Source organism: Leptopilina boulardi, unplaced genomic scaffold (assembly GCF_019393585.1).
Source record: "Leptopilina boulardi isolate dan_hultmark-lab unplaced genomic scaffold, ZJU_Lbou_2.1 LbouV2_332, whole genome shotgun sequence".
In the NCBI taxonomy this organism is placed as follows: domain Eukaryota; kingdom Metazoa; phylum Arthropoda; class Insecta; order Hymenoptera; family Figitidae; genus Leptopilina; species Leptopilina boulardi.
In genome coordinates this window covers 2,179,922-2,252,010 of record NW_026137899.1, presented here as the reverse complement: position 1 = coordinate 2,252,010, position 72,089 = coordinate 2,179,922, and positions in this window count along the sequence as shown.

Here is a 72,089-nt window from a genome sequence, read left to right as displayed (position 1 = left end):
TGGGAAATGACATGGGGTTTGACATGGGAAAATTTTTCAAAAAAGTGATAAAGGATCTCAATTAGTATTTAACATGGTATTTAACATGATATTTGACATAGGAAATGACATGGATGAACCTCGTTTTGATATTTTCCTATGCCAATTCCTGTCCCAATTTCCCATGAGTTTTTATATGGGATCCCATGTGGTTTCCCATATGGGGAATGGGGTTTTACATAGTTTTTGACATAGGATCCCATGTGGTATCCCATGTGGTTTCCCATGTGGGGATTTTCAATAGGGATACTAACTCTGATATTTTAAAAACAGATAATTCATTATATTTATCGGAGATAGTTTTTTATCTGTGTTTAACCTAGTTTTACAATTTTCTACTTCGCTTATAAGAAAAGTCGGTTGTACTCTTTTACAAAGAAACGTGTCTTTTAGTGTTTTGCAATTTTGCATTGTTTGTGTGTCAGAAGGATTATAGAGAGTTTTTTCTGGATTAATAAGTAGGATTTCGTGTGATGGGATCGGTGCAATGAATCCCGTTCCATAACGGATAGGTATTGGAATTAAGTGTAAGGTTTGGAGAACTGGTTCTTCTAATTCTGGTACTCTAAGAATGTATATTGATTGTTTATATGTAATACACGGTACCCTGGAACCAATCTCAACCCTCAACATCCTCCCTTTCAAAGATTCCTATTGCAACTTCTTCGGGGTACCTCACTGAATATTTTCTATCAAGAAAAATCAAAATCCGTCGGGCGCTTTTTTTTAATTTCAATTTTTGTGATTTTAGCGCCAAATTTAAAAAAGACTGATTTTTATGATTACTTAAAGTAAAATCCAATTTCACCTGGTCGAATATTGTTCGAGAAATTATACAAAATCATTATTCTTGTAGAATATTTTCTGCAGAAATGGAATCTGACATTGGCTTTCGAATTTAAGGCAGAGAATTCTCAGAAAATCCGAGAAACTGCAAAGATTCTAAAAACTATTTCACCATCGTTTTTTCCAAATTGTCTGTCAAATTTTATAAAAATAAGGGCAATTTTAAAATTTATCGAAATTTCCCAATAAGTAACAGTTACTTTTTTAAATTTGCAAAACAAAATATTATAAAATTAACATTTTTTTGTCAGTGATTAAAATTTTAAATTTAAAAGTTAACAAAATCTAGGGTCTGTTTACAACATTTCTACTGATTTTAAATTTTCTTTCAGTTATTAAATATATAAATAGTAAAAACTTTGTTATTCGATTTTTATTACAACTTTTAATAATAAACATTTTCTTAAACATTAAAACATTAAAACAATTTAAGAAATTAGTATTTAAATTATAGTTTTAATAATAACAACATTTAAAAATATCAAGAATAAACTATTAGATGTGATTACTGTTGTAGTCACATACAGATCTTAGGAGTTTCTCTGAATAGTTTTCTTTTCTCTCCTCCGTCTTGTAATTAGCCCAGGTTTTCGCGAAATCAAAGTGAACAGCTTCCATAGCTTGTTCACTGTAAAATCCTAAGCCTTGTTGTTTTCTTTTACAAAATTCCGGAACATGAGTAAATACTGCGTGTACCTTGGGAGTGACACTAATATTTAAATCTTTGTAAGAGCTTTCAAATAATTTTGCTTTTTCAATATAATCGAGCTCAAGTTCCTTTCCAAAACAAGAATTTACAACGTTTCGAAATTTTTGAAAAGAGTCAACATATTTCACGCACAAAATTTCGTTATTGCAAAGAAGTCTCAACTTATCGACGTTGTTTAATAGTGTTTTACATGAATTGCCCTTGAAAGCAGACTCACTTTGTTTGACTTCATGTTGAACGAAACATAATTCTGCAAATTTCTCACTGATTGTTGGAAATGTTTTGACCATTTCTGTATATATTTTGTTGACAACTCCAATTAGCAAATGAAGTTCTGGTGGTGGTATAATACCGAGTATTTCCGTATCATCTTTGCAATTTTTCAATAAGGGATCTTTGTAATAAAATTTTATATCTTTAAAATTATCGAAAGAACGTTAAACAAAATTTTATATTAAAAGAGTTCATTAACGAGTAATTTAAATATTCTAATTCATAAATAAAATCAGGTACACGACACAAATTCAATACAACAAAATAATGATCAACAATATATTCAATAAATCAGAGTCAATAAATTCAGTTTTACAAATTTAATTTCTTAATCTAAAAATTTATACACGCGAGACATTCACTCTATCATACTTTGACTTAAAATACATTCACAATTCTAGAGTTCAATTACAAAGACATTTGAGGTGATAAAATGAGAAAATATCTGAGATCTAAAAACATATAGTATAGAATATAAAAGATGAGAACATTAGAAAAATGATATTGAGAGCATAAAATCATTAAATATCTCAATATAAATGGAAATAATAAAATTCAAATCAAAGACTTATCCAGTCGGTGATAGTTGACGTCGTGGGGGATAACGGTGTGGCACCGGATAATAGCCTCGTCGATGCTGTGTTGGCACCGCTGGACTGGTTCGTCAGTGTGCACAATAAATTCAGAATCCAGTGATATTCCAATTTTTATAAATATCCGCGTCGTCATCGGGCCCAAACCTCCGCAGAATATTTAGATTAACTAACACCTTATAGACCTCACGTCCTGAGACATCCGCACACGCACCGTCCTCAGATCCCTTTTTCCACGTTGAGAACGCGCCACTCTTTTTATTAATAACCAAAAATAAAACCATGAAATATATATAAAAATAATAAAGAACAAAATGTTGACACTGAGTTTTATAATTAGAAAATATTTAATTGAATCTAAATTTGCATAATTATCCTCAATACCTTTGGGCAGTCGGCGACTCGCAAAGACGTGGCGCAACTTCTATCAACCAGACCGGAAAAGTGAGGACCAATCGTGTGCGGAAATCTATTTTATTAATTCCCAGAATGCGACCCCCCCATAATGCGACTTTCTTCTTGGCCAGCGGTGCCCACGCCTCATCGTTCCCTTTGGCGCCTTTTCCCCGAAATTATCCGACTTTTATCGAAACTCGTGAATGACAAATCACGTGAATACTCAGATACCAACACTTTATTTCCCATCACACTCTAACTTATAACAAGAAAACAAAATTTAGCCAAAGTACAATTGAACGATGAATTAATTCCTACATCTTCAATGCAACTTTTGAATAACTTGGCATTTTCCTTTTTACACCCATCCATCTTTCATTTCATGTAATTCTGTCGAATATTTGCAATTGTTTGTAGAGATCCTGGTTTAAAAAGATTGTGCAAAGGTGCCTCACACCATGTACATGGGTAGGAACTAGAATGTGTACCTAGACCGATAAGCATGTTTGCAACTTTTAAATCAATTGCGAGAAATGCTTGCAAATTATTTAGTTTTAGTAAAGCCCACAATTCTTTCAATTCATCATAATTTTCCTCACACTTTGAATTGGACCAATGACAAGTAAACGTTTTACACTAGAGTCTTTGAATTTCTTTTCAAATTTCCCATCGTATGTTCTTTTTCTAGGCGATTCTTGTTCGGATTTCGTACCATCCTCGGACTGAATACTTAAGCAAATTTTTGAGAAATTTTCCCTCGCTGTAGATACCTAACTTTAAAGTAGCTTCAGATAAGTCGCGATGATCCATTACTTTTTCAATTAAATCTTCAACATCCTTACAATAAATTGCAACTTCTTGAGATTCCATCACTTTATTCTTTATTTTCACAATGGAATTTATTGTTTTAGAAATAAAATAACCATCCAAAATATAATTATTTGCTACAAGTGTTTCGCTTACTCCAGGCTCGAAGAGTATTCGATTTTTAGTGACTGCTCGAAATGCCCTCACAATGCCAGCTATAGTATTGCTGGAAAGATTGAATGCAGTTTTGATCTTATTCACACTGTCTGCTGGAATTTGAGTTACCTTAGTATCATTTTTTACGCAGGGTTTAACAACAATACTTAAATTCTGTCCACCTTCCGGCTGCTTGAGACTTATTTTGATGTTCTTTTCGCTGGGATTTAACTTTTGCTCAGCAATATTATTCTTAATTAGTTTCGCCATTATCATTTCTTTTTCTACAGCATTGAAATTTGATAAAATATATTCGGTTGAGTCACTCACGCGTTCTCCACGAGAAAGGCATTTAACTGATTTAGTCTTTTCTTCCTTCGTGATTTTCTTCTTGAAAGTATTTTTACGCATAACGTTGCCAGAGAGTAGATTTTTGTTCCCTGGTACAGTAGCAATTTCACAAATCTTACAACAAACTTCTCTAATTTCAAAATTATTATTTGACCGCAGGTTTTTCGATTCGAGTATAGTTAAAACATAATCAGGCAACTCCATTTTATCAATAGTTTTCGGTCCATCTTTCTCAGTATTAGAATAATACAATTTTCTTTTGCAAGCCTCACATAAAGCGCGGGGTAAATGATTATCCTCAAACGGTAAATCATTACGATCAAGTTTTACTAACAATTTCTCTTTTAAACACTCAGAGATTATATTCATTTTTTTACCTTTTTCCAAGCACATTAAACATACTTTCGCAATATTCTTCTTATGTGAACATTTTTTCTTACTGACCTTCATTTTCAGAAAATTACTGCAATACAATAAAAAAAATTAAAATACAATTTAATCTACACGGAAAAATTATGCATAATTTTTAAATAGTCATTAAATAAGCAAAAAATAAAAATTATACACAATTGTTTGAATATGGAATTCAAATATTAATCATGTAAAAATTACCAATATCAAAATATTCTCCTGGCATCCAATTAAATTAGTTTTCTATTCAATGTTGAAATAGTTCTTCAAACTAGTAAAACGTTTTGACGTGAGACAATAAGCATGAAGTTAACAGAAAAACAAATTTTAATTCGTTTCTAGTCTGTTTTTTCCCCAAGAAAGTTGCGCCTGCGCCAAATAATCTTGGCTTTTTTACAGAGAACAATTTGTATATTTTGCAAACCAACGCAGCAGTTTTGTAGAATTTACAACTGCGGTTTGTAGATGGCGTAGGGAATTCTGTGGTTAATACAGAAAAATAAATTTCGACACAGAAAACTTGAAAAAAACGACGGTGAGATTGTTTTTAGAATATTTACAGTTTGCAGGATTTTCTGGGATTCTTCTGTTTTAAATTCGAATGCCAATGTCAGATTTTGATTCTACGGAAAATTTTCTACCGGAATTAAGATTTTGTATCATTTCTTGAAAAAATTTGACTAGATGAAGTTGAATTTAGTTTAAATAATTATAAAAACTAGTTTTTTTTAAAATGTGGCGCTAAAAACACAAAAATTGAAATTAAAAAAAAGCGCCCGACGGATTTTGATTTTTCTTGTTAGAAAATATTCCGTGAGGTACCCCGAACAAATTGCAACAGGAATCTTTGAAAGGGAGAATGTTGAGGGTTGAGATTGGTTCCAGGGTACCGTGTAATGCTTACGGTTATGTCGGAGATGTCAATAATATGTTGATAATTTTGTGGGATCAATTTAATTAAATATTTAGTGTTAGTTTCTTCTTCGATGAGTTGTAATTCTCGAATTAACATATTTGGTGTAAGAATTTGAGGGTGCACATTACCGTTCTTTACATCGTTTATAGAGTTTATTATCAAGTTAATGTCTTCCTTGTATTCACTGACTGCTATTGTACAGACGGTAAGCATAATGGCAATTATAGTGTTTTTTGTGTTAGTATTTGATGAATTTACTAATTTATTAAGTTGATTAATCAAGGATCCCAACTCTTGGTTAAGAAGCTGTAAATCATGAGAAGCTGTATTTAATAGTGTTTTAATTATCCTAGCTTGATTCCCTACTGTATCTGTAATTGATTTCTGATCCGAATACACTTTATCGAATTCTTGGTTAATAATCTCCATACCATTCTCATCGAGAGTATCAAAAAGTGTTTTTGATATCAACCCTATAATATTTAAGGCTTGCTTCTATTTTTTGTCCATTCAATTTAATTTTTAATTTATGTTTCATAATTTATTACAATTATTTTATTAAATATTTAATAATATTGTTAACAAAATGCAAAAAGGCATGTAATTATAGAGAAAGTTTCAAACAGAAAAATAATAATCTATTATATTTGTAGTCTGAAAATGATAATAATTCTTGAATAATTTTGTTTAAAACTAAAAACACTTTTTTATTCAAGGTAATATTATTTTCATAATAATTTCATTTATTTCAATTATTTTATTATAATTTAATAAATTTCATTATTTTAAAAATGCGTGCGCTATTTTGTCTTGGGCCAATCAGATGATTTCAACTAAATGTAGGTTATGTTCGTTTCTGATTCATGACAGCTGCAAACATTTACAACAAATAAATGCTTTGCAAGTTTATATTTATTGCATTTAAGTAAGTTATGCAAAATATATATGTGGAACAATAATTTAAGGTGATTTTCATAAAATGAATATTGATTTAGATGTTCTGGAAAGCTTTTTCTTACATTCGATTTTTTCGACCATCGAGATATTTCGATACATTTTCATGTGCTTTGCATGCACTGTCTTTTTCAAGAAAAATTCCCCTCTTTGTACGAGAAAATCCTAATATTTGATAAAGTGTGACTTGAAGATCTGCCATTCTTAATATGCGATTGTTAAGGACATTAATTTCCAATTCTTCAGAATATTCGTGGCATAATGCGACTGTTTTTGTATGAGCATCTTGAATCTGAACTAATCTATTCTCGATACTGCTAGTATCCACTCCTATAATTAATTTCCACGTTCGATGGTAAAGACTTGTAGTACCCAAGTTTTCTGCGAATACTAGAGTATTCGTAATAGGTTAAAAATCACGTTGGAATACGCAGTGGCGAAGAAAAGAGTAGTTGTAAATAGTAGTTTCTGCATGTTTATTACCTATAACGGAGTGAAATTTTATATTAGTTACCTTAATATAAAATTCAGTAATACAAGTAAGTGATGTTTTAATAGTTGTACAATTTGAGTCTGTCAGCGTGGATTAAGTTTCTGTCATTGATAAAAAGTATTTCGTAATTATTATTAGGTAATGATTTCACAATAGTTGCAGGGCCTTTCCAATTGGGACTAAGCTTGTTTTCTTTATTGTTTGTTACCATCACAAGATCTCCAATGTCGAACAATCTTTGCGGTAGAATAATTTTTGCGTCTTGTATTCTTTTATACTTTTCCATTGACTTTAGATTATTAGATTATTAAATAATAATTGTTTAAACAATAATAATGTTAAATTGTAATAAATATTTTACAATTCAGATTATCCGAGTTTTCGCCTTATCCGAGGTAGGTCCAGTCCACATTAGCTCGGATAACCGGAGTCCTAGTGTATTGTAAGCCATCGATACGAATTTGAGTATTTTGTCCCATTCTGCATGTAGATCTGTCATAGCTATTCTAATTAAATCTTTAACTGTACTATGCGCTCGTTCTAAGCTGCTGTTACTCTGTAAGTGGAAAGCTGTAGTTTTATTGTGTTTGATTCTGAACAAATTTTCGAAATTTTGCTTTAATTTCGACACTAAATTTTGTCCTTGATCTGTCAAAATATGTTTAGGTGATCCAAAAATGTAAATATAATGATCGAAAAGTTTTTCTATTATTGTTTCAGAAAGAACATTCTTTAAAGGGATAAGTATGAGATATTTTGTCAACATGTCTTGCATTGAAAGTATATGGGTGATTCCACGTTAGATTTTAGTTCAAATTTTAAATTCGTCCAAAATTATTTTTTTTCATTCTTCATAGTAAAAAAACGTATACGTATTTTTTTTTGGTGCCCAAATTTTTGAGTTATGAATTTTCAAAATTTTGGTTTTTGAAAAGTAGACCTATTTTCAACGACCTACAACTTAAAAACTATTGAATTTAGAAAAATTTCATTAAGAGAAAAAAGTTTCGATTTTTTGTCGACTTTGTAATAATGTCAAAAAAAATTATTTTTGAATTTTTATTAAAAAAATAATAATTTTTTATAAACAAATTCATTTTTTTTCAATTTGGACTTTTTTTTAATTTTTTTTTTTTTCATTAGATACCTGAAAATAATAAAAAACGTTTGCACAAAGTTTTGGAGTGGGCCTGATGAGTTTAATGGGTGAAAATGAATTTTTAAACTTTGCGTGCAAGTTGAGCGCGCGACGTACAATCCGATTTTTGCTAGTTTAAGTAGGAGTGTTTTTTTAAAGTTAGTTTTTAATTTGTTTTTTTTATTTTATAACATATCTATTAAAATTAATACTTTAAAATAATAATACTGATAATATAATTATTATTTTCTTATATATACCGTGGATGTACCAGTTACCGTCCATGTCCCAATTTCCGTCCATTTTACAAATATCTCGTATAGTACGAATGTGCTAAAAAAGACTCGTCTTTAAAAACATTTCAGTCATGTACAGAACTTCTGAAGATTACGAAAGGGCAAATAAGTTTCTTGAAGTTCGCTTTGAACTTGAACTAAAATCTGACGTGGAATCACCCATATGTTTATTGGATTACGAAGTAACGGGTAAAGGTCCAAAAATGTCCATTGCCATTTTATCATTTGGTTCGACAGGGGTATCGGGTATTATTGCTTCGGATTTTCTTTTAATTCTTGTTAGCTTTTGAGTTTCGCATGTATGACATTTATAAATGTAACCTACTATTTCATTTTTCATATTCTTCCAAGTCCCTAATTCGCGTGCTCTCTGAATTGATTTATTTTCTCCAAAGTGTTGAGTCATTATAGATCCATGACTTTCTTCGATAATTTGTTGTTTTTCGTCTTTCGATAATTCGGTAGTTAAATAAAAACAAGTGTGTATTATAATTTGAGAGTATTTAAAGGTAATAAAAGATATTAAAATTTTTAACTTTACTCTTTCAGTTGACGTAATAGTGAGATCATTAAAATGTATTCTTAACATAGTGAGTTTTTTTGAAATTGTCCATCTTGCGGTATTATCAATTATTCTAAGCCAGTCTTATTCATTATAAGGGGGTAAAACTTTAATGTTAGGGTCATCAGTGAAGCGTTTTCTAAATTGTCTCCATAATATCCTATTGGCATTTGGTTTTTTCTAATTCCCTAGTTTCTGTCCGATTTGCAAACCATCTATAATATTCTTTGTACAAATGTTGGTCATCTAAACTCATTGGTATAGGATTTGAAGATAATAGTTGTTCTTGCTGAGGAAGTTCTAAATCTAAATTTGTCAATAAGTTCGTGAAATCGAAAGCTTTAACTCCATTTGATCGGTTGGATGTGTGTCATGAGAGGATGCCTCTACATTATCAGATGGTATTGGTGTATTAAGATCTCGTTCCGATGGTGTATCCAGAATTTCGATATCTAGTAATTTTGCTTCTAAGTCAAAATTGCTTTCATTTGTTTGTATTGAATTGTCATTAGTATTAATGTGGTGAACACGCGAAAGAGCATCAGCTGCCGTATTTTCAGAACCTTTTTTATATTGAATTTCATAATCGTATTCTTCTAATTTTAGTCTCCATCTAATCAATCTCGAAGAAGCATCTTTCACGTTAAATAACCATTTTAAAGCTTGATGGTCAGTAAGAATTTTAAATTTCCGACCTAACAAATATTGTCTAAACCTTTTGACAACAAAGATGCCCATCTTGAAATAAGATAGCTCTTAAACCGATATTAGAAGCATCCGTAATTAAAACAAACTCTTTTTCGAAATTTGGATAATTCAGAACTGGTGCATTGCCCAGTGACGTCTTTAGTGTGTCAAACGCTTTTTGTGAGTCTGGAGTCCAGAGAAACTCTTTAAGGCCATTGGTAAGTTCTGTGAGTGGCTTAGCAATTGTACAATAATTTTTAATGTACTTTCTGTAGTATCCATTTCTTTTTTCTACATTTACAAAATTCAACCATGGGTCCACTGATTCCTTCAAACGTCCCTGCTTCAAAAAGAGAGAGTGTGGGATAAGTCGTTTCTTTATCTCTCTTACTTTTTTCCTTCCCGTTTTTCCACAGTGGTGAGCGGTCCATTTCTATATGTCTATGAGATATACCGTAATACCGCCTTTAGTAACTAAGTGTCCTAAGTACTCTAATTCGGGTTTAAGATATTCGCACTTGTCTAATTGCAGTTTTAATCCAGTTTGTCGCAATCTTTCAAAAAGAATCACTAAATTTTTGTTATATTCTTCTATTGTTGAACCGTATACGACAATGTCATCCAAGTACACCAAGCGTGTACCACCATATTAATGAGCCCATTTAAGGCGTTATTAATCATTCTCTGGAATGTCACAGGATAATTTTTTAATCCGAAGGGCATCCTTTCAAACTCAAAATGGCCGTCAGGTGTGGAGAAAGCAGTAAATTTTTTGGAACTTTCCTCCATGGGTACTTGGTGAAAACCTGAACTGAGATCGAAAGCTGAGAAGAATTTGGCATGCATTTTTTAGGAACTATCCAAACTGGTGAGTTGTATGGTGAATTAGAGTGACGCAAAATACCTACGCCGAACATGTTGATAAGAGCCTGTATTGATTATCTTGTCTTCTTTGTGTGTGATTTTGTGGAGAGCGAGGTGTGTACCAGGTAAAGGGTCGCCTGGTAGATGGAATATCTCGTGATAAAAATGGATGATTTTGAAGAGATTTTCTTTAAAATTCATCTGTACATGATCGACTCGCGTATTACCGTTAAGTAACTTAATTCTTTCTGCTAATTTATTAGTGGGAATGTACATAGTTCCTGATTATGGAACGTTAGAAGTGATTTATCGGTATTTTATATCGTTTAGATTAAGGTGTTTTGATGATAATGAATTATTACTAATGGGAACGGTAATACTTTGACCTTGAATGGTATAAAGCGAATCTGGTATAAAAGTATTATCAAAAATTCCTACTATGCCTTTAGGTTTTGTAACAGGGATATGAATCAATTGGATTCGATATGGGGGTATTAAAATCCCATTCTCAATCAACTCATGTTCTTGATCGTTTAGTCGTAAGTTTGTGTTGGATAATCTATAAAGGTATTGTTGTAAAAATGGTAATCCTAAAATTCCATCTTCAGGTAAAGGAAAACTATCAGTGTGATTTTTATTGATGTAATAATTCTTTAGTGAAACTCTTCGGAAAGTATGACTCTTTAATCAAGTCTATAGAAGATCCTGTATCCACGAGTAACTTCACGTCTCGTTCGAATCCGACGGGTTGTACGGCGATTGATTGCAATCTTCCGAAAAAGCAACTGATTCGATCGACGCGCTCTCTATCGTTTCTGTTCGTTCTACGTCTTTGTTGTTTATCTCTTCTTCCGACAAGGTTTCCGTTGTGCAATGTACTCTTTGCAGGGGTCGGTTTTGATTCTGGGTCGTGTAAAAATTTGAATTTTGCTTTTGGTGTTAGCAGTGATTATAGTATGACCTGGTTTTTTACAAATGTTACAGGTTATTCCAAGTCGTTGTGCTAAAGGTAAATTATGGTTCAGTGGATCACAATGATTTCCTTTACTATTAACATTTTGTTGCGGAGGTGGTCTTCGGTGCGTGTTTTCATTTCTTGGAGAATTTAATTGAAAGTGCGATTTTGTTGTAGCAAGAACCTTAATTTTTAATTTCTCGCGATAATATGTCTCGGCCTCTAAAGCTTCTTGTTGGGCGCTGATAATTGTAACAGGTTTTAATTCCTATTTCATCTCGAAGGTTCATTATATATCTTTTTACGGCTGTTTGTTCTTCGATTTGGAGTGCAATTTTCCTAGCTATTGACCCCGAATGTTTTGCTTGGATAGCATATTTTAATTCGTTAAAGACTTGTCTGTATTTTTGATTATACGTTTGTACTGAATCATTGTTTTGCGTGCAATTTTCCAATTTATTCCTACATAATTCCACAGATGTTTCTGAAGTCAAATTAATTTTTAAAGCGTCAAAAAGTTCCTTAAAATTGTTTACGGGACAATGACGGATAGCGCGTTTGGCGTTGCCTAAGATATTTTCTGTCTTTATAATTATAAATTTTATAATATAATTTTTATAATTATCATTGTTATAATTATTATTCATTCTTTTATCGGGCCCACATGTAAAAATAATTTATTTATTTATAAAAACAATTTTTTTATTTAAAAACCTATATATAATTTTATAATAGGGTCAGTTGGGGTAAATGTGGACAGGGGGTAAATGGAGACCAGACGTTTTGGAGCTTTAATTACAAAATTTGAATGTACGAAACTCGTACAAAAACTTTCGTGCATGGTTTCTGAAAAAATTATATATATATATATAAAATATATTTGAAATGCGTTAATTATTATTACGGGAGACGACAAAAATTATTACTATAATATAATTATGGCGACGAAACATGACGAAATTTCCGGTACATGTAAAGAATGAAACACAACCAAAATACAAATCATAATACAAAATATTACATCGTAAAACATTTCGAAAATTGTAAAATTAAAATACAAAAATCATACAGGGAGTATTTCTCGTCAACATACTGTTTGACATCGATTTAACTTTCTCAATTATTTTACGGTGCCGTAGTTTCGTGAAAAAAAAATGGCTTGAGCATGAGGTACCACCTCTTTTACTTATGCGGTGCTACCGCTTGCGATTTTATCGCTTTCGTGGTATCACCACTTTGAGTTCCTCCTCACGGTACTACCGTTCTGAGAGGTCTTTACTGCGGTGCAACCGCTTTCGAAGTGAGTGAATTAGACCATTCCGTCTAGGGTCTAACATCGGTCACGCGTGGGGGAATACGGCGCGGTGGGGGTCGGTGTGTTCCGGAAACACTCGAGCGCTCCCATCGGCTTTCGCGAGAGACTAGCAAAATCACACAAATTTCAATTTAATTTTTACTTACGTTACAAATTCAAATTGTTTAAATTATTATGGAATATTTACAATATTATTTTCCCGTTTGTATTAAATAATAATTGTTTAAACAATAATAATGTTAAATTGTAATAAATAATTAACAATTCGGATTATCCGAGTTTTCGCCTTATCCGAGGTAGGACCGGTCCACATTAGCTTGGATAACCGGAGTCCTAGTGTACATGATATTTTTTAATAAAAAATAGCAAATATATCAACCCTAAATTAAAGTTTGAACTGTATCTTTTACGTGGGCTTACCCAAATAAAAAAATGAGTTAATTTTAAATAAAATGAAATATTCTTAAAAATTAAATTCTAAACATTGTTGTCAGTACCTATTAAAATTACCCACAATTTAATACATTACTAGCGATATATTCCTCGCTCGCTAACGCTCGCTCGGTTGAAGTTTTACTTTTTTTTCTTTACGTATTGTAGTTTATTCATATGTATATTTATTTTTTGTTTTAAATTATTATTTCATTATAAATTATAATAATTCAATTTTTTTAATTTTCAAATTACTTTTTAAAAAAAATTTAATTTAATGTAATAAAACAAATTTTATATGTCTGTTGACTTAAATTCTGATTTTATTCTACAATATTGATTGTAAATTGTTTCTCTTTTTTTCAATTGCTACTAAATGCTATGTAAGGAAAACTGGTAAGGGCCTTACCACTTTTCCTAACGAATACCCTACTTTTTAATATTATATAGTATTCAAATTTGTAAATCTAAAAATATATTTTTAATTCAATATAATTAATTAGTACTATTAATTGATTATTTAATTAAATATATAATCGAACTGAACTTCTTATTTATCAAAGCCAAAACGCATGTTAAATCGTTTTAGCTATCTCCGTAATCAAAGATTTAAAAATCTAAAAGGGTTATATCTTCGGAAGTGTGCATTGATTGAGTGCATTTGTGTAAAATTGGGAGTGACATGAGATGCTTTATTCTTTGTTTTTTAGAAAAATTGTCAAGAATTTATAATTTAAAATTCAAATTTTATAAATATTTTTAAAAAAACTTTATGGTGTTGCTGTTAATGAAAAATTATAATACAATGTAATGAATATAAACATGAAACATCTATTCAAAAAACAAGATTTATTGAATCATTATATCGAAAAAAATAAACATATATCAAATTTTAAATTATTATTGTTAAATAATAATTAAATTCTTAAATCATAAGAAGTCTTATTTGTGTCAAAGTCATCTGCGACGCCATAATTACAGTCATGCATGAAATTATTAACATTTTTTCATTTTCCATTTCCATTTTTTAATATTATATAATAAAGGAACCTAAGCAGCACGGTGTATCCCCTCAACATCCCTTGAATATCACCGTGGAATATTCCAATGATTTTCTAAGAAAACCAAAAAATATATATATATCCAAGCAATATTGAGGGAATATTCCAGTGATATGGGTGAAATATTCCACGGTTATATTAAATTAAATTTTTTTTAATCTTCCTGATTATTTAAATAACAATTTATAACACAATTCCATGATTTCAACACATTAATAAAGTGGTTCATTTAATGAAAATATTTAGCTTCTTCATCTTGATTAACAGAACTTATACTATTAGTTTTAAAAAATTAAAAATTTTCATTTTTTGTGAAAAATAATGCCAGCAATTATATTCTGACAAAAATCAATTAAAATGTTTATATAGGAAAAAGTTATTTAAAAAATTCAATTAAAAAATGAGGAGAAATGTAAAAGATATCGAAAAATGAAAAAAAAATTAAGAATGAAGAAATAAAATTACAAAATATTGAAAAATGTAAAGAATATCGAGAAAATTGTAGAAAAAGAAAATTAGAAGCCAATAATAATATTAATTTAAAATGTTTGAAGTTAGCAAATAATATAGTAATTTGGATGTTATTTGTTAATTTTGTCCAGCTAAGCATTTTCCTTCAGAAATGCCAGAGGATAAAAAGTTTAGTACATGTTGTCATAAAGGCAAAGTTTTGTTAACTGAATATCCATTACCCCCGGTAGAATTAAAGGAAATAGTTTGTGGTCAAACTGCAATTAGTAATCATTATAAAAAATGTATAAGAAGCTACAACAATACAATACCGTTTGCAAGATTTGGTGCAACATATGCTTCTCTACAAAATAAAGGTCCTCAAGTCTTTAAAATGTGTGGTCAAATTTACCATAACACATATTCATTACATCCCAAAGAAAATGAATTCAGAAAGTATGGTCAACTGTATATAATTGACAATGAATTAGCTACACAAAGTCGTAAAGATATTAATAATAACTGCAGAAATGATATTTTATCTAATTTAGATAAGTTGATCAGAAAAATTAATCCTTATGCTAAAGCGTACAAAATGATGTACGAAGTAGAAAAAGAAGAAAAAGAATTTGTTACTAATAATAATAATCTACCTCGAGAAATTAAAATGATTATGAAAAGAGATATTAATTTAGATAAAAACCGATATAACTCTCCTGTTACAAATGAAGTTGCTGTTGTATTTGTTGATGAAAATGATGAACCTCCAATAAAACGCGATTTTTGTGTATATTCTAAATTTAATAAACCAATTAGCATCCCTGCAATAAGTAGATATGTAGATCCAATGACATATCCTTTAATATATCCTGCAGGAGGTAGTGGTTGGATGCCGAAATTATTATCAAAAGATCAAAGAAACAATATAACAGCTTTACAGTTTTACTCATTTAAAATTAGTGTTAGAGATGAGTTTAGTCCATTTCTTAATTTAGGTAAATTAAGCCAACATTTTATTGTCGATGCTTTTGTAAAAATTGAAGGTGCAAGATTATATTTTATAAAGAAACAACAACATATCTTGAGAACTGAATTATACTCTGGATTAATGGATTATTTACATAAGAGAAAAGAAGAGAAGAAAATTGTTCAAATTCGTAAAATGTTTATATTGCCATCTAGTTTTGTTGGAAGCTCTAGAGCATTACAACAAACTTTTAGTGATGCAATTTGTTTAGTTCAAAAATATGGTAAACCTGATTTGTTTATAACTATGACATGTAATCCTAAATGGAAAGAAATTACTGATAATATTAAAAAAATGAAGATGTAATAAATAGGCCAGATATAGTTGAAAGAGTATTTAAACAGAAAGTAAAAGAATAGCTTCATAAAATTACTGTGAAAGAAATATTTGGTACTTGTATTGCTTACACATATGTAATAGAATTTCAGAAGAGAGAATTACCGCATATTTACTTATTACTATATTTACATATAGATGACAAAATAAGAACAACATACGATGTCGACAACTTTATTTCAGCAGAAATACCTGATGAAATAACTAATCCACGTTTATTTAATTTAGTAAAGCAATTTATGATTCATGGACCATGTGGAAAACAGAACTTAACTTCTCCTTGTTTAAACATAAATACAAACAAGTGCACTAAAAATTATTCCAAACAATTTAATGATAATACAGAATTTAATAATAAAAGGCTGCGCTAGAAATTATCGGCTGCGCCTTTCAAAAGTTAAAAAAATACAAAGCTACGCTGAACAAGAGCGGCTGCACCTTTTAAAAATTTTAATAAAAAATAAATGGTTGCGCTCAGAAACATCGGCTGCGCTTTACAAACAAATATACATAAAAAATGGCTGCGCTGGAAAATCGCAGCTGCGCCTAAAATCAATGTCGTAAAAAACACTTAAATATTAATTTTTCTAGGCAGGTTACTTTTAGTTAATTAATTACTTTTCATAATACCATTATGTAAATTTTTTATACTAATAAAAAAACAGTTTCTAAATGAAATTAATAATTAGTACTTTTACTTCATTAATTACTGTTCATACATTTATTGTTTTTTTTTAATAATAAAACCACAATATTTAAATGAATTTCATAAATAGTATTTATTTTCTACCTTTTTAATCCGAAGACAAAAAAGACAGAAAATGATGTAATATTAAATACAAGTTTCATAATAGAAATTTTTGCAAAATTCATGCAAATAACTTAAAAAAAAAAAAAAAAAAAATTTGGCATTTTTTTTGAATAGACATGTATGTAAGGCATGTGATTTCAAATTTTGAAGGAAAACTGTAAATAATTTCAAAAAGAAAACGAAAAAGTTGTTTTTGGTGTCGGTCGGTGTCGGTCGTTTTAGAACTTAATATAATAAGAAAGATATGAGGGAAATTGAATATCGCCATAACTTTGTGAAAAAAATTTTTTTTTAGCTGAGATTTAAAATAGTGACGTATTTTCTGTGTTATTATCGTAAAAAAATAAAAAATTGCAAAAAATTGCAAAAAATTTTTTTGGCAAAAAGTCGCGCAAAAAAAAATTTGGCATTTTTTTTTGAATAGACATGTATGTAAGGCATGTGATTTCAAATTTTGAAGGAAAACTGTAAATAATTTCAAAAAGAAAACGAAAAAGTTGTTTTTGGTGTCGGTCGGTGTCGGTCGTTTTAGAACTTAATATAATAAGAAAGATATGAGGGAAATTGAATATCGCCATAACTTTGTAAAAAAATTTTTTTTTAGCTGAGATTTAAAATAGTGACGTATTTTCTGTGTTATTATCGTAAAAAAATAAAAAATTGCAAAAAATTGCAAAAAATTTTTTTGGAAAAAAGTCGCGCAAAAAAAAATTGGCATTTTTTTTTGAATAGACATGTATGTAAGGCATGTGATTTCAAATTTTGAAGGAAAACTGTAAATAATTTCAAAAAGAAAACGAAAAAGTTGTTTTTGGTGTCGGTCGGTGTCGGTCGTTTTAGAACTTAATATAATAAGAAAGATATGAGGGAAATTGAATATCGCCATAACTTTGTGAAAAAAATTTTTTTTTAGCTGAGATTTAAAATAGTGACGTATTTTCTGTGTTATTATCGTAAAAAAATAAAAAATTGCAAAAAATTTTTTTGGCAAAAAATCGCGCAAAAAAAAATTTGGCATTTTTTTTTGAATAGACATGTATGTAAGGCATGTGATTTCAAATTTTGAAGGAAAACTGTAAATAATTTCAAAAAGAAAACGAAAAAGTTGTTTTTGGTGTCGGTCGGTGTCGGTCGTTTTAGAACTTAATATAATAAGAAAGATACACTGGAGTCTCCCAAGAGAGGACTTCTAAAGAGAGGACTAAGTAGTGACGCGGCGCGGTAAGGAGTGAGGGGGGAAGAGATGGGCGGGATCAGGAAGAGGAACGTGAACTCAGGAGCGTTTGTTTTTAGTGTACCTTTCTCGCGCAGTGTTTTATGCATGTAATAGAATGTATTCTGTTAAAAAAACACATCTCTGTGATACGATATACGGCCCTGGAGTGTTTACAATTTTCGGCGTCAAGGACGAATTCCGTAGAGAGGTCCAAGACTCTTCCTGTCCTCTCTTCGGAGACTCTAGTGTATGAGGGAAATTGAATATCGCCATAACTTTGTGAAAAAAATTTTTTTTTAGCTGAGATTTAAAATAGTGACGTATTTTCTGTGTTATTATCGTAAAAAAATAAAAAATTGCAAAAAATTTTTTTGGCAAAAAGTCGCGCAAAAAAAAATTTGGCATTTTTTTTTGAATAGACATGTATGTAAGGCATGTGATTTCAAATTTTGAAGGAAAACTGTAAATAATTTCAAAAAGAAAACGAAAAAGTTGTTTTTGGTGTCGGTCGGTGTCGGTCGTTTTAGAACTTAATATAATAAGAAAGATACACTGGAGTCTCCCAAGAGAGGACTTCTGAAGAGAGGACTAAGTAGTGACGCGGCGCGGTAAGGAGTGAGGGGGGAAGAGATGGGCGGGATCAGGAAGAGGAACGTGAACTCAGGAGCGTTTGTTTTTAGTGTACCTTTCTCGCGCAGTGTTTTATGCATGTAATAGAATGTATTCTGTTAAAAAAACACATCTCTGTGATACGATATACGGCCCTGGAGTGTTTACAATTTTCGGCGTCAAGGACGAATTCCGTAGAGAGGTCCAAGACTCTTCCTGTCCTCTCTTCGGAGACTCTAGTGTATGAGGGAAATTGAATATCGCCATAACTTTGTGAAAAAATTTTTTTTTTAGCTGAGATTTAAAATAGTGACGTATTTTCTGTGTTATTATCGTAAAAAAATAAAAAATTGCAAAAAATTGCAAAAAATTTTTTTGGCAAAAAGTCGCGCAAAAAAAAATTTGGCATTTTTTTTTGAATAGACATGTATGTAAGGCATGTGATTTCAAATTTTGAAGGAAAACTGTAAATAATTTCAAAAAGAAAACGAAAAAGTTGTTTTTGGTGTCGGTCGGTGTCGGTCGTTTTAGAACTTAATATAATAAGAAAGATATGAGGGAAATTGAATATCGCCATAACTTTGTAAAAAAAATTTTTTTTTAGCTGAGATTTAAAATAGTGACGTATTTTCTGTGTTATTATCGTAAAAAAATAAAAAATTGCAAAAAATTGCAAAAAATTTTTTTGGCAAAAAGTCGCGCAAAAAAAAATTTGGCATTTTTTTTTGAATAGACATGTATGTAAGGCATGTGATTTCAAATTTTGAAGGAAAACTGTAAATAATTTCAAAAAGAAAACGAAAAAGTTGTTTTTGGTGTCGGTCGGTGTCGGTCGTTTTAGAACTTAATATAATAAGAAAGATACACTGGAGTCTCCCAAGAGAGGACTTCTGAAGAGAGGACTAAGTAGTGACGCGGCGCGGTAAGGAGTGAGGGGGGAAAAGATGGGCGGGATCAGGAAGAGGAACGTGAACTCAGGAGCGTTTGTTTTTAGTGTACCTTTCTCGCGCAGTGTTTTATGCATGTAATAGAATGTATTCTGTTAAAAAAACACATCTCTGTGATACGATATACGGCCCTGGAGTGTTTACAATTTTCGGCGTCAAGGACGAATTCCGTAGAGAGGTCCAAGACTCTTCCTGTCCTCTCTTCGGAGACTCTAGTGTATGAGGGAAATTGAATATCGCCATAACTTTGTGAAAAAAATTTTTTTTAGCTGAGATTTAAAATAGTGACGTATTTTCTGTGTTATTATCGTAAAAAAATAAAAAATTGCAAAAAATTGCAAAAAATTTTTTTGGCAAAAAGTCGCGCAAAAAAAAATTTGGCATTTTTTTTTGAATAGACATGTATGTAAGGCATGTGATTTCAAATTTTGAAGGAAAACTGTAAATAATTTCAAAAAGAAAACGAAAAAGTTGTTTTTGGTGTCGGTCGGTGTCGGTCGTTTTAGAACTTAATATAATAAGAAAGATACACTGGAGTCTCCCAAGAGAGGACTTCTGAAGAGAGGACTAAGTAGTGACGCGGCGCGGTAAGGAGTGAGGGGGGAAGAGATGGGCGGGATCAGGAAGAGGAACGTGAACTCAGGAGCGTTTGTTTTTAGTGTACCTTTCTCGCGCAGTGTTTTATGCATGTAATAGAATGTATTCTGTTAAAAAAACACATCTCTGTGATACGATATACGGCCCTGGAGTGTTTACAATTTTCGGCGTCAAGGACGAATTCCGTAGAGAGGTCCAAGACTCTTCCTGTCCTCTCTTCGGAGACTCTAGTGTATGAGGGAAATTGAATATCGCCATAACTTTGTGAAAAAAATTTTTTTTTAGCTGAGATTTAAAATAGTGACGTATTTTCTGTGTTATTATCGTAAAAAAATAAAAAATTGCAAAAAATTGCAAAAAATTTTTTTGGCAAAAAGTCGCGCAAAAAAAAATTTGGCATTTTTTTTTGAATAGACATGTATGTAAGGCATGTGATTTCAAATTTTGAAGGAAAACTGTAAATAATTTCAAAAAGAAAACGAAAAAGTTGTTTTTGGTGTCGGTCGGTGTCGGTCGTTTTAGAACTTAATATAATAAGAAAGATATGAGGGAAATTGAATATCGCCATAACTTTGTGAAAAAAATTTTTTTTTAGCTGAGATTTAAAATAGTGACGTATTTTCTGTGTTATTATCGTAAAAAAATAAAAAATTGCAAAAAATTGCAAAAAATTTTTTTGGCAAAAAGTCGCGCAAAAAAAAATTTGGCATTTTTTTTTGAATAGACATGTATGTAAGGCATGTGATTTCAAATTTTGAAGGAAAACTGTAAATAATTTCAAAAAGAAAACGAAAAAGTTGTTTTTGGTGTCGGTCGGTGTCGGTCGTTTTAGAACTTAATATAATAAGAAAGATATGAGGGAAATTGAATATCGCCATAACTTTGTGAAAAAATTTTTTTTTTAGCTGAGATTTAAAATAGTGACGTATTTTCTGTGTTATTATCGTAAAAAAATAAAAAATTGCAAAAAATTGCAAAAAATTTTTTTGGCAAAAAGTCGCGCAAAAAAAAATTTGGCATTTTTTTTTGAATAGACATGTATGTAAGGCATGTGATTTCAAATTTTGAAGGAAAACTGTAAATAATTTCAAAAAGAAAACGAAAAAGTTGTTTTTGGTGTCGGTCGGTGTCGGTCGTTTTAGAACTTAATATAATAAGAAAGATATGAGGGAAATTGAATATCGCCATAACTTTGTAAAAAAAATTTTTTTTTAGCTGAGATTTAAAATAGTGACGTATTTTCTGTGTTATTATCGTAAAAAAATAAAAAATTGCAAAAAATTGCAAAAAATTTTTTTGGCAAAAAGTCGCGCAAAAAAAAATTTGGCATTTTTTTTTGAATAGACATGTATGTAAGGCATGTGATTTCAAATTTTGAAGGAAAACTGTAAATAATTTCAAAAAGAAAACGAAAAAGTTGTTTTTGGTGTCGGTCGGTGTCGGTCGTTTTAGAACTTAATATAATAAGAAAGATACACTGGAGTCTCCCAAGAGAGGACTTCTGAAGAGAGGACTAAGTAGTGACGCGGCGCGGTAAGGAGTGAGGGGGGAAGAGATGGGCGGGATCAGGAAGAGGAACGTGAACTCAGGAGCGTTTGTTTTTAGTGTACCTTTCTCGCGCAGTGTTTTATGCATGTAATAGAATGTATTCTGTTAAAAAAACACATCTCTGTGATACGATATACGGCCCTGGAGTGTTTACAATTTTCGGCGTCAAGGACGAATTCCGTAGAGAGGTCCAAGACTCTTCCTGTCCTCTCTTCGGAGACTCTAGTGTATGAGGGAAATTGAATATCGCCATAACTTTGTGAAAAAAATTTTTTTTAGCTGAGATTTAAAATAGTGACGTATTTTCTGTGTTATTATCGTAAAAAAATAAAAAATTGCAAAAAATTGCAAAAAATTTTTTTGGCAAAAAGTCGCGCAAAAAAAAATTTGGCATTTTTTTTTGAATAGACATGTATGTAAGGCATGTGATTTCAAATTTTGAAGGAAAACTGTAAATAATTTCAAAAAGAAAACGAAAAAGTTGTTTTTGGTGTCGGTCGGTGTCGGTCGTTTTAGAACTTAATATAATAAGAAAGATACACTGGAGTCTCCCAAGAGAGGACTTCTGAAGAGAGGACTAAGTAGTGACGCGGCGCGGTAAGGAGTGAGGGGGGAAGAGATGGGCGGGATCAGGAAGAGGAACGTGAACTCAGGAGCGTTTGTTTTTAGTGTACCTTTCTCGCGCAGTGTTTTATGCATGTAATAGAATGTATTCTGTTAAAAAAACACATCTCTGTGATACGATATACGGCCCTGGAGTGTTTACAATTTTCGGCGTCAAGGACGAATTCCGTAGAGAGGTCCAAGACTCTTCCTGTCCTCTCTTCGGAGACTCTAGTGTATGAGGGAAATTGAATATCGCCATAACTTTGTGAAAAAAATTTTTTTTTAGCTGAGATTTAAAATAGTGACGTATTTTCTGTGTTATTATCGTAAAAAAATAAAAAATTGCAAAAAATTGCAAAAAATTTTTTTGGCAAAAAGTCGCGCAAAAAAAAATTTGGCATTTTTTTTTGAATAGACATGTATGTAAGGCATGTGATTTCAAATTTTGAAGGAAAACTGTAAATAATTTCAAAAAGAAAACGAAAAAGTTGTTTTTGGTGTCGGTCGGTGTCGGTCGTTTTAGAACTTAATATAATAAGAAAGATATGAGGGAAATTGAATATCGCCATAACTTTGTGAAAAAAATTTTTTTTTAGCTGAGATTTAAAATAGTGACGTATTTTCTGTGTTATTATCGTAAAAAAATAAAAAATTGCAAAAAATTTTTTTGGCAAAAAATCGCGCAAAAAAAAATTTGGCATTTTTTTTGAATAGACATGTATGTAAGGCATGTGATTTCAAATTTTGAAGGAAAACTGTAAATAATTTCAAAAAGAAAACGAAAAAGTTGTTTTTGGTGTCGGTCGGTGTCGGTCGTTTTAGAACTTAATATAATAAGAAAGATACACTGGAGTCTCCCAAGAGAGGACTTCTGAAGAGAGGACTAAGTAGTGACGCGGCGCGGTAAGGAGTGAGGGGGAAGAGATGGGCGGGATCAGGAAGAGGAACGTGAACTCAGGAGCGTTTGTTTTTAGTGTACCTTTCTCGCGCAGTGTTTTATGCATGTAATAGAATGTATTCTTTTAAAAAAACACATCTCTGTGATACGATATACGGCCCTGGAGTGTTTACAATTTTCGGCGTCAAGGACGAATTCCGTAGAGAGGTCCAAGACTCTTCCTGTCCTCTCTTCGGAGACTCTAGTGTATGAGGGAAATTGAATATCGCCATAACTTTGTGAAAAAAATTTTTTTTTAGCTGAGATTTAAAATAGTGACGTATTTTCTGTGTTATTATCGTAAAAAAATAAAAAATTGCAAAAAATTGCAAAAAATTGCAAAAAATTTTTTTGGCAAAAAGTCGCGCAAAAAAAAATTTGGCATTTTTTTTGAATAGACATGTATGTAAGGCATGTGATTTCAAATTTTGAAGGAAAACTGTAAATAATTTCAAAAAGAAAACGAAAAAGTTGTTTTTGGTGTCGGTCGGTGTCGGTCGTTTTAGAACTTAATATAATAAGAAAGATACACTGGAGTCTCCCAAGAGAGGACTTCTGAAGAGAGGACTAAGTAGTGACGCGGCGCGGTAAGGAGTGAGGGGGGAAGAGATGGGCGGGATCAGGAAGAGGAACGTGAACTCAGGAGCGTTTGTTTTTAGTGTACCTTTCTCGCGCAGTGTTTTATGCATGTAATAGAATGTATTCTGTTAAAAAAACACATCTCTGTGATACGATATACGGCCCTGGAGTGTTTACAATTTTCGGCGTCAAGGACGAATTCCGTAGAGAGGTCCAAGACTCTTCCTGTCCTCTCTTCGGAGACTCTAGTGTATGAGGGAAATTGAATATCGCCATAACTTTGTGAAAAAAATTTTTTTTTAGCTGAGATTTAAAATAGTGACGTATTTTCTGTGTTATTATCGTAAAAAAATAAAAAATTGCAAAAAATTGCAAAAAATTTTTTTGGCAAAAAGTCGCGCAAAAAAAAATTTGGCATTTTTTTTTGAATAGACATGTATGTAAGGCATGTGATTTCAAATTTTGAAGGAAAACTGTAAATAATTTCAAAAAGAAAACGAAAAAGTTGTTTTTGGTGTCGGTCGGTGTCGGTCGTTTTAGAACTTAATATAATAAGAAAGATACACTGGAGTCTCCCAAGAGAGGACTTCTGAAGAGAGGACTAAGTAGTGACGCGGCGCGGTAAGGAGTGAGGGGGAAGAGATGGGCGGGATCAGGAAGAGGAACGTGAACTCAGGAGCGTTTGTTTTTAGTGTACCTTTCTCGCGCAGTGTTTTATGCATGTAATAGAATGTATTCTGTTAAAAAAACACATCTCTGTGATACGATATACGGCCCTGGAGTGTTTACAATTTTCGGCGTCAAGGACGAATTCCGTAGAGAGGTCCAAGACTCTTCCTGTCCTCTCTTCGGAGACTCTAGTGTATGAGGGAAATTGAATATCGCCATAACTTTGTGAAAAAAATTTTTTTTTAGCTGAGATTTAAAATAGTGACGTATTTTCTGTGTTATTATCGTAAAAAAATAAAAAATTGCAAAAAATTGCAAAAAATTTTTTTGGCAAAAAGTCGCGCAAAAAAAAATTTGGCATTTTTTTTTGAATAGACATGTATGTAAGGCATGTGATTTCAAATTTTGAAGGAAAACTGTAAATAATTTCAAAAAGAAAACGAAAAAGTTGTTTTTGGTGTCGGTCGGTGTCGGTCGTTTTAGAACTTAATATAATAAGAAAGATATGAGGGAAATTGAATATCGCCATAACTTTGTGAAAAAAATTTTTTTTTAGCTGAGATTTAAAATAGTGACGTATTTTCTGTGTTATTATCGTAAAAAAATAAAAAATTGCAAAAAATTGCAAAAAATTTTTTTGGCAAAAAGTCGCGCAAAAAAAAATTTGGCATTTTTTTTTGAATAGACATGTATGTAAGGCATGTGATTTCAAATTTTGAAGGAAAACTGTAAATACTTTCAAAAAGAAAACGAAAAAGTTGTTTTTGGTGTCGGTCGGTGTCGGTCGTTTTAGAACTTAATATAATAAGAAAGATACACTGGAGTCTCCCAAGAGAGGACTTCTGAAGAGAGGACTAAGTAGTGACGCGGCGCGGTAAGGAGTGAGGGGGAAGAGATGGGCGGGATCAGGAAGAGGAACGTGAACTCAGGAGCGTTTGTTTTTAGTGTACCTTTCTCGCGCAGTGTTTTATGCATGTAATAGAATGTATTCTTTTAAAAAAACACATCTCTGTGATACGATATACGGCCCTGGAGTGTTTACAATTTTCGGCGTCAAGGACGAATTCCGTAGAGAGGTCCAAGACTCTTCCTGTCCTCTCTTCGGAGACTCTAGTGTATGAGGGAAATTGAATATCGCCATAACTTTGTGAAAAAAATTTTTTTTAGCTGAGATTTAAAATAGTGACGTATTTTCTGTGTTATTATCGTAAAAAAATAAAAAATTGCAAAAAATTGCAAAAAATTTTTTTGGCAAAAAGTCGCGCAAAAAAAAATTTGGCATTTTTTTTTGAATAGACATGTATGTAAGGCATGTGATTTCAAATTTTGAAGGAAAACTGTAAATAATTTCAAAAAGAAAACGAAAAAGTTGTTTTTGGTGTCGGTCGGTGTCGGTCGTTTTAGAACTTAATATAATAAGAAAGATACACTGGAGTCTCCCAAGAGAGGACTTCTGAAGAGAGGACTAAGTAGTGACGCGGCGCGGTAAGGAGTGAGGGGGGAAGAGATGGGCGGGATCAGGAAGAGGAACGTGAACTCAGGAGCGTTTGTTTTTAGTGTACCTTTCTCGCGCAGTGTTTTATGCATGTAATAGAATGTATTCTGTTAAAAAAACACATCTCTGTGATACGATATACGGCCCTGGAGTGTTTACAATTTTCGGCGTCAAGGACGAATTCCGTAGAGAGGTCCAAGACTCTTCCTGTCCTCTCTTCGGAGACTCTAGTGTATGAGGGAAATTGAATATCGCCATAACTTTGTGAAAAAAATTTTTTTTTAGCTGAGATTTAAAATAGTGACGTATTTTCTGTGTTATTATCGTACAAAAATAAAAAATTGCAAAAAATTGCAAAAAATTTTTTTGGCAAAAAGTCGCGCAAAAAAAAATTTGGCATTTTTTTTTGAATAGACATGTATGTAAGGCATGTGATTTCAAATTTTGAAGGAAAACTGTAAATAATTTCAAAAAGAAAACGAAAAAGTTGTTTTTGGTGTCGGTCGGTGTCGGTCGTTTTAGAACTTAATATAATAAGAAAGATATGAGGGAAATTGAATATCGCCATAACTTTGTGAAAAAAATTTTTTTTTAGCTGAGATTTAAAATAGTGACGTATTTTCTGTGTTATTATCGTAAAAAAATAAAAAATTGCAAAAAATTGCAAAAAATTTTTTTGGCAAAAAGTCGCGCAAAAAAAAATTTGGCATTTTTTTTTGAATAGACATGTATGTAAGGCATGTGATTTCAAATTGTGAAGGAAAACTGTAAATAATTTCAAAAAGAAAACGAAAAAGTTGTTTTTGGTGTCGGTCGGTGTCGGTCGTTTTAGAACTTAATATAATAAGAAAGATATGAGGGAAATTGAATATCGCCATAACTTTGTGAAAAAAATTTTTTTTTAGCTGAGATTTAAAATAGTGACGTATTTTCTGTGTTATTATCGTAAAAAAATAAAAAATTGCAAAAAATTGCAAAAAATTTTTTTGGCAAAAAATCGCGCAAAAAAAATTTGGCATTTTTTTTTGAATAGACATGTATGTAAGGCATGTGATTTTAAATTTTGAAGGAAAACTGTAAATAATTTCAAAAAGAAAACGAAAAAGTTGTTTTTGGTGTCGGTCGGTGTCGGTCGTTTTAGAACTTAATATAATAAGAAAGATACACTGGAGTCTCCCAAGAGAGGACTTCTGAAGAGAGGACTAAGTAGTGACGCGGCGCGGTAAGGAGTGAGGGGGGAAGAGATGGGCGGGATCAGGAAGAGGAACGTGAACTCAGGAGCGTTTGTTTTTAGTGTACCTTTCTCGCGCAGTGTTTTATGCATGTAATAGAATGTATTCTGTTAAAAAAACACATCTCTGTGATACGATATACGGCCCTGGAGTGTTTACAATTTTCGGCGTCAAGGACGAATTCCGTAGAGAGGTCCAAGACTCTTCCTGTCCTCTCTTCGGAGACTCTAGTGTATGAGGGAAATTGAATATCGCCATAACTTTGTGAAAAAAATTTTTTTTTAGCTGAGATTTAAAATAGTGACGTATTTTCTGTGTTATTATCGTAAAAAAATAAAAAATTGCAAAAAATTGCAAAAAATTTTTTTGGCAAAAAGTCGCGCAAAAAAAAATTTGGCATTTTTTTTTGAATAGACATGTATGTAAGGCATGTGATTTCAAATTTTGAAGGAAAACTGTAAATAATTTCAAAAAGAAAACGAAAAAGTTGTTTTTGGTGTCGGTCGGTGTCGGTCGTTTTAGAACTTAATATAATAAGAAAGATACACTGGAGTCTCCCAAGAGAGGACTTCTGAAGAGAGGACTAAGTAGTGACGCGGCGCGGTAAGGAGTGAGGAGGGGAAGAGATGGGCGGGATCAGGAAGAGGAACGTGAACTCAGGAGCGTTTGTTTTTAGTGTACCTTTCTCGCGCAGTGTTTTATGCATGTAATAGAATGTATTCTGTTAAAAAAACACATCTCTGTGATACGATATACGGCCCTGGAGTGTTTACAATTTTCGGCGTCAAGGACGAATTCCGTAGAGAGGTCCAAGACTCTTCCTGTCCTCTCTTCGGAGACTCTAGTGTATGAGGGAAATTGAATATCGCCATAACTTTGTGAAAAAATTTTTTTTTTAGCTGAGATTTAAAATAGTGACGTATTTTCTGTGTTATTATCGTAAAAAAATAAAAAATTGCAAAAAATTGCAAAAAATTTTTTTGGCAAAAAGTCGCGCAAAAAAAAATTTGGCATTTTTTTTTGAATAGACATGTATGTAAGGCATGTGATTTCAAATTTTGAAGGAAAACTGTAAATAATTTCAAAAAGAAAACGAAAAAGTTGTTTTTGGTGTCGGTCGGTGTCGGTCGTTTTAGAACTTAATATAATAAGAAAGATATGAGGGAAATTGAATATCGCCATAACTTTGTGAAAAAAATTTTTTTTTAGCTGAGATTTAAAATAGTGACGTATTTTCTGTGTTATTATCGTAAAAAAATAAAAAATTGCAAAAAATTGCAAAAAATTTTTTTGGCAAAAAGTCGCGCAAAAAAAAATTTGGCATTTTTTTTTGAATAGACATGTATGTAAGGCATGTGATTTCAAATTTTGAAGGAAAACTGTAAATAATTTCAAAAAGAAAACGAAAAAGTTGTTTTTGGTGTCGGTCGGTGTCGGTCGTTTTAGAACTTAATATAATAAGAAAGATATGAGGGAAATTGAATATCGCCATAACTTTGTGAAAAAAATTTTTTTTAGCTGAGATTTAAAATAGTGACGTATTTTCTGTGTTATTATCGTAAAAAAATAAAAAATTGCAAAAAATTGCAAAAAATTTTTTTGGCAAAAAGTCGCGCAAAAAAAAATTTGGCATTTTTTTTTGAATAGACATGTATGTAAGGCATGTGATTTCAAATTTTGAAGGAAAACTGTAAATAATTTCAAAAAGAAAACGAAAAAGTTGTTTTTGGTGTCGGTCGGTGTCGGTCGTTTTAGAACTTAATATAATAAGAAAGATACACTGGAGTCTCCCAAGAGAGGACTTCTGAAGAGAGGACTAAGTAGTGACGCGGCGCGGTAAGGAGTGAGGGGGGAAGAGATGGGCGGGATCAGGAAGAGGAACGTGAACTCAGGAGCGTTTGTTTTTAGTGTACCTTTCTCGCGCAGTGTTTTATGCATGTAATAGAATGTATTCTGTTAAAAAAACACATCTCTGTGATACGATATACGGCCCTGGAGTGTTTACAATTTTCGGCGTCAAGGACGAATTCCGTAGAGAGGTCCAAGACTCTTCCTGTCCTCTCTTCGGAGACTCTAGTGTATGAGGGAAATTGAATATCGCCATAACTTTGTGAAAAAAATTTTTTTTAGCTGAGATTTAAAATAGTGACGTATTTTCTGTGTTATTATCGTAAAAAAATAAAAAATTGCAAAAAATTGCAAAAAATTTTTTTGGCAAAAAGTCGCGCAAAAAAAAATTTGGCATTTTTTTTTGAATAGACATGTATGTAAGGCATGTGATTTCAAATTTTGAAGGAAAACTGTAAATAATTTCAAAAAGAAAACGAAAAAGTTGTTTTTGGTGTCGGTCGGTGTCGGTCGTTTTAGAACTTAATATAATAAGAAAGATACACTGGAGTCTCCCAAGAGAGGACTTCTGAAGAGAGGACTAAGTAATGACGCGGCGCGGTAAGGAGTGAGGGGGGAAGAGATGGGCGGGATCAGGAAGAGGAACGTGAACTCAGGAGCGTTTGTTTTTAGTGTACCTTTCTCGCGCAGTGTTTTATGCATGTAATAGAATGTATTCTGTTAAAAAAACACATCTCTGTGATACGATATACGGCCCTGGAGTGTTTACAATTTTCGGCGTCAAGGACGAATTCCGTAGAGAGGTCCAAGACTCTTCCTGTCCTCTCTTCGGAGACTCTAGTGTATGAGGGAAATTGAATATCGCCATAACTTTGTGAAAAAAATTTTTTTTTAGCTGAGATTTAAAATAGTGACGTATTTTCTGTGTTATTATCGTAAAAAAATAAAAAATTGCAAAAAATTGCAAAAAATTTTTTTGGCAAAAAGTCGCGCAAAAAAAAATTTGGCATTTTTTTTTGAATAGACATGTATGTAAGGCATGTGATTTCAAATTTTGAAGGAAAACTGTAAATAATTTCAAAAAGAAAACGAAAAAGTTGTTTTTGGTGTCGGTCGGTGTCGGTCGTTTTAGAACTTAATATAATAAGAAAGATACACTGGAGTCTCCCAAGAGAGGACTTCTGAAGAGAGGACTAAGTAGTGACGCGGCGCGGTAAGGAGTGAGGAGGGGAAGAGATGGGCGGGATCAGGAAGAGGAACGTGAACTCAGGAGCGTTTGTTTTTAGTGTACCTTTCTCGCGCAGTGTTTTATGCATGTAATAGAATGTATTCTGTTAAAAAAACACATCTCTGTGATACGATATACGGCCCTGGAGTGTTTACAATTTTCGGCGTCAAGGACGAATTCCGTAGAGAGGTCCAAGACTCTTCCTGTCCTCTCTTCGGAGACTCTAGTGTATGAGGGAAATTGAATATCGCCATAACTTTGTGAAAAAATTTTTTTTTTAGCTGAGATTTAAAATAGTGACGTATTTTCTGTGTTATTATCGTAAAAAAATAAAAAATTGCAAAAAATTGCAAAAAATTTTTTTGGCAAAAAGTCGCGCAAAAAAAAATTTGGCATTTTTTTTTGAATAGACATGTATGTAAGGCATGTGATTTCAAATTTTGAAGGAAAACTGTAAATAATTTCAAAAAGAAAACGAAAAAGTTGTTTTTGGTGTCGGTCGGTGTCGGTCGTTTTAGAACTTAATATAATAAGAAAGATACACTGGAGTCTCCCAAGAGAGGACTTCTGAAGAGAGGACTAAGTAATGACGCGGCGCGGTAAGGAGTGAGGGGGGAAGAGATGGGCGGGATCAGGAAGAGGAACGTGAACTCAGGAGCGTTTGTTTTTAGTGTACCTTTCTCGCGCAGTGTTTTATGCATGTAATAGAATGTATTCTGTTAAAAAAACACATCTCTGTGATACGATATACGGCCCTGGAGTGTTTACAATTTTCGGCGTCAAGGACGAATTCCGTAGAGAGGTCCAAGACTCTTCCTGTCCTCTCTTCGGAGACTCTAGTGTATGAGGGAAATTGAATATCGCCATAACTTTGTGAAAAAAATTTTTTTTTTAGTTGAGATTTAAAATAGTGACGTATTTTCTGTGTTATTATCGTAAAAAAATAAAAAATTGCAAAAAATTGCAAAAAATTTTTTTGGCAAAAAGTCGCGCAAAAAAAAATTTGGCATTTTTTTTTGAATAGACATGTATGTAAGGCATGTGATTTCAAATTTTGAAGGAAAACTGTAAATAATTTCAAAAAGAAAACGAAAAAGTTGTTTTTGGTGTCGGTCGGTGTCGGTCGTTTTAGAACTTAATATAATAAGAAAGATATGAGGGAAATTGAATATCGCCATAACTTTGTAAAAAAATTTTTTTTTAGCTGAGATTTAAAATAGTGACGTATTTTCTGTGTTATTATCGTAAAAAAATAAAAAATTGCAAAAAATTGCAAAAAATTTTTTTGGCAAAAAATCGCGCAAAAAAAAATTTGGCATTTTTTTTTGAATAGACATGTATGTAAGGCATGTGATTTCAAATTTTGAAGGAAAACTGTAAATAATTTCAAAAAGAAAACGAAAAAGTTGTTTTTGGTGTCGGTCGGTGTCGGTCGTTTTAGAACTTAATATAATAAGAAAGATATGAGGGAAATTGAATATCGCCATAACTTTGTGAAAAAAATTTTTTTTTAGCTGAGATTTAAAATAGTGACGTATTTTCTGTGTTATTATCGTAAAAAAATAAAAAATTGCAAAAAATTGCAAAAAATTTTTTTGGCAAAAAGTCGCGCAAAAAAAAATTTGGCATTTTTTTTGAATAGACATGTATGTAAGGCATGTGATTTCAAATTTTGAAGGAAAACTGTAAATAATTTCAAAAAGAAAACGAAAAAGTTGTTTTTGGTGTCGGTCGGTGTCGGTCGTTTTAGAACTTAATATAATAAGAAAGATATGAGGGAAATTGAATATCGCCATAACTTTGTAAAAAAATTTTTTTTTAGCTGAGATTTAAAATAGTGACGTATTTTCTGTGTTATTATCGTAAAAAAATAAAAAATTGCAAAAAATTGCAAAAAATTTTTTTGGCAAAAAGTCGCGCAAAAAAAAAATTGGCATTTTTTTTTTGAATAGACATGTATGTAAGGCATGTGATTTCAAATTTTGAAGGAAAACTGTAAATAATTCAAAAAGAAAACGAAAAAGTTGTTTTTGGTGTCGGTCGGTGTCGGTCGTTTTAGAACTTAATATAATAAGAAAGATATGAGGGAAATTGAATATCGCCATAACTTTGTGAAAAAAATTTTTTTTTAGCTGAGATTCAAAATAGTGACGTATTTTCTGTGTTATTATCGTAAAAAAATAAAAAATTGCAAAAAATTGCAAAAAATTTTTTTGGCAAAAAATCGCGCAAAAAAAAATTTGGCATTTTTTTTTGAATAGACATGTATGTAAGGCATGTGATTTCAAATTTTGAAGGAAAACTGTAAATAATTTCAAAAAGAAAACGAAAAAGTTGTTTTTGGTGTCGGTCGGTGTCGGTCGTTTTAGAACTTAATATAATAAGAAAGATACACTGGAGTCTCCCAAGAGAGGACTTCTAAAGAGAGGACTAAGTAGTGACGCGGCGCGGTAAGGAGTGAGGGGGGAAGAGATGGGCGGGATCAGGAAGAGGAACGTGAACTCAGGAGCGTTTGTTTTTAGTGTACCTTTCTCGCGCAGTGTTTTATGCATGTAATAGAATGTATTCTGTTAAAAAAACACATCTCTGTGATACGATATACGGCCCTGGAGTGTTTACAATTTTCGGCGTCAAGGACGAATTCCGTAGAGAGGTCCAAGACTCTTCCTGTCCTCTCTTCGGAGACTCTAGTGTATGAGGGAAATTGAATATCGCCATAACTTTGTGAAAAAAATTTTTTTTTAGCTGAGATTTAAAATAGTGACGTATTTTCTGTGTTATTATCGTAAAAAAATAAAAAATTGCAAAAAATTGCAAAAAATTTTTTTGGCAAAAAGTCGCGCAAAAAAAAATTTGGCATTTTTTTTTGAATAGACATGTATGTAAGGCATGTGATTTCAAATTTTGAAGGAAAACTGTAAATAATTTCAAAAAGAAAACGAAAAAGTTGTTTTTGGTGTCGGTCGGTGTCGGTCGTTTTAGAACTTAATATAATAAGAAAGATATGAGGGAAATTGAATATCGCCATAACTTTGTGAAAAAAATTTTTTTTTAGCTGAGATTTAAAATAGTGACGTATTTTCTGTGTTATTATCGTAAAAAAATAAAAAATTGCAAAAAATTGCAAAAAATTTTTTTGGCAAAAAGTCGCGCAAAAAAAAATTTGGCATTTTTTTTTGAATAGACATGTATGTAAGGCATGTGATTTCAAATTTTAAAGGAAAACTGTAAATAATTTCAAAAAGAAAACGAAAAAGTTGTTTTTGGTGTCGGTCGGTGTCGGTCGTTTTAGAACTTAATATAATAAGAAAGATATGAGGGAAATTGAATATCGCCATAACTTTGTAAAAAAATTTTTTTTTAGCTGAGATTTAAAATAGTGACGTATTTTCTGTGTTATTATCGTAAAAAAATAAAAAATTGCAAAAAATTGCAAAAAATTTTTTTGGCAAAAAGTCGCGCAAAAAAAAATTGGCATTTTTTTTTGAATAGACATGTATGTAAGGCATGTGATTTCAAATTTTGAAGGAAAACTGTAAATAATTTCAAAAAGAAAACGAAAAAGTTGTTTTTGGTGTCGGTCGGTGTCGGTCGTTTTAGAACTTAATATAATAAGAAAGATATGAGGGAAATTGAATATCGCCATAACTTTGTGAAAAAAATTTTTTTTTAGCTGAGATTTAAAATAGTGACGTATTTTCTGTGTTATTATCGTAAAAAAATAAAAAATTGCAAAAAATTTTTTTGGCAAAAAATCGCGCAAAAAAAAATTTGGCATTTTTTTTTGAATAGACATGTATGTAAGGCATGTGATTTCAAATTTTGAAGGAAAACTGTAAATAATTTCAAAAAGAAAACGAAAAAGTTGTTTTTGGTGTCGGTCGGTGTCGGTCGTTTTAGAACTTAATATAATAAGAAAGATACACTGGAGTCTCCCAAGAGAGGACTTCTAAAGAGAGGACTAAGTAGTGACGCGGCGCGGTAAGGAGTGAGGGGGGAAGAGATGGGCGGGATCAGGAAGAGGAACGTGAACTCAGGAGCGTTTGTTTTTAGTGTACCTTTCTCGCGCAGTGTTTTATGCATGTAATAGAATGTATTCTGTTAAAAAAACACATCTCTGTGATACGATATACGGCCCTGGAGTGTTTACAATTTTCGGCGTCAAGGACGAATTCCGTAGAGAGGTCCAAGACTCTTCCTGTCCTCTCTTCGGAGACTCTAGTGTATGAGGGAAATTGAATATCGCCATAACTTTGTGAAAAAAATTTTTTTTTAGCTGAGATTTAAAATAGTGACGTATTTTCTGTGTTATTATCGTAAAAAAATAAAAAATTGCAAAAAATTTTTTTGGCAAAAAGTCGCGCAAAAAAAAATTTGGCATTTTTTTTTGAATAGACATGTATGTAAGGCATGTGATTTCAAATTTTGAAGGAAAACTGTAAATAATTTCAAAAAGAAAACGAAAAAGTTGTTTTTGGTGTCGGTCGGTGTCGGTCGTTTTAGAACTTAATATAATAAGAAAGATACACTGGAGTCTCCCAAGAGAGGACTTCTGAAGAGAGGACTAAGTAGTGACGCGGCGCGGTAAGGAGTGAGGGGGGAAGAGATGGGCGGGATCAGGAAGAGGAACGTGAACTCAGGAGCGTTTGTTTTTAGTGTACCTTTAAGGCGCAGTGTTTTATGCATGTAATAGAATGTATTCTGTTAAAAAAACACATCTCTGTGATACGATATACGGCCCTGGAGTGTTTACAATTTTCGGCGTCAAGGACGAATTCCGTAGAGAGGTCCAAGACTCTTCCTGTCCTCTCTTCGGAGACTCTAGTGTATGAGGGAAATTGAATATCGCCATAACTTTGTGAAAAAAATTTTTTTTTAGCTGAGATTTAAAATAGTGACGTATTTTCTGTGTTATTATCGTAAAAAAATAAAAAATTGCAAAAAATTGCAAAAAATTTTTTTGGCAAAAAGTCGCGCAAAAAAAAATTTGGCATTTTTTTTTGAATAGACATGTATGTAAGGCATGTGATTTCAAATTTTGAAGGAAAACTGTAAATAATTTCAAAAAGAAAACGAAAAAGTTGTTTTTGGTGTCGGTCGGTGTCGGTCGTTTTAGAACTTAATATAATAAGAAAGATATGAGGGAAATTGAATATCGCCATAACTTTGTGAAAAAAATTTTTTTTTAGCTGAGATTTAAAATAGTGACGTATTTTCTGTGTTATTATCGTAAAAAAATAAAAAATTGCAAAAAATTTTTTTGGCAAAAAGTCGCGCAAAAAAAAATTTGGCATTTTTTTTTGAATAGACATGTATGTAAGGCATGTGATTTCAAATTTTGAAGGAAAACTGTAAATAATTTCAAAAAGAAAACGAAAAAGTTGTTTTTGGTGTCGGTCGGTGTCGGTCGTTTTAGAACTTAATATAATAAGAAAGATATGAGGGAAATTGAATATCGCCATAACTTTGTGAAAAAAATTTTTTTTTAGCTGAGATTTAAAATAGTGACGTATTTTCTGTGTTATTATCGTAAAAAAATAAAAAATTGCAAAAAATTGCAAAAAATTTTTTTGGCAAAAAATCGCGCAAAAAAAAATTTGGCATTTTTTTTTGAATAGACATGTATGTAAGGCATGTGATTTCAAATTTTGAAGGAAAACTGTAAATAATTTCAAAAAGAAAACGAAAAAGTTGTTTTTGGTGTCGGTCGGTGTCGGTCGTTTTAGAACTTAATATAATAAGAAAGATATAATAAGAAGGATATGAGGGAAATTGAATATCGCCATAACTTTGTGAAAAAAATTTTTTTTTAGCTGAGATTTAAAATAGTGACGTATTTTATGTTTTATTATCGTAAAAAAATAAAAAATTGCAAAAAATTGCCAAAAATTTTTTTTGCAAAAAATCGCGCAAAAAAAAATTTGGCATTTTTTTTTTAATAGACATGTATGTAAGGCATGTGATTTCAAATTTTGAAGGAAAACTGTAAATAACTTCAAAAAGAAAACGAAAAATTTGTTTTTGGTGTCGGTCGGTGTCGGTCGTTTTAGAACTTAATATAATAAGAAGGATTAATTTGTATAGAATTTTCTATGGTGTTCAGTTTCATATTATTATTTATGTTTTAACTAAATTAAATATATAAAGATAATATTTATAAAAATTATAATTTTAAACACTTTGTCAATAATAATTTTATTTTACAGCGGTTATTAATATATTTGTTTTTGTTAAAAAAACATTAACTTTTATATATAGGTGATTTCACGTGAGATTTCAGTGGACCCTTTAAATTTGGCCATATATATTTTTTTTTCTTGTTCAAATTTTCGAGTTATGTATTTTAAAAATTTCAGTTTTGTAAATGTAGACCTATTTTAATGACTGATAATTCGAAAAAATTGGAATTTTTCGATTTTTGCTAAGAAAAAAAAAGTTTCATTTTTTTTTACTTTTGAATAATGTTAAGAAAATTTTTTTTTCATTTTGTATAAACAAAGTAAGTTTTTTTTAATTTGGATGTGATTTTTTTAAAACATAACTGGAAATAATACGAAGATTTTGGAAGAAAATTTAGTGTGGGCCAATAAGTTTTATGGGTTTAAATAAACATTTAAACACCACGCGCAGCATTTTGCACATTTCTAAAAAGTAAAAAAAATTATTAAATTGTTAAAAAATATTAAAAAATTTTTTTTTGGAACCTAAAATTATATTTCACTATAAAAAATGGAAAAAAATTAATTTAAATTAAAATTTCTAAATTTAACCTTAAAAATATTGGCGGTTAATGAATTGTTTCAAAAACCGGCACATATACTTTATCTGAAAAAAGTCAAAACATTGAATTGCATTGAATGAGGCCCGCACTGTTCGTTTTCAGTTTGTTTCTCTAATTCACGCAAAGATTCACAAGCCCGCCCGATCAATTCCGAACGTCATTCGGCTTAGCCATTACATTATGCGTATGTGTGTAGCCTCAAAGATTTAAGCAATATATATAGCTAACCACCTAAGCTTCGATATTTTGACCGCGAGGGGCAGACTGTAATAGAAAAGCGCGATTTGTATTATGTGCTTACTCTCAATTCCTTTTTGACGAAAATAATCGTATTTCCAAGTAACTTTGGACTAAGATTTTACCATACTAATTTCAGATTAATGCTGATTAATTAATTTTTAATTAATTAACCTGATTTATTACAAACTATAATCGACTTGTTTCATGCTCCATTTGTGTTAAGATATTTAATTGAACTAAATTCGTAGTTTCGCTTACTGTTTGCGGATAGATTATGTAAGATTTTCAGATTATTTCGGACTTATGACTTGTTACCGTGTTTTATTCATATTAAAATCGGATCGTTTTAGACCAACACCGGATTCTATGCATACTGATTTCGAATAGTTTGCAAGTAACTTCGGCATAAGAACTTACCAGACTAATTTGATATTGATGCGGACTAAAATCGGATTTTTCACATACTACCCTATTGAAAATCCCCACATGGGAAACCACATGGGATCCTATATCAAAAACTATGTAAAACCCCACTCCAATATAGGAAACCATATGGTTTCCCATATAAATCCCCATGGGAAATTGAGACAGGATTTGACATAGGAAAAAATCAAAACAAGGTTCCTCATTTCCCATGTCAAATACTAAATGAAATCCTTTATCGTTTTTTTGAAAAATTTTCCCATGTCATTCCCTAAGTCAAAACCTTTATCATTTTTTTGAAAAATTTTCCCATGTCAAACCCCATGTCTTTCCCTCAGTCAAATCCTTTATCATTTTTTTTGAAAAATTTTCCCATGTCAATTCCTATGTCATTTCCCATGTAAAATCCTTTATCATTTTTTTGACTTCGGAAATAACATGGGAATTGACGTGGAAAAATTTCTGAAAAAAATGATGAAGGATTTCACATGGGGAATAACGGGTAGTTAGCGTTCTTCAATTTGATAGAGCAGCTGTACTTGATGGTACTGCTACTCACCCGAATTTCTTTCAGTGTAGTTTTTAAATAAATATTGATATGTATATAAATATTAAACGACTTATTCGAACGGACACGAATAGTGAATTAGAACTCATCAGAACATGTAGGTTTCCTGATTACTGACGAGAATTTTTTCATTAATAATTAATGTAAGAGTACAGAGATGTATGGGTTTTGTCCTTGCGTACTAAAGATGAAAAGGTATATAGAACCAAGGGTCGACGAAGCAAGAAAGTGATATGGATGATAAATTTTTTATTTTGCTACAGATGGCTCCCTTGCTGAAATACAGATTCCTTTTTATATAGTAATAAAAGCATTCTAAGTGATAATGAAAATATAATATTCAGTTTTTTAAAATCTTTTGTCTTTTTTTCGTTTCTCAGTTGTGTGGAAAAATATAAATTTTCCTCAATAAGTTTTACCAATGTAAAAAAAATTTATTGCAGAAAAATTTTTCTTTTCATAAAGAAAAACTTTCCCAGTTTTTTTCTGATAATTCTTTTTTTCATTTCTTTTTATTTCTAATATTAATTTTGATAGATACACTAAAGAAAAGGATTTTGTGTTTGTAACACAATCGTTTGTTTAGGAAATTTTTTTTGTCTTGTAAAGGGGAAAATTATTTATAAATAAATGATGAGAACGGAAAATAATTAAAATAAAAACTGATTATATTTTAATTAATTTTTATTTAACACTAAACTAAAGGAAAACTTTCAATACAAATAAAGTTATATTTATTATATATTTATATACAACTTATATTTTTGTAATAATAAAAGTAAATTTGCCGAAATTATAATAGGTACTTCAGTTAAGAATACAACTACACTTTACAAAACTAACATAAAATTTTTAATTATTTTTATATTTATCTGAAATAAATATTATAAAAATTGTGAGCAAAGTATACAAAATGTTTATTGTTAAGTTCCAATTTCGAGAATAGTACTTCAAAATTATATGACCATTGTAAAAGAGGGGACTATGTTCAGGGGATTAAGATGATTACTCTCAAACCCTAAAATCATACAGGGTGTTCCAAAAGTATGGAAACTTGCAAATATCTCGAAAAGTACGAATTTTCGTAAAAAATGTTCAAGACAAAAGTTGTTCCAAACAAAAAGGTGTACATCTTCGGAATCAAAAAATTGAGTCCGGAGCCCATTCTTGGGCCCTACTATGAAAAAAGGGATTTTCTTAAATGAGACCACTACTTTTCAGTATCAAATTCGTAATCCCCATGAAATTCTGCGTTCAGACATGTGATATAAGTTCCCAAAATATTGGGCCCAATCCAGGATGTTGGGTCCAAAATTTATCTACACATAAATAAATTTTAAAAAATCGCATCTTGGATGGATTTTGAGATCACAGGATTAGAAATTGGAAGCTAATTTTCCAATTGGGAATAGAGCCCAATGTAAGATTTCGCGACGCAATGTGGGGCCCACATTAAAAAAATTAGTTGTTTAAATAAAACCCACTAATTTTCAGTAACCATTTCAGAATCTTTAGGAAATTCTGGGTTTAGACTTGTAGTATAAAAGCCAAAAATATTGGGCCCAATGTCTGGGATTGGGCTCAACATTTTTTGACAAATAAATAAATTTATAAAATCGCATTTTTGGAGTTTTTGGGGTCACAGGACTAGAAATTCAAAGTTACTATTCAAAATGGGCACAGAGCGCAATGTAAGATTCTGCAGCCCAATGTGAGACCAAGAGTAAAAAAATTAGTTTCCTTCCATTTCGTAATCGTTATGAAATTCTGGGCTTAGACTTGTGGCTCAAATTCCAAACATATTGGGCCCTCACATTGGGCTGCAGAATCTTACATTGGGCTCTGTGCTTAATTTGAAAAGTAAGTTTGAATTTCTAATCCTGTGACCCCAAAAACTCCAAAAATGTGATTTTATAAATTTGTTTATTTGTCAAAAAATGTTGAGCCCAATCCCAGACATTGGGCCCAATGTTTTTGGCTTTTATACTACAAGTCTAAACCCAGAATTTCCTAAAGATTCTGAAATGGTTACTGAAAATTAGTGGGTTTTATTTAAACAACTAATTTTTTTAATGTGGGCCCCACATTGTGTCGCGAAATCTTACATTGGGCTCTATTCCCAATTGGAAAATTAGCTTCCAATTTCTAATCCTGTGATCTCAAAATCCATCCAAGATGCGATTTTTTAAAATTTATTTATCTGTAGATAAATTTTGGACCCAACATCCTGGATTGGGCCCAATATTTTGGGAACTTATATCACATGTCTGAACGGAGAATTTCATGGGGATTACGAATTTGATACTGAAAAGTAGTGGTCTCATTTAAGAAAATCCCTTTTTTCATAGTAGGGCCCAAGAATGGGTTCCGGACTCAATTTTTTGATTCCGAAGATGTACATCTTTTTGTTTGGAACAACTTTTGTCTTGAACATTTTTTACGAAAATTCGTACTTTTCGAGATATTTGCAAGTTTCCATACTTTTGGAACACCCTGTATAATCTATATACTATAAAATTCATAAAGTGGTATCAACGCCACCTTTTTTTGGGTGTTCCTATGGAAAACCAACCAGGTTACCCGAATTTAAGTTTCTCCACCTTCTTGGGTTTTTCCTCAAAGGAACCAATCAAGGAACTGTGTTCCCTTTCTTGCCAAAAAATCAAAACTTCGATCTTGCCTCCCAATTTTCAACTTTTCTTTGCATCAACTTCGTAATTTAAAAATTAGTATAAAGGTACTTCTCGACGAGTGAGGATGATTATCGCGATCCTTTATTCATGTAAAAATTTCATTCTCGATTCTCTAATATTGTAACTCGCGACTCACTGTATAATTTCAAATAACATACCGCAACTTTAACACACTTTAACAATTGTACACACACACACAATTGAAAGAATATATAATTGCATTACCTACTAATTTTTGATATTATTGACTTATACCAACCGTTTTGATAAATTATTTATTTATATTAATTAAGTCAGACCGCTTATTAAAATAAATATGCGGAATTAACAGTAACAATTAATTACTATAATAAATAAAAAATATCTCACATAATTATTCGCGCGAACAATTGTTAATAAAATAAAAACTGTTTCTTGAACGGGATCCGGGACATTAGTAATCGATAAAATTTTATTATGATATTATATTATGACTTAAAAATTTATAATTATTAAGGGTTGAATCTAATTTATCTTTTGTATAGAATTAGTTGCATAAAAAATCTTACAAAATTACTAATAATATGTCAAACTAATATATTAAAATATAAAAAATATTCAAAAGCTACACATTCAATTCATTTAAACTCGAAAAAATGCTCGGGTCTACGGGACCCATTGAGTCAGTTAAGGGTTAAATTCGAGTCCTAATTATTATTTTTTCAAAAAAAAAATTACAGCATAAATTAGCACAAATTGAAAATGTAAATGTATGTTTAATATTAATGAATAATGATAATAATTACTATTGTTAGAATTATATGAAAATTTTAATAATTGAAATAATATTGAAAATAATAGAATTTTAGTCGTAATTGACACGTGGTTGGTTAAATAGAATGTTGCCTTTTCATAAGGAGCTATTTGTGAACGTGTTTTATGCAAATAGTCGGCAAGCAGTACATCATGTTTGAACAACACAAGTACGCGAATATGAGAATGTGCAAGTGCGTGTAATGCAGGACCTGCGGTTAAATCATGCCATTTGGCGCACTATTAATTAAATAAGTAGTCGCACCAATTCCCCTGAAATACTCTATACAAGGGAAGCGTTCTGTTGGCTTGTACATTATATGCCTAAATCTGCAGTTTACCGATAAATATAGAAGCGCAGTTCGTTTCGGTAACCGATCCATAATTAGATCAGCTCATTTTCAAAGCCGAAATTGTGCACGATATTCGCTTCACACATCGTTTACATTTACAAATCTACTTACAGACAAATTCAAAATTAATGCATTGCAATTATATCAATAGACCTTTATATATATATATATATATATATCAAAATACCACATTTCCATTTCTGCAAATAATAATAATTAAATTTCAAAGGATTAAAAAATATACGCAGTTAACGAGGAGGATTTGCTCTAAAATATAATTTATCGTTAATGAATATTCTATATGAATTTCGTGAATAAATTGTAAACGCAAAAATTCTTGTGAAAATGGAAATTTCGGTCCATGTTGTTTTATGCGCGGTATAGAGGAAGTTAATGATTTGCAGATTAATAGGAATGGTAAGTTAATAATTTTGTTTCCGGAAAATGGCCCGCGGTTTTTACTGCACCGTGAGACTGCACTCGCGATAAATCCACTTCATTTTCAAACAATAGTCCCCGTATTTTGTACAGAGCTACATTTCCATGTGGTTAAAGTGAAAAATGAACATTTCATAATTTAGCTATTAAAGTGTCTGCTAGCGCACCCCATGTTAAAACCATGTCGTCGTGTGTCATTCCCAAATAAAAGCCAGTAGTTTCATATGGAGTTTCAAGATTTACTTGCGAGTTCTACCTCTGCTATACGAAGTAATGTCGCATTAACTCTACTTGAATTATTAAAATAGAGAAACTCACACGTGTATCACACAACTCACATTTATATGTATTTTGCACATTTACATTTGCATGTTGTATATCCAATACTCATCCTCATCACTAAATAGTTTCAAAACAGTAAAGCAAAACTTCGTTGCTAATAGAATTATTCTTAGAAACTATTTCCATTGTTCTCTATTAATTGTATAGGTAGGAAAAGTTTTAATTATTTATGACATTTTACATTTAGTTTTATAAATTTTTCAGGTAGTTTAAAATTCAACTACATTCATTTTGTGCTAAACTTGAATTAGTAAACTATAAAAAATAAATTGAACAGTCACAATTTGCATCAAAGCAGACATGTCTTCTATTGTGTCATAATTACCATATATATTGATTCCACATAGAGGAAACATATGGATAGTAAAGACAAAATTTTTCAAATGCGATTTCGTGTTAAAGTTTGTGTCGTTTTACACTATCTTTGTGTCATATTACCCGCAATATGAAAATTACTTTTTTAAAGCTTCATTTCGTTATACTCTGCCTTTCTACCATATTACCCTGAATTATTAAAATGATTTTTTAAAATATTCCTCTAAATTTAACCCATTCAGGTCAAATTTTATCTTCCTTTGTATCATATTTTCCGGCAAGATTATTTTAAAGATTTATGTTGTTTTACCCCGCATTATTGAAATAATTTTTTAAATATTACTGTCATTTTACCATATCATCGTTAAATTTTACCTGCCTTTGTGTCATACTACCTCGCAAGATTGAAATTATTTTTTAAAGACTAGTGTCGTTTTACTCCGTCTTTATATCATATTACCCCACATCGTTAAAATTATTTTTAAAAAGTAATGTCATTTTAGCCCGCCATTGTGTTATATTGACCCGCATCATTAACCCTTTGAGGCATACATTTTTCATTTCACTTAAAAATACATATGGTAGACCATAAAGGTGTTTTTTGGGTCGCTGTACAGTGAGCCAGAAGACATCCGAAAGCGGCCAAAAGTCGACTTTAAAATTTTGAATCTAATAACCTAAATCTAAAGTATTTTATGTAACTTTTTGTATAATATTATAGTTATTCGTCAAAGATTATTGAGGTGATCGTATGTTTGTTAGAAAATTTGATTCGAAAATTTAAAGGACACTGTCCTCTTAAATATTCATTAATTTTGTTTAAATGATTATTTTTCTGACTTATAAATTTTATTTCTTTTAAATGACATGTATTAAGTTAAAAATTATTATATTAAATTAAAATTACTCTATATTGTAAAAAATAAAGCACATTTAACATCGAAAATATTTTATTTTTTTGAAATGCACTTCCCAATGGAAAAATTTCCAATGGTTACGATTGGCTGAATAATGGGCCAAGAATGGTTTTTTCTTGTTTTAATATTGGCACCAAATATTTGACCACGATTGATAAAATCTTAGAATGATCACGCCGTTGCCAATCATTGGTAGGCAATATTGTTCCATCATTGGCTACCAAGGCAGATAACGGATTCTCAAAAGCTTGCTTATTAATTGGCTATAAAGATTGAGCTAGTATTGGAAGCCAATCATTGGTTATCAACAATCGTCCAATCTTAGTAGCCAATTATTAACCAAGCATTTGAATATTCGTTATATGTATTGGCATCCAAGGAAAAAACAATATTGGAGACCTAATAATGGCAATATCATCCAAAAATTTAATAAAAACTTGGTCCACTATTGGCAGCCAATAATTCGACAAGAAAAGGATACAAAAATTTAATTCAATTCATTTCACATATGGAGATAATTAAAATATCTCCTGCCACCAAAAAAAGGCAAAGTGTAAAAAAAATTGAGGGTCTGGAACGAATAAGTGCCCCTACGCTTGGCTGGTCGTTTTCATACCCGTCAAGCGCACTAAAAAGTGAAGAAATTAAAATTTGTAATTTTCAAAAATGCTATCTCGTAAAGCATGAAAAAAGTCAAAGAGAAAAAAGTTGCGTTTTTCATGCTTTACGAGATAGCATTTTTGAAAATTATAATATTATATAATATAATATAAATATAAATTATAATAATTTGTGATATCCGTTCCAGACCCTCAATTGAATTCTGATTTTAATGACAATGAAGTCTGTTCTTATAGTGTGAGGGTAACACCTTGATTGCGAGTGTGAAAAATTTAATAATTTTTTATTACACTACATTTAAAAAAAATTAATATAATTAAAAAAATGAAATATTTTTAAAAAATTAATTTTTTTTCAAAAATATTTATAATAATAATAAAAATTATTTTATTTAATCTAATTATTTTTAATTTTAAAAATAACTTTTATAAAATAATTCCAGATTTTTTCTGGAATCTATTTTTGAATTTATAATTATTTATTTAAAGTGTTAATTGTGAATTAAAATTACTAATTTTTATAAATAATTTAACTCAAAAATTGTAAAACAAGAAATTTGCTCTAAAATATTTTTGAATACATTTTTCTGAGAAAATATTTTCATTTAACATATAAAATATGACACCGGTCACTGTAGAGGAAGCCACCGGACTAAAGGCCAAATCTATTTCGCCTCATAACCAATGGGGGGTTTTCAAAGGTACAGCGAAATAGTGTCAGTGTAACTTTAAATGCATTAAAGTTGGAAAAAGAGAAGAGCGATTGTTTAATTCTAAAAAGAGAGAAAGTAATTTGTACTCTAATATCGAGAGGAAAACCAACTCGATATAAAGGGTCGCGTAGAAATATTGAGAAGAAAACCAACTAAATATTTTTGGCTAAGAGGGTTTGTTCGAGAGGAAAACCAGCTCATTTTGTAGCGTTGCGGCCAATTATTGAGAGGAAAACCAGCTTAATAATAGCGGCTAAGAGTGTATATTCGAGAGGAAAACCAACTCGTTATGTAGCGTTGCGGCCAATTATTGAGAGGAAACCAGCTCAATTATTTAAATGAAAATTTTTTTATTGTAGGTAGTAAAAATTGATATAAACAATAAGTTTGCACTTATACTGATACTGATACAGACCATGTGAACAGAGAACCAAAGATAACAAAAATGGCGTATTAGTATTCTAACTAGTGGTAAAGTTGTAATATTTGACACAAAATTTTTTTAAACATTTATTTCTTCATTGTTTACATGGGTAGTAACGAATGTAAGTGTATTCTTTTTGTTTATAATAAGCTAGTAAATGTATAAAGAATTAAAAATTAAAAAGGTTTATAAACATTAATAAAAAAATGTTTTTTAAATAAATAATGTAAAAATTATAAAATATTAAAAATAAATAGTATATTACACCATAAGGGCAGAAATTTCCAACTTTCTGCCCGTGTAATGTATACTATTTTTCTTTATATCCGGTCGAAAGTACGTTCACTAATTCACTGATTAAAAATATTGCAATCGCGTTGAAGTTGACAGCCGGCCATTATTAATTTACTTTTGCTCCTCGGTCCAACGCCTCTATCGGCGACTCTCGAAGCTTTTGTTTTTTTCTGTCTATTTCTAAAAGTTAATACTCGCTTCGCTCGTGCTGCAAATGTCGGAGCAGGCTTTAAAAAAACAATAAAACATGCGACAAATAAATATATAACTACACGTTTTTTTAAAGAAATAAATAGTCAATTTTTAAAAATTTTTCTTTATTTTATATTCTATAAATGACAGAATTATATTTGGAAAGTTTTTCTATTATTTTTAATTCCATTACTAATTTTTGGAATATGTTCGTTAATAAAAATTATTTATTACACTAGCATTATTAAACGCGCGAAAGCGCGCCAAATTGAGTATTTCATTGTTTGTTATAAAGAAATTAAAGATTAATATTATCAATAATAATTTAAATTTATTAGAATATTGTTATATTTGTTGATTTTAATATTAATAAAACACAAATACTATTTAAAATTATTTATTTATGAAAGGTAAGTAAGAATACATTTTAACAGTGGGATCTGTACCAAGGCTGTACATAGACTGCCGTTCCCTAAGTCAACGTAGAAACGCAACAAGTTACTCAATTTATGCAAGTTGACAATAGTGACATCTCGACATCTCCCTTTTTTTATTAATTATTTAAAAATTAAGAACAATTTATAAAATGATTAAGTTTAGAGAAAATGAAAATATTAAAGTTACAACGAAGTCATTCAGTCGATTCGGAGGTTTAACAATTCTACCGCTTCTCGTAGTTCTATTTTCGTAAGTAACTTTTTTTTTTATAATTTCGCCTTTGATTGTCTGTGGAGGCATTGGGTTGTTTGGAACGATTTCTGCTCTTTCTCTAACAATTTCTCGAGAAGTTACATTATTCGGAACTGGACTGTCATAATAAACTTCGGGATTAATTACAAAGTTTTGTTTGCGATCAAGTTTTAAAAATCTTCTGATCCTAATAAAAATCGTTCCAGTTTCAGTTACAATTTTATACGATCTCGGATTGTTCGTAAAAACTATAACTTTAGCCTTTTGCCAAGTTTTGTCTTGAAGTTGCAATCTAACATTATCGTTTATTTTCAATTTTGAAAGATTTTTCGATTTTTTATCGTAGTACGCTTTTCCATATTCCTGCCGCTTTTTGAGTTCTTCACTCAATTTTTCGTTTCTTTCAATCGGTTTTTCTAAAAATTCAGGAAATATTCCGCGAACATTTTTTCCGATTAATATTTTATTTGGTGATTGTATTTTGTTTGATATTGGAGTGTTTCGCAACTCTAAAAGCGCCAGGAATGGATCTTTTCCGTTGAACATTGCTTTTTTCATAATTTTCTTGACCGTTTGGACTTGACGTTCTACAAAACCGTTATTCTGTGGATATCTCGGACTAGATGTTACATGTTCAAAATTCCACTCTTTCGCAAAATCTTTGAACTTTTTGCTACTAAACTGCGGACCATTGTCTAATCGTACTATTTTCGGAATTCCAAATCTCGCAAAAAATGATTTTAGTAAGTTTATTGTTGTTTCGCTTGATTCGTCGGTTAACAAATTAAATTCAATATATTTCGAATGATAGTCTACTACGATTATGAAAACTTTTTTATTTATATAAAATAAATCTGCGCCACTATTTGCCACGATGAAGTAGGAATTTCGCTTGACATTAATTCTTCTCTCGTATTGCTTTTCTGATATTTTTGACAAGTTTCGCAGTTAACAATTTTATCCTCTATTTGTTTTGTCATACCTGGCCAATACAGAATTTCTCGCGCTCTGTTTTTTGTTTTTTCGATGCCTAAATGATAATAGTGTAATTTTTCGAGCATAACTTTTCGGAGTAATCGAGGAACAACTACTCGATTATTGTTATATAGCAATCCTTCGTTTTCGAACATGTTTTCTTTAATCGCGTGATAAGGTTTGGCTTCGTCGGGTACATTTTTTCGATTTTCAGGCAAACCTTCTCTGATCAATTTAACAATTAATTGTAATTCCGCATCTTTTTTCGTTTCCTCAATAAATTCTAACTTTCTTTTGTCGCTCATGTAATCGTTTAAATTTACATTTAATATTGTCGTGTTAATATCTGGATTTTCGGTTTTTTCATTCAAATGTGCACGCGATAACGTATCAGCTATTAACAATTCTTTTCCCGGTTTGTATTCTAAATTAATATCAAAAGGCTGCAATCTAATTCGCATTTTCTGTAATCGAAGCGGAATGTCATTTAGAGGTTTTTTTATGATCGAAACTAATGGTTTGTGATCGGTTTCTACTTTAATCTCTCTACCGATGATAAATTGTCGATATTTTTCACACCCTGTGACAATTGCAAAAAATTCTTTTTCGATTTGTGCCCACGCCTGTTGCGTTGTTGTAAATGCTTTCGATGCATACGCGATTGGATTATCATTTTGCAGAAGAACCGCACCCGCCCCTGACTTGCTAGCATCAACGCTCAAAGTACAAGGTAAATTCGGATCATAATAATGCAAAATCGGAGCATTTGTTAAACATTCTTTGATTTTTTCGAAAAATTCAGAATGTTTTTCTGACCACGTAAATTCGACATTTTTTTCGTGAGTTCGCGTAGGGGTGCTGTGATTTCTGATAAATTCGGGATATACTTTGCTTGGTAGGTTATTACCCCTAATAATCGTTCGACACCTTTTTTGTCTGTGGGTTCTGGCATTTTCAAAATTGTTTCGATACTATCTTTCGTAATGGATATTCCTTCGCTCGAAAATTCATGACCTAGGAATTTTACTTTTGATAAACCGATTTTACTTTTGTCTAAATTAAATTTGACACCCTTTTCTTGCGCGATTTTCAATACCCTTATCAGTGTTTGTTCCATTTCAGATTCATCTTTCGCCCAGAGAAGCTTGTCATCAATAAAAATTTCTAAGTTCGGAATGTCTTTGAAAATTTCTTCGTAAAATTTCGGGACCCGTTTTAATACCGTATGGCATTCTAAGAAATCTGAAACGACCGAAAGGTGTTTGAAACGTAGTGCATTTAGAGCTTTCTTCCGATAACTCGATTTGCCAAAATGCTCTTGAAGCGTCAAGAATTGCAAAGATTTTTGCATTACTTACTTTGCTCGCAATTTCCTCAAAAGTTGGAAGTGAAAAATATTCTCGGATAAGACACGTGTTAAGATGCTGCGGATCTAAAACAATTACCAAATCTTTATTTTCTTTTTTAACAATTGTAAAAGCGTTTACAAATTCTGTCGGCTCCTCAATTTTAGCAATAATTTTATTTTTTTCCATTTTGTCTAACGTATTTTTGAAATCACCCATAATTTTAAATGGAACTTTTCTGCAAGGTTCAATTTTACTGGTATAATCGGGTTTCATTTTGAAGATGTAAACATAGTCGAGTTTACCTATTCCTTCAAACAAAGTTTTATTTTCGTTGATTAACCTTATTGTTATTTTTGGATCAAAAAATATTTTACTTTCTGGTACTTTCACTAATGAAACGCGATGCAAGAGTTGGAGATTTTCAATACTTTTGAGACCTAATATTGCACTCGTAGTTTCGCACTCGGCTAAGAATATTTCAAGATCAATTTTATTTTCGAGAATTTTACATAAAACTTTAATTTTACCCAAAATCGGAATTCTCGAACAATTGTAATTTGTCAATGTCGCGTTTGTTTTTGCTTCCTCATGGAGGAAGTATTGTTTTCGCGAAATTTGTCGAACTCATTTTTTTGACATATCTTTATGTTTTTTGACCTCAGGAATCCAAAAATGACATTTTTAGAAAATGTCATTCCGTATGTGTGTGTGTGTGTGTATATATATACATTACATTTTCATAAATATCTCAAATTCTATAAGAGCTTTAGGGCTGAATTTTTTTTAAATTGTAGATCTCACTTGGGGACATAAAATGAGAAAAGTTTGGGACAAATTAATACATATTAACTATATTTTTTTTGACTTTTAAAATTTTTGAAAAATTGTTTTTTGCCCATAACTTGAAAATAAGTTTTGAAAGTTGGGATGTTATTACTTAATTTTGTAGAGATTTTTAAGACGCATTTTTTGAGCTATTGACGAACAATCTGCTATCATTTTATCCAAAGTTATTGACATTTTAAAAATCATAAAAAATCGTTTTTTGCTTATAACTTAAAAAAAATGTTGTGACACCTACAGTTTTCTTAGTCTCATTTTGTAGAGATTTTCAAGACGCATCTTTTGACCTATTAACGAACAGTTTACGATTATTTTATCCAAAGTTATTGACATTTTAAAAATCATAAAAAATCGTTTTTAGCTCATAACTTTAAAAAAATGTTATGACACCTACAGTTTTTTTAGTTTCATTTTGTAGAGATTTTCAAGACGCATCTTTTGACCTATTAACGAACATTTTACGATTACTTTATCCAAAGTTATTGACATTTTAAAAATAAATAATATTGATAAAAACCTGTTTGCATTTTTTGTTCAAACATCTTTATGTATCTGTAAAATCATTATAATTAAATTAGAAAGCTTTTTCTTAGTGATAAACTTTTTTTATTTTTTTTTTTTAGTTTAATTTTTTACTTATTATTATATAAATAAATATAAATAAAAAATCGTAAACTGATCGCAAAATATCTCCATGAGGAAGCAAAGTGTTCATGGAATGAACACAAAAATACATACTTCAACTTGGCAGCAGTTTTCAATTTTAATTTGCGGGCACACAATTTTATAATCTCGACAATTCATCACGTTACATCCGGCACCAGTATCTAATTTAAATGAAATTGTTTTATTTGTTTCTAAAAAAGTAACTTTCTCAACCCAACCTACATTCAAATTCGCAATTCCAATTGTTCCCAGAAAATAATTTTTACCAGTATTTGAATCGGTACATACCTGTTCTTCGTCGACTAAATTTACATTTTGTTTGTTTCTACAAACCTGAGCGAAGTGATTCGGTTTTTTACAAATTTTACACATTTTTCCATACGCTGGACAATTCCGTGGTTTGTGTTGATATCCGCATCTGCTACACTGCTTTACATTTTCTCTACTTGATTTCTGTTCCTGCCACTGCAACTGTTGGTGATGATTCGAAATTCCCTGCTTTACCGATGATTGATGCACTTTTCTCGATTCTGCGTTTCCTGCATTCGCTGCTTTCTGTTGAACTTGATAATTCCTTTGGTTACTATTTTGAAATTCGTTTTTGTTTCTGTTTTGGAATTTTACTGCTTCCACGTTTCTGCTGTTTGAATCCTTCAGTTTTTGTACTTGTTGGTTTGCAAGTTCTGATGCTCTGCATAGACGCATACATTTCTCCAAATTAAGATTTTCTTCTCTTAGCAGACGATCCTTGAGTACAGTACTTTGGATACCACTGATTATTCTATCTCTTATGAGACTGTCTTTAAGATCCCCGAACGAGCAATCGACACTTAAACGTTTTAAATCTATGACGAATTCTTCTATGCTTTCGCCATCTTTTTGGACACGCTGGAAAAATACATGTCTACTCACACTCTCGTTTTTCTTCGGTACACAGTAAGTTTCGAATGCTTCTAAAACTGCTGCATATTTGTCTTCTTGATCTTCTGGAATGTCAAAAGTTTCATACACCTCCTGGGCTTCTTCTCTAATGGAATAAAGGAGGATGGCAATCTTTGCTTCGTCGGATTTTCCGAGGCTTTCTGTGGCATCCATGTAGATTTTGAGTTTCTTTTTCCATTTTTTCCAGTTTTCTGATAAGTTTCCTTCTAGAGAAAGTGGCGGCGGTGGATTTAAGTTTAGTGGATAATTGGAATGCACTAAAACGACATTTTGGTTTTCTGCTTCGTCACCCATCTTGTATTATGTGGCAACACTGTTTGGCGTCTCCTCGTGGCTTACAATTTTATTTTCAATCTTTTATAGATTCTAAAAACACTTCACCGCACTTTTCATAGGCTCATACGACTGCGCCATGTTATATTTGTTGATTTTAATATTAATAAAACACAAATACTATTTTAATTTATTTATTTATGATAGGTAAGTAAGAATACATTTTAACAGTGGGATCTTTACCAAGGCTGTACATAGACTGCCGTTTCCTAAGTCAACGTAGAAACGCAACAAGTTACGCAATTTATGCAAGTTGACAATAGTGACATCTTGACAAATATTATTTCATATTAAATGATAATAATAAAAATTATTATTATATGTTATTAAATTATATATAAAATTGAATTATTTTCAAAATTTTCAATTTAAAATTCAATTATTTACCAAGTTTTTAATTTAAAATGAAATAAAATTCAATTATTTTTTAAAATTTTTATTCAAAATTAATTATCGAAATTTTCAAATAAAAATGAACTTAAATTAAATTATTATCGAAAATTTCACTTAAAATTCAATTATTACCCGAAATTTTAATCCAAAATCAACTTAAATTAAATTATTATCCAAAATTTCAATTAAAATTTAATTATTTTCCAAAATTTCGAGTCAAAATTAATAATTATCAAAATTTTTAATAAGCAATCAACTAAAATTAATTATTTTCAAATCTTCAATCAACAATCAACTAAAATTAAATTATTTTCAATTTAAAATTCAATTATTTACCAAGTTTTCAATTTAAAATCAAATAAAATTCAATTATTTTTTTAAATTTCTATTTAAAATTAATTATCGAAATTTTCAATATAAAATGAACTTAAATTAAATTATTATCCAAAATTTCAATTAAAATTTTATTATTTTCTAAAATTTCGAGTCAAAATTAATTATTATCAAAATTTTCAATCAGCAATCAACTAAAATTAATTATTTTAAAATTTTCAATCAACAATCAACTAAAATTAAGGGGGAACACCAGTTGTAACTCAAAAAATAATGCTTTTTACAAGAATATATTCCAAAAGAACAATGAATGTTTTTAAAGAATACTATTTATTAGTTAAAAGTACATGTAAAAAGCTGTAATTTAAAAGAAAAAAAAAGTTTTTTAACAAAAACTTTTGGAGATATGAGCCATTGAAGTGGCCCCTTCAGAAAAAAGGCGAATTGCGATGACCAGCATTATGCAAGTATACTTCGTCTGAATTACAAAAATGAAATTGATTTACATTTATTATAAGATTATCTAGTTCGTTATCGAAGGATTAAAAAAAAAAATTGACAAAATGACGACCTGTCAAAGTCAAAAGTATGATTTTCGTTAAAAAATACGGTCGATTTTCAGCTATATAAAAAAAAGTTTTGCTTAAAAAAAAATCCTTCGATCACGAACTAGATTTATATGTGTAAATGAAGCACACTAAATTTTAAATAAATCGGTTTAATGGTATTCGAGTAATCGTGGTCACCGACTTGGAAAATGTCATTTTGAGAAAAACGCATTCAAAGTTTCAACTTACTTTTTTTTGTTCAGAAGAAATTTTGTTTCCAAGTTACAAAGAGTCATCGATTCCTGGACCATATAATAACTCTTCCGCAGTGGTTGCCGTTTCTAAATCATAGGAAAAGGCCATCTGTCGTTAGGGTCAGGTATGGCTGGCCACCTTGTATGAAGCCACGGGACGCGCCGCTGCAGTGTTCTGTATATCTCATTTATTTTTCACCGGATCAACTTTGAAATTTACAGACACATTTCTAAATATGTATACTTTAAGAAAATGCACAAAAAAATCGATTTTTCGAAAGTTACAACTGGTGTTCCCCCCTTAAATTATTTTCAAATTTTCAATTCAAAATTCAATTATTAACCAAGTTTTTAATTTAAAATAAAATAAAATTCAATTATTTTTTAAAATTTCGATTCAAAATTAATTATCGAAACAATGTCAAAAAAACATTGAAAAATTTTAACCAACACAAAATAATGTCAAACAATACAATAAAAAAACAAAAGACCTATAACAAATACTAACTTCAGGTGTGGACAGAATGAACGAAAGATATTCACGATTATTATATGTAATTTTTATGAAATATACGTTTAATGTGTTCAATACAAAATTTTTGGTTGGAATATTAATTAGAATCATTAATATTTTTTCTATTTTTAATGAACCTAAAGTTTGACAATAGGAATTAATTTCCTCTTTTGCGGTTATCCATATCATCAGAATCTTTTTGCGAATAAAAATTATTAATAATGTTTCCATGGAATATGCAATTAATGTATTTAATACTGGAATTTTTATCGACATCTGAAATGGAATCGTTAAGATTTTCTTTTTGATTCAAAGATGTTAAAATTTGTCCATTGGTATTCGTTTTATCTTGCTCGATTTTCCGTTTTTTCAGTGGTGGTGGCTGATTTTGTGATTTTTTAAAAGAAACTGTAACGGGTGGTTTTGATATGAAATGAGCGGATACCTTCGATTTCACACAAGGAACAGGAATTTTTACGTTTTTAGCGGTTTTAAATTGAGGTGTCGACAATTCGGGTTCAATTAATTTTTTTTCAGCAACCACGCCTAATTCCTCGTCCTGCACTTCCAAGTCGTCAAATAAATTATCGCATTCATCTAGCAGTGCAGCTCTCCATTCAAAATTATCCTCATTGATTTTTTCTGTTGTTAAACATCCTTTACTCGTGGATGGATTGGAATGATTATTAGATTTAGCTGCAGATGATATGGTTTCAAAAATTTTTACCCTGTTTTGCATGGAATTTTTGATATAACCTGAAAATATTTGGATTTTTAATTATTTTATTTTTTTATAAATAAGTAATTTAATTTTTTAAAAAAGCACTATTTCGATACCTAATAGAAAATCAAATTTAAACATATAACAATTTATATTTTTTATTGAAACTATTATATTCGATTTATAAATTAATCAAATAAAAAAAAAAACCTTGGGCTATATTGACGGATTTCCATCCGCCTAATTGTTTCAACATGGTGATGCTTCCGCCCTTATCGGATAAAAGTGTTGCTCCTGTCCTTTGAAAACAATGCCCGGTATACTTTTTTTCATTTGGCAACTTTAAAAATGCAGCAATTTTCTGTGGTGTTTCGCCAATTTTATTTCGACCAATTACTTGATGAAGACATTTCCCTTGCTGGTATTGAATGAAAAATCGGTCAGTGAATGGTTCTTTTGGTCTCAATAAAACGTACTTCTTTACTGTTTCATAAAATGGTTCTCTAATCACAAACTGCCGAGGATGGTCATTTTTCGTTTCATTGATGGAAACAAGGTATTTGTTACTCAGATCTTCAATATCGTTGACTTTCAGATTTGTGATTTCATCACATCTAAGAGCTCCACAAATGCCGAAAATGAGAATCACCTGGAATTATTATAAATATAATTTGAATAAAAAAATAAACAGAGTACGTGTATTAATTTTCAAGAATTTTATAGTAATTTTCAACAATTTTTACTAATTTCAATTTAAAATTACAATTTTACAGGATCACAGTACCTGTTTTTCTTAACATAGGAAAAAAAGTAATAACATTCTCCATAAATAAGTAACTAAAAGGTGACAACAAATTTACTTAAAACACTTCAATAAATTAAAATCGACAAAAACGTTAAAGATCTGTTTGAAAATAATTCTAAGCTCAATTCTTAAAAAATCTATAGAAAAATGATTTAAATAATTAATTAGTTAGAAAAATTGTCAATATTAAAACTCATAATTTTTTTTTAAAGAAATCTAAGAGAAAAATAATAAATAAATTTTCAAAAATTATTACACATTTTCAACAATTCAAAATTCAATTAATCCAAATTTTAATCAATTCAAAATTCAATTATTTCAAATTTTAATCAATTCAAAATTCAATTATTCCAAATTTTAATCAATTCAAAATTCAATTATTCCAAATTTTAATCAATTCGTAATTCAGTTATTCCAAATTTTAATCAATTCAAAATTCAATTATTCCAAATTTTAATCAATTCTTAATTCAATTCTTCCAAATTTTCTTCAAATATAAATTTAATTATTAATCCTTCTAATCAACTAAAGATTATTTCAATTTAATTATTTTACCTTTTTTATATTTAATAGATTGAAGCTTAGAGTTGAAAAATATAAAAAAGATAAAATTTTAAAATAGATTAAATAGGTAATAAAATCTAAAAAATATAAAAAAAGGTGAAAAATAACAGTATATGATCTCTGAATATACTATTTATATGAAAAATAAAATTACGATATTTAAAAATTAGCGCACTATCGGTAATTGGTGCATTTATCTTATAGTAATTTAAAAAAGTAAATTTTTATAGAAACCTTTGCTGATAAATAAACAACGTTTGCTGCATTCTTCAAAAAATCCATAATTTCCGTCCATTTGAACACCATTGATTTCCTCGATTTATATCCTTTCGATTTTTTCTTTAGAAGACTCTTCAAATTTTGAAACGCACTGATATCGATATTTTCTCTCGCATTCAATGTTTTTTTAAGCATTGACCATATGCTCCATAATGTGGGAGGCTTCAATTTTTCACTATATTCTTGAAAGTAAACAATTAAATTTTTTTATTTGAGACTGAAAGTGAATTTTGGTTGTTATTTTCCCACGTTTTGTAAGCGTCGTACACTAGAATGTATCTGTCGGCTGATTTTTTAGGCAGCATTTCGTTTTGCACAATCAATTGTGCCTCCGCGTCAAAATCTCTGAAGATCTCCTCCTCATCTGCGGAATCATCGGATGAAACGAGTGGATTCATTTTCTGATTGAAATTAAAACGTTAATGCACCGAGAAATAACAAACTTTTAGGTTATGTATCACAATGCGGCCACCACTACGCGTGTGAATGACTCGCGCTTTAAATTCTCTGCGGGGAGCACAGATGATATCGAACAGTTTTTGCTCCCGCTGTTACAGAGGGCGCGCGAGTATTTCAACCAATGCACAAATCTTCAACTTCCTGCTGCGATGAGGCTGCAGGAAGTAAGTACTTTCGACCAGGGTATGAAGAAAAATCATTTTATTAAAATTCAATACTTTTGAAGAAAAAACATTTAAAACACTTTTCTGTACAAAGCAAAATGAAATAGTTATAATGAAAAAAAACGTATCTTAAATTTGTTAATATAAATAAAGTGAAAAAAATTTAAGATTTTTAATTAAAATTTTGCACACTTATTTAAGTCCCCAAACAATACGAAAAAACGAAATATTAAAAAAATCTAAGTCATGACTGATCGTTTTCAAATGAAATGCCTCAGATATAAATGCTATGGAAAATATTATATATTTTTAATAGTTTAAAAACCCTTCTTTTAGGTATAAAAAGTTTGAAGTAAATAAAATAAATGTTGGAATAAAAAAAATATTTAAAAAAAGACACTGAGATGTGGTACTAACCCCTTAAGGTAGTTTTTAAAATTTCATAATAGCGGATCCAATATAGCAGAAGTATTTTTAATAAGCGTTTGATTTTTCTAAAACTTGGTACCTAGGGGTTTTTGACTATAAGCAATACTCGACGTGAAATCAATAACAATAATGCGTTTGTTGTAATACAAAATATTAAAACGATTTTTGCTTCTTATTATGGAGGAAGCTTTGTAATATATAAAATTTATAAAATTATTTTTTTAAACATTGCTGTCATTTTAGCCTACCTTGGTTAAATTTTACCTGCTTTTGTGTCATAATATCCCGCAAGATTATAATTATTTTTTAAATATTGCTGTCGTTTTACCCCGCCTTTGTACCATATTACCCCATTTTATTAATATTGTGTAAATATTGTTTTCATTTTACCCTATCTTGTTCATATTACCCCGAATTTTACTACTAAAAATCTAATCGATTCTTTTAATATGAACTTAGGTATTAAAATTTTCTAGTTACATATCACTATTCAGATTACCATAGAATGAATGCAAACTCATAAAAGATGATTTAAATATTTCTAAGTAAATTAGGAATCTTTAAGCTTACTTTATTGGAAATGTCATGTCCATACGAAGCTTATTTATTTGTTACAATATGTGACGCTCAAAGGTGAAAGGGTGCTTAGCTGCTTAAAATTTTCAGTTATGTTCATGGTAGTTTTTGCTTTATTAAAGATTTATTTTTGATTATTTAACATCAAAAGCATTTTTTACTGAAAATATTGCATCTAATAAATAATTAAATAATAATAGTTTATACCAAAAACTAGTCGCGTTTATTTATTTTTACTGAAAAGTTTAGTTCTGTCAAAAACAGCTAAGCACCCTTTCACCGTGGAGCGTCAAATATATGATGTCTTAAAGCTGTCAAATTTCCAGGTTTATAATAATCAACACTTATCCATGTTAAGTTCTGGCAATGCTTATTGATTTGTTAAGTTATCGAATTTCTAGCACTCATACGTGTCATGTTCTTGCGACTCTAATCGATTTGTTTAAATTTACATACTTTGATATTAAAAGTCATCCAATTATAGAATAACATATTTTTTCCCAGATATTACATTCCAGCAAATACACACGAAACAAGTCGATTATTTCATGTTACAAACTTAAAAATCTTTCCGTTTTAGATATATTTCTAGTACTTTAGAATATTCCTGAAATCCTATTGAATTGAACAAACTAAATTAACTTAAACGTATATGAGGTATTTCATATGAGAATACGGGGTCATGTCTCGGATTTTTCTCAAAATTCGGTAAATAGTAGCGATAGTGGTGCTAAGTAAGTGTACAAATTTTGAATTTGAAATTTTTAATATTTTTCGAGATATTTACAATAACAAATAAATTAGAGCAATATTTTTTTGTTTTACTTACACTGAAAAAAAATTATAGTTAGAATAACCAGAATTCTAGTTAGAATAACCAGAATTCTGGTTAGGTATATTTAACATTTTGATTCTGGTTACGTTAACCAGAATTCTGGTTATTTTAACGAGAATTCTAGTTAATTCAACTAGAATTCTGGTTAACATAACTAGAAAGTAATGTTAAATATCGCCTAACCAGAATTTTTTTTTCGGTGTATAACTTTTTCCCTACTAAAAGGAGGAGAATGTTTTTTATGCAAAAGATCTTAAACTTTTAGAAAAAAAAATTTTTTTAATGTTAATTTTTAAACACTTTGTTTAAAAAATAAAAAATTTTTATAACTTTTAAACATGTTCTCCTTCATTTTGAAGCGCAAAAAAATCATAAATATTGTTTAAGGCATAATAAAACGATGGTTAAATTTGTGACATGGCATTATTTTTTTTTTTTTTTGAGATATTAATTAATTAACTAACAAAAGTTAATAAAACATGATATATTTTAGGAACAAATAAAATCAGAATAATTTTAAAAATACCATTCCATTGCTTATCGAAATCCGCATCCAACGAGCCCTATACAGGGTGTTCCAAAAGTATAGAAACTTGCAAATATTTCGAAAAATACGAATTTTTGTAAAAAATGTTCAAGACAAAAGTTATTCCAAACAAAAAGATGTACATCTTTGAAACAAAAAAATTGGGCCCGGAGCCCAATGTTGGGCCCTACAATGAAAAAAGTGGTTTTCATAAATGAGACCACTAATTTTCAGTATCAAATTCGTAATCCCCATGAATTTCTGCGTTTTGACATGTGGTATAAGTGCCCAAAATATTGGGCCCAATCCAAGATATTGGGTCCACAATTTATCAACAGATAAATAAATTTTAAAAAATCGCATCTTGGAGGGATTTTGAAATGACAGGATTAGAAATTGGAAGCTAATTTTCAAATTGGGCATAGAGCCCAATGTAAGATTCCGCGGCCCAATGTGAGGCCCACAGAAAAATTATTAGTTGTCTTAAGTAAAACCCATTAATTTTCAGTATCCAATTCGTAATCCCCATGAATTTCTGGGTTTAGACTTGTAGTAAAAATGACAAAAATATTGGGCCTAATGTCTAGGATTGGGCTCGACATTTTTTGACAAATAAATAAATTTATAAAATCGCATCTTTGGTAGTTTTTGGGGTCACAGGATTAAAAATTCAAAGCTACTTTTCAAATTGGGAGCAGAGCCCAATGTAAGATTCCGCAGCCCAATGTGAGGCCTACAGTAAAAAAATTAGTTTCCTTCCACTTCGTAATCGTTATGAAATTCTGGGCTTAGACTTGTGGTACAAATTCCAAAAATATTGGGCCCTCACATTGGGCTGCAGAATATTACATTAGGCTCTATGCCCAATTTCTAATCCTGTGATCTCAAAATCCCTCCAAGATGCGATTTTTACATTCTTATCATAATGAGAAGGTATTACATTTGGGCGATTTTGAGCCCTCTCTTATTCCAGTGAATCTCGACGTTTTGAGACTTTCTGATGCCGAAAAAATGGGTCTTAAAAAAATGTCTGTCTGTATGTATGTGTCCGAAAGGACAAAATGTCGAATGGACAAAACGTCGAATAGCAAAACGTCGAATGGACAAAATATCGAAAAGCCAAAATATCGAAAAGCCAAACTGTCGAATGGACAAAATGTCGAAAAGTCAAGACGTCGCACAGTCAAAATGTCGAAAAGCCAAGACGTCGAATGGACAAAATGTCGAAAAGTCAAGACGTCGCATAGTCAAAACGTCGAATAGTCTAAACGTCGAAAGGTCAAAATGTCGAATAGTCAAGAAGTCTAATGATTGAAATGTCGAATAGCCAAGACGTCGAACGGACAAAATGTCGAAAAGTCAAGACGTCGCATAGTCAAAACGTCGAATAGTCAAAACGTCGAAAGGTCAAAATGTCGAATCGCCAAGACGTCGAATGGACAAAATGTCGAAAAGTCAAGACGTCGCATAGTCAAAACGTCGAATAGTCTAAACGTCGAAAGGTCAAAATGTCGAATAGTCAAGAAGTCTAATGATTGAAACGTCGAATAGCCAAGACGTCGAACGGACAAAATGTCGAAAAGTCAAGACGTCGCATAGTCAAAACGTCGAATAGTCAAAACGTCGAAAGGTCAAAATGTCGAATCGCCAAGACGTCGAACGGACAAAATGTCGAATAGCCAAAACGTCGAATAGCCAAAATGTCGAAAAGCCAAGACGTCGAAAAGTCAAAACTGCGAATGGACTAAATGTCGAAAAGTCAAGACGTCAAATGGTCAAAATGTCTAATGGACGTCTTGGCTATTCGACGTTTCAATCATTCGACATTTTGACCTTTCGACGTTTTGACTATTCGACGTTTTGACTATGTGACGTCTTGACTTTTCGACATTTTGTCCATTCGACGTCTTGGCTTTTCGACATTTTGACCTTTCGACGTTTTGACTATTCGACGTTTTGACGATGCGACGTCTTGACTTTTCGACATTTTGTCCATTCGACAGTTTGGCTTTTCGATATTTTGTCCATTCGACGTTTTTCTATTCGACGTTTTGTCCATTCAACATTTTGTCCTTTCAGGGAAAAGCAGTCGTCTCATGTATGTCTGTAGACAAAATTTGGTCCGACGATAACTCGAACAAATTTTAATGAATCGACTTCAAATTTGGTATACACTTTAAGTGTACCAAAATCTCGCCTCAGTTCGTTGGCCAGATAATTTCGTAAAAAATCAACAAAATTATTCAAATTTTGAGTTTTTAAAAATTCCTAAAATTCGCATTTTTCAAAAAAAATAATTTTTCAAATTTTTTTCGAAAATTACGACTAAAAATAAACACTTTCTTCCTTTGACAATTTTTAATAGCGATTAAAACAAAAAAGTTATACCACTTTTTTAAAAAAAGACAAAAAATGACAAAAAAGGATGAAAAATGGGTAAAATGAAGGGCAAAATTACTTTATTTTGAAAAAATATGAGCAACTATGTATTATCTTTGTTTAAACCACTTTAAATTAACACAAATTATAGTAACTTACTCATAAAATTATGAATTTTTTGTTTTTTTTTTCTTATAAGTCCAACCATTGTTATCCATTTCCAAACATTGCAATTGTTTTTTAAAAAATCCTCTATTCCAAAATAGTTTATACTGCGTTGTTTATACCAGAATTTCTTATGTTTTCGACTACTAACTCGCTGAATCGGAATTTGTGTTCAAATTAAATATTTCAAAATGGTGGACCCAATATGGCAGAATAATTTCAAATTGATTTGTTTCTTTTAAAATTTTGTTCTCGGGAGTTTTTGGAGTCGCTGAATCCAAATTTAAGGTAAAATTTAAAAAATTCAAAATTGCAAACCAATATGGAGGAAATTTTTTTTATTTTAATTATTTATAAATAATTAGAATGTTTTATGCAATTTAAATATTGTTTTTTAGTAAAATGTGACTTTTGACAACAGTATTCACTGTAAATATAATTAATTACCTAGTTAAATTAAATTATTTTTAAAATAATTTAACTTTATCTAAATTATCTAAAATTAATCTTTTATTATCCTATCTTTTACTTTATTCTATGTAAGTTATTTTACTTTTTCACACTTCATAATTTAAATAAAGAATATTCTAAAAAAATGTTTTTTTCTTCAAATTTTAACGGTGGTGGTCATCTTCCACTGTTTTTGAAAAATAAGAAAACCAGTATTTTTGAAAACAAGCAAATTTCCGTTTTAAATTTTAATTAATCGATCATGCTAAAAGTTGTTCGTATATTTACTAAAAGTTTCATATAATAGATTAAAAAAAATTTATATAATCATTTTGATGGAAAAACAAAACCTGAAGCACAACTCCCCACTCTCACCTATTATAATTGCTCGCTTTTGAGCCTTCTATAATTCCAGTGAATCTTTACGTTTTGAGACTTCTAGAATCCTAAAAAAATAAATTCACAATACAAAAATCTTTGTCTTTGTCATGTACGCATGAATGTCTGTAGACAAAAAGTTTGTTCGACGATAACTTGAGCAAATTTTAATTTATCGACCTCCAATTTAGTATACACTTTAAGAGTACCAAAATGTTGCCTGAGTTCGTTGGCCAGATGATTTCATCGAAAAACAACAAAATTATTCAAATTTTTAGTTTTTAAAAATTTCCGAAATTCGCATTTTTCAAAAAAGAAATTTTTTTTTCTAAAATTACGAGTAAAAATAAACACTTTTTTCATCTGACAATTTTTAATAGCGATTAAAACAAAAAAGTTATACCACTTTTTTTTTAAAAAAGACAAAAAATGACAAAAACGGATGAAAAATGGGTAAAATGCAGAGCAAAATTACTGTATTTTGAAAAACTATGTTCAACTATGTATTATTTCTGTTTGAATCACCTTAAATTAACGTATATTACAGTAACTTACTCATAAAATACGGAATTTTTGTTTTTTTAAATTTTAATGAAAAATTTGTTTTTACATTCTTATCATAATGAGAAAGTATTACATTTGGGCGATTTTAAGCATTCTCTAATTCCAGTAAATCTTGACGTTTTGAGACTTTCTGATGCCGAAAAAATGGGTCCTAAAAAAATGTCTGTCTGTAGACAAAATTTGGTCCGACGATAACTTGAATAAATTTTAATGAATCGACTTCAAATTTGGTATATACTTTAAGTGTACCAAAATGTCGCCTCAGTTCGATAGCCAGGTGATTTCGTCAAAAAAACAATAAAATTATCCAAATTTCGTTAAAATATATCAAAATTTTCGGATTAAAATTCTATGTACAACATTTTATCTATCATAGCTAGCTCAGTTATATTGTATGTAAAGTGAAGGTGTATATCGATTAAACAATTTTTTTGAACCTTTTTTGTTTAATATTGTGCACGTCGTAAATAAAAGATTGGTATTTTAATGAAGAAAATTTAGATTAATGTTCTTATAATGGTGCAATATTGGGAAACACCATTGGCCTCATGCACCCCAAAAATTTCGACATGATAACAGCATTATCAAGAATTTTTTTTCTCTTTAAGATTAAATTTATGCTATTTTGAATTTTCTTTAATAATTCCTCTAAATCTGCAAGTTTTGCTATCGCTTTTTTCTAATTTTCGAGCGTGAAACGCGAGTGCCGTGATGAGAATGTTATCCTTAAAGTCAAAGTACTTTAAGAAAATTAAATGTTTAAAAAATTTCACTTACATCCATTGTACACAAATTTTTTAGGAATTAAAAAAAAGGGCGATACCTCCTATAAAATTAAATTTTGTTGTTGCTTTAAAAATTGATTTACTATAAAGTTATTTTTTTAAACTGTTTTAAAATTTTCAATTAATTTATTCGTTTACTCAATAGAAATTAATTTGAAGAGGAATAACTTATTTTAGTAAATAATCTGGGTTTGTTGATTTCGTTAATTACAAAGAACTGGCCAATCAACGGCGCAAAATTAACGAACTAAGTCTGAACAGCTGCAGTGCCGCCCGTTTTTTTCTCGATAAAAAATTTATTCTAATACCTTTAAACCTTACCTATTTGTATAATTTAATTCAGCGCATTTTAATTTCTTTCTATTACACGTATCACTTCAATATTTAGTTAAATGAACTAAAAAATCTGAAACTACTACAAAATCTCATTCTACCAAACTGATTCTTGGGTCATTCAAGTACTTTCTGATAGAATAGTTAATACAAGTTTTAAATGAAATTCATGAATTTTTGAACTATACAATTTAGATAAAAAGTAATTAATGATACTATAGGTTATTTAATTGTAAAAGACAAACGGAGCGTGTAGCGCAACGTAAGAAAATGCGAGCGAAGCGCGTATCAATATCGGACCGCCAAGCGGGACGATCGTCCTACGCGCGCCCCGGTGCGCGCTCAATTATGCGAGCGAAGCGAGCTCCTACGCGCGAAGCGCGTGATGAGAATGTGGCCGCTCCCGTAGGGGGCTGCCGGATTTTTTAAAATTTATTTATCTGTTGATAAATTGTGGACCCAATATCTTGGATTGGGCCCAATATTTTGGGCACTTATACCACATGTCTGAACGCAGAATTTCATGGGCATTACGAATTTGATACTGAAAATTAGTGGTCTCATTTAAGAAAACCACTTTTTTCAGTGTTGGGCCCAACATTGGGCTCCGGGCCCAAATTTTTGTTTCAAAGATGTACATCTTTTTGTTTGGAACAACTTTTGTCTTGAACATTTTTTACAAAAATTCGTACTTTTTGAGATATTTGCAAGTTTTTATACTTTTGGAACACCCATATGAAGTATATTGGATAAACGGGTGTTAAATTAATAATGATAATAAAAATTATTTAAATAATTAATAACAATTTGAAGAAATAAAGATAAATTGTCAATTCTTTTTTTATTTGGCAGATCATCTAATTCTGTGTCAAATAAAACCAGTGTAAATAGCATTTTTAACAATCCAAATTATTAACAGATGATTATTGAAAATCGTTGTTTCAGCACCCCACGGTTCAACTCGGGAGAGTCATGGTATTTTTCAGTCTTTCTTTAAATAACATTTTATAATTAATTTTCGAATAGGGTCAGCCGGGGTAAATCCGAACGGGGGGTAAATCCGAACGCTATAATTATTTCAGCTTAATTAAAATTTTTAAAAATAAGTTCGATATGAGAATTTTTACCTCAGATCCTCTTCAAGAGATTCTAAGTATTATCCCATTTTTCGTTTGTTAATTAGCAACAGCATAAACAAAGATAACGAGTATTGCAAAAAAGATTGAAAATCAAAGATGACACTCTTTCAGTATTTTGCCTCGTATTTGAAGAAAAAGAAGCTAAAAATTTATTTTATTATTTATAATTGTTTGTTATGAATACTAGAACAGAAACTATTTTTTATTTTTGCCTTCTGTAAAATTTTATTAATAATATCCTTCCACTTCGTAATCGTTATGAAATTCTGGGCTTAGACTTGTGGTACAAATTCCAAAAATATTGGGCCCTCACATTGGGCTGCAGAATATTACATTAGGCTCTATGCCCAATTTCTAATCCTGTGATCTCAAAATCCCTCCAAGATGCGATTTTTACATTCTTATCATAATGAGAAGGTATTACATTTGGGCGATTTTGAGCCCTCTCTTATTCCAGTGAATCTCGACGTTTTGAGACTTTCTGATGCCGAAAAAATGGGTCTTAAAAAAATGTCTGTCTGTATGTATGTGAGACGACTGCTTTTCCCCGAAAGGACAAAATGTCGAATGGACAAAACGTCGAATAGCAAAACGTCGAATGGACAAAATATCGAAAAGCCAAAATATCGAAAAGCCAAAATATCGAAAAGCCAAACTGTCGAATGGACAAAATGTCGAAAAGTCAAGACGTCGCACAGTCAAAATGTCGAAAAGCCAAGACGTCGAATGGACAAAATGTCGAAAAGTCAAGACGTCGCATAGTCAAAACGTCGAATAGTCTAAACGTCGAAAGGTCAAAATGTCGAATAGTCAAGAAGTCTAATGATTGAAATGTCGAATAGCCAAGACGTCGAACGGACAAAATGTCGAAAAGTCAAGACGTCGCATAGTCAAAACGTCGAATAGTCAAAACGTCGAAAGGTCAAAATGTCGAATCGCCAAGACGTCGAATGGACAAAATGTCGAAAAGTCAAGACGTCGCATAGTCAAAACGTCGAATAGTCTAAACGTCGAAAGGTCAAAATGTCGAATAGTCAAGAAGTCTAATGATTGAAACGTCGAATAGCCAAGACGTCGAACGGACAAAATGTCGAAAAGTCAAGACGTCGCATAGTCAAAACGTCGAATAGTCAAAACGTCGAAAGGTCAAAATGTCGAATCGCCAAGACGTCGAACGGACAAAATGTCGAATAGCCAAAACGTCGAATAGCCAAAATGTCGAAAAGCCAAGACGTCGAAAAGTCAAAACTGCGAATGGACTAAATGTCGAAAAGTCAAGACGTCAAATGGTCAAAATGTCTAATGGACGTCTTGGCTATTCGACGTTTCAATCATTCGACATTTTGACCTTTCGACGTTTTGACTATTCGACGTTTTGACTATGTGACGTCTTGACTTTTCGACATTTTGTCCATTCGACGTCTTGGCTTTTCGACATTTTGACCTTTCGACGTTTTGACTATTCGACGTTTTGACGATGCGACGTCTTGACTTTTCGACATTTTGTCCATTCGACAGTTTGGCTTTTCGATATTTTGTCCATTCGACGTTTTTCTATTCGACGTTTTGTCCATTCAACATTTTGTCCTTTCAGGGAAAAGCAGTCGTCTCATGTATGTCTGTAGACAAAATTTGGTCCGACGATAACTCGAACAAATTTTAATGAATCGACTTCAAATTTGGTATACACTTTAAGTGTACCAAAATCTCGCCTCAGTTCGTTGGCCAGATAATTTCGTAAAAAATCAACAAAATTATTCAAATTTTGAGTTTTTAAAAATTCCTAAAATTCGCATTTTTCAAAAAAAATAATTTTTCAAATTTTTTTCGAAAATTACGACTAAAAATAAACACTTTCTTCCTTTGACAATTTTTAATAGCGATTAAAACAAAAAAGTTATACCACTTTTTTAAAAAAAGACAAAAAATGACAAAAAAGGATGAAAAATGGGTAAAATGAAGGGCAAAATTACTTTATTTTGAAAAAATATGAGCAACTATGTATTATCTTTGTTTAAACCACTTTAAATTAACACAAATTATAGTAACTTACTCATAAAATTATGAATTTTTTGTTTTTTTTTTCTTATAAGTCCAACCATTGTTATCCATTTCCAAACATTGCAATTGTTTTTTAAAAAATCCTCTATTCCAAAATAGTTTATACTGCGTTGTTTATACCAGAATTTCTTATGTTTTCGACTACTAACTCGCTGAATCGGAATTTGTGTTCAAATTAAATATTTCAAAATGGTGGACCCAATATGGCAGAATAATTTCAAATTGATTTGTTTCTTTTAAAATTTTGTTCTCGGGAGTTTTTGGAGTCGCTGAATCCAAATTTAAGGTAAAATTTAAAAAATTCAAAATTGCAAACCAATATGGAGGAAATTTTTTTTATTTTAATTATTTATAAATAATTAGAATGTTTTATGCAATTTAAATATTGTTTTTTAGTAAAATGTGACTTTTGACAACAGTATTCACTGTAAATATAATTAATTACCTAGTTAAATTAAATTATTTTTAAAATAATTTAACTTTATCTAAATTATCTAAAATTAATCTTTTATTATCCTATCTTTTACTTTATTCTATGTAAGTTATTTTACTTTTTCACACTTCATAATTTAAATAAAGAATATTCTAAAAAAATGTTTTTTTCTTCAAATTTTAACGGTGGTGGTCATCTTCCACTGTTTTTGAAAAATAAGAAAACCAGTATTTTTGAAAACAAGCAAATTTCCGTTTTAAATTTTAATTAATCGATCATGCTAAAAGTTGTTCGTATATTTACTAAAAGTTTCATATAATAGATTAAAAAAAATTTATATAATCATTTTGATGGAAAAACAAAACCTGAAGCACAACTCCCCACTCTCACCTATTATAATTGCTCGCTTTTGAGCCTTCTATAATTCCAGTGAATCTTTACGTTTTGAGACTTCTAGAATCCTAAAAAAATAAATTCACAATACAAAAATCTTTGTCTTTGTCATGTACGCATGAATGTCTGTAGACAAAAAGTTTGTTCGACGATAACTTGAGCAAATTTTAATTTATCGACCTCCAATTTAGTATACACTTTAAGAGTACCAAAATGTTGCCTGAGTTCGTTGGCCAGATGATTTCATCGAAAAACAACAAAATTATTCAAATTTTTAGTTTTTAAAAATTTCCGAAATTCGCATTTTTCAAAAAAGAAATTTTTTTTTCTAAAATTACGAGTAAAAATAAACACTTTTTTCATCTGACAATTTTTAATAGCGATTAAAACAAAAAAGTTATACCACTTTTTTTTTAAAAAAGACAAAAAATGACAAAAACGGATGAAAAATGGGTAAAATGCAGAGCAAAATTACTGTATTTTGAAAAACTATGTTCAACTATGTATTATTTCTGTTTGAATCACCTTAAATTAACGTATATTACAGTAACTTACTCATAAAATACGGAATTTTTGTTTTTTTAAATTTTAATGAAAAATTTGTTTTTACATTCTTATCATAATGAGAAAGTATTACATTTGGGCGATTTTAAGCATTCTCTAATTCCAGTAAATCTTGACGTTTTGAGACTTTCTGATGCCGAAAAAATGGGTCCTAAAAAAATGTCTGTCTGTAGACAAAATTTGGTCCGACGATAACTTGAATAAATTTTAATGAATCGACTTCAAATTTGGTATATACTTTAAGTGTACCAAAATGTCGCCTCAGTTCGATAGCCAGGTGATTTCGTCAAAAAAACAATAAAATTATCCAAATTTCGTTAAAATATATCAAAATTTTCGGATTAAAATTCTATGTACAACATTTTATCTATCATAGCTAGCTCAGTTATATTGTATGTAAAGTGAAGGTGTATATCGATTAAACAATTTTTTTGAACCTTTTTTGTTTAATATTGTGCACGTCGTAAATAAAAGATTGGTATTTTAATGAAGAAAATTTAGATTAATGTTCTTATAATGGTGCAATATTGGGAAACACCATTGGCCTCATGCACCCCAAAAATTTCGACATGATAACAGCATTATCAAGAATTTTTTTTCTCTTTAAGATTAAATTTATGCTATTTTGAATTTTCTTTAATAATTCCTCTAAATCTGCAAGTTTTGCTATCGCTTTTTTCTAATTTTCGAGCGTGAAACGCGAGTGCCGTGATGAGAATGTTATCCTTAAAGTCAAAGTACTTTAAGAAAATTAAATGTTTAAAAAATTTCACTTACATCCATTGTACACAAATTTTTTAGGAATTAAAAAAAAGGGCGATACCTCCTATAAAATTAAATTTTGTTGTTGCTTTAAAAATTGATTTACTATAAAGTTATTTTTTTAAACTGTTTTAAAATTTTCAATTAATTTATTCGTTTACTCAATAGAAATTAATTTGAAGAGGAATAACTTATTTTAGTAAATAATCTGGGTTTGTTGATTTCGTTAATTACAAAGAACTGGCCAATCAACGGCGCAAAATTAACGAACTAAGTCTGAACAGCTGCAGTGCCGCCCGTTTTTTTCTCGATAAAAAATTTATTCTAATACCTTTAAACCTTACCTATTTGTATAATTTAATTCAGCGCATTTTAATTTCTTTCTATTACACGTATCACTTCAATATTTAGTTAAATGAACTAAAAAATCTGAAACTACTACAAAATCTCATTCTACCAAACTGATTCTTGGGTCATTCAAGTACTTTCTGATAGAATAGTTAATACAAGTTTTAAATGAAATTCATGAATTTTTGAACTATACAATTTAGATAAAAAGTAATTAATGATACTATAGGTTATTTAATTGTAAAAGACAAACGGAGCGTGTAGCGCAACGTAAGAAAATGCGAGCGAAGCGCGTATCAATATCGGACCGCCAAGCGGGACGATCGTCCTACGCGCGCCCCGGTGCGCGCTCAATTATGCGAGCGAAGCGAGCTCCTACGCGCGAAGCGCGTGATGAGAATGTGGCCGCTCCCGTAGGGGGCTGCCGGATTTTTTAAAATTTATTTATCTGTTGATAAATTGTGGACCCAATATCTTGGATTGGGCCCAATATTTTGGGCACTTATACCACATGTCTGAACGCAGAATTTCATGGGCATTACGAATTTGATACTGAAAATTAGTGGTCTCATTTAAGAAAACCACTTTTTTCAGTGTTGGGCCCAACATTGGGCTCCGGGCCCAAATTTTTGTTTCAAAGATGTACATCTTTTTGTTTGGAACAACTTTTGTCTTGAACATTTTTTACAAAAATTCGTACTTTTTGAGATATTTGCAAGTTTTTATACTTTTGGAACACCCATATGAAGTATATTGGATAAACGGGTGTTAAATTAATAATGATAATAAAAATTATTTAAATAATTAATAACAATTTGAAGAAATAAAGATAAATTGTCAATTCTTTTTTTATTTGGCAGATCATCTAATTCTGTGTCAAATAAAACCAGTGTAAATAGCATTTTTAACAATCCAAATTATTAACAGATGATTATTGAAAATCGTTGTTTCAGCACCCCACGGTTCAACTCGGGAGAGTCATGGTATTTTTCAGTCTTTCTTTAAATAACATTTTATAATTAATTTTCGAATAGGGTCAGCCGGGGTAAATCCGAACGGGGGGTAAATCCGAACGCTATAATTATTTCAGCTTAATTAAAATTTTTAAAAATAAGTTCGATATGAGAATTTTTACCTCAGATCCTCTTCAAGAGATTCTAAGTATTATCCCATTTTTCGTTTGTTAATTAGCAACAGCATAAACAAAGATAACGAGTATTGCAAAAAAGATTGAAAATCAAAGATGACACTCTTTCAGTATTTTGCCTCGTATTTGAAGAAAAAGAAGCTAAAAATTTATTTTATTATTTATAATTGTTTGTTATGAATACTAGAACAGAAACTATTTTTTATTTTTGCCTTCTGTAAAATTTTATTAATAATATCCTTCCACTTCGTAATCGTTATGAAATTCTGGGCTTAGACTTGTGGTACAAATTCCAAAAATATTGGGCCCTCACATTGGGCTGCAGAATATTACATTAGGCTCTATGCCCAATTTCTAATCCTGTGATCTCAAAATCCCTCCAAGATGCGATTTTTACATTCTTATCATAATGAGAAGGTATTACATTTGGGCGATTTTGAGCCCTCTCTTATTCCAGTGAATCTCGACGTTTTGAGACTTTCTGATGCCGAAAAAA